This window comes from Pongo abelii, chromosome 13 (assembly GCF_028885655.2).
Source record: "Pongo abelii isolate AG06213 chromosome 13, NHGRI_mPonAbe1-v2.0_pri, whole genome shotgun sequence".
In the NCBI taxonomy this organism is placed as follows: domain Eukaryota; kingdom Metazoa; phylum Chordata; class Mammalia; order Primates; family Hominidae; genus Pongo; species Pongo abelii.
The window spans coordinates 56,847,945-56,920,033 of record NC_071998.2 but is presented as its reverse complement, the minus strand read 5'-3'; the positions used below and the strand labels follow the sequence as shown (position 1 = coordinate 56,920,033).

General features: G+C 40.2%; 1 long non-coding RNA gene across 1 annotated transcript; it reads right to left on the bottom strand.

The window, feature by feature from the left end:
* Positions 1–21,026: 21,026 nt before the first annotated feature.
* LOC129047859 (uncharacterized) lies at positions 21,027–53,805 on the bottom strand. The gene is made up of 3 exons (XR_008509701.2): positions 53,562–53,805; positions 22,085–22,274; positions 21,027–21,514 (listed from the first exon to the last, which is right to left on the bottom strand). It is a non-coding gene; the product is annotated as an uncharacterized LOC129047859 (long non-coding RNA).
* Between the last annotated feature and the right edge of the window lie 18,284 nt (positions 53,806–72,089).

Here is a 72,089-nt window from a genome sequence, read left to right as displayed (position 1 = left end):
CTTGAGGCTAACAAGATTGTCAAAACAGGCTAAGATAAAATTTTAGACAAATTGTGTATTTATTTAGCCATCTGTCTTTGTATCTTCCAGCCTTCATTTTTCTTACTATCATGGACTTGAGAAATGACCCCTGAAGTCCTTTCAGATTTTAAGATGTTGTGATTCTAGGAAACGTTTTTATCAGGGCTGCCTCACAAGTTGCAAAGATCATTAGTTACTGAACAAATAGAAGAATGATCTGATCTGAGTATAACCTCTACTCTCTGCCCCAGATCAGCCCTCAATAGATGTGCTGGAGAGTAATGAATGGCCAAAAGGAAACCATCAGGAAATAATGGAAACAAAGCAACCAGACATTCATCAAGAGTAAAATTGGGGCCAGGTGCTGTGGCTGACACCTGTAATCCCAGCACTTTGGGAGGCCGAGGCAGGCGGATCACCTAAGGTCAGGAGTTTGAGACCAGCCTGGCCAACATGGTGAAACCCCGTCTCTACTAAAAATACAAAAGTTAGCCGAGCATGGTGGTGGACGCCTGTAATCCCAGCTACTCGGGAGGCTGAAGCAGGAGAATCACTTGAACCCAGGAGGCGGAGGTTGCAGTAAGCCGAGATGGCACCACTGCACTCCAGTCTGGGCAACAGAGCAAGACTCCATATTTAGCCCTCCGCCAAAAAAAGAGTAAAATTGGGTCCACCAGTAATATTTTCAAGGCCTGGGGAAAGAATAGAAATAAAACCACACAGCCTGACCCCACTTTTCTTCCACCCTGCTCTACTCTTCACTGTGCACCCTCCACCCTGTTCTGTCCTACACTGTGAATGGCCTTTTGCATGTATGTATAGACATTCTAACTTGAATTTCCAAGCTCTGCCTGCCAACACACCCACGCCCTCTACCCACCCCTCTCCTTGGTTACCCCTCATGCCTAGGCTTTTGCATGCCAGCAGCATTGCCTACCTTAAGGAAGAGAAACCTGATGAAGAAAGTGCAGCTAGCAAGAGGACCTCAAATGCTGCAGCCATGTAGACAGGGAACTCTAAGATCTCAGGTTCTCAGAATGTAGTCTAAAAGGAGAGGCTAGAACTCTGGTAGGCATTTCCTCTTTGCTCCTGGATTCCTTGCCCCAAGGTGAGAAATGTGACTAGAGGAAAGCCAGAGAAGGGCTCTGCAAAACACAAGCCCAGGGTGGGGTCCTTTCTTGCTCAGGCTTTAGGTTATGTCAGCTATATTCATATTTGCAATAGAAATGTGGGAATGTAATTGTTCAAACATTGTCCTCCTTATACCATGTATTCAAAAATATAACAAAGGTGACAAACATCAGGCATCTGAAAAACTCTAATGAAAGATAATGTAGAATTTTTTCACCCTAAAGCTAGAGTAGTGGGAATGATTAGCCAACATGAGTAATTATTGCTAAACCATTTATAGATTGACTTTGGAATATCTTTAGATAGCTATATAGTGTTACACTGGATTGTAGCTCCATCTGAGTGTAGAATCACCTTATTTGAAATTAAATTGTATGGTCAAATAAAATCTCCCTTTGGAACAAGAGGGCAATAGGCCAAATCTCCATAGTGTGTCCCTCAGTTTAAATTTCTTGTGGCTTCCAGCTCTTCTCTTTCTGAGAAGGGAGAGGCAAGATTATGTATGAATTCTTTTCTAATGCTATGATTCTCAGATTTAAATTTAACTAACAGTCTAGTAGCATTTGCTATTTGTGTCATGCCAGACCATTTCATGTACATCTTGTCAATTTAACCATATCTGTGAAATATCGTTAGCCCCACTTTAAGGTGAGAAAATGAAGATTTGGAAAAGTAAAATGACTTGGTATAGATCTCATGACTGTGAATACACAGGTGATTCTTGAACACAGATCTTTTATCTGCAGGTCCAGAAGTCTCCCCACTATAGCAGGGTGGTCTCCTGAGGTCATCCTTGATATCACCGCCTAAAATGGACAGAGTGAGCTCTTTAAGAATGAGGATTTTGTTCATAAATGTATCACCAGTGCCTAGAACAGGGCCTGGAACATTGCCAATGGTTCAAAACCATAACTAGTTAAATGAACAAACAAATAGAGGACTATCTACCCATCCACTAAATAGAAGTAATGAAATATTTTGACTTAAACACTTTCTTTCTAAATATATCCTTATTTTCTATAACATTCTGGGTGACAATCAACACAAATCCTGGCTTCGTGGAATGAGTTCCTCTCCTGCCTTGAGTATCTGTCTTTTAAGTTAATTTTTTAAAGGACATTTTCTCCCAGCATTCCGCCATCAATATCCATTACGTGTTGCTTTTGCCAGTCTTTTTCCGGCTCAACAGTGTCAGGCATTAATGCATCTATCTACAAGGGAAAACACTATTAATCTAAAAAAATTATAGCATCTCTGCCATGTCATAGATCCAAATTTTATCAAGAATCATCAGCTGCTCTTCTGTTTCTTTCATACCTACTTGAATTTCTTTTATAGGCTTATAGCTTTGGAATAACTCTTCATGATAATCTAGGCCATTTTTCCCCCAAATTGGTACATGTGCTTGCTAATCATGGTACTCGAGATGACTTTTAGGTAGTGTATAAGTAATGAGTACTTTTTTCTAAAATTGTATCTTTCCTAATAATTATATTTTTCCCTTTTCATTTTCCTTTAATGAAAACCTGAAATGTTATGAATATTATTGTTTAGGTTGTTTAGGACCAGGCTATCATAGGAAATACTCATCGCCATGTAAATTATTTATTAACTTAAATAAATATTTAAATAAAAATGTTAGGATAAAAATAATATATGTGGTTCTTAGATATGGCAAAAACCAGGAAGGGAATTACCGAAGTTTGGAAAATATTTTTCTAGTCCACCCACATCATTTTTTGGCTAAGGCACAGGGAGGTGACATCACTTGCCCAAGGCCCCAGGATTAATTAGTAAAAAAATGAGGACTAGACTCTAAGTCTCCAGATTCCAGGTAACTTGTTTATGTCAGTAATGCCCCACTTTTAGAACTGGAGCACCATTAGCCTGCTCTTATATGATTCCTATTGTGAATAAATTTTTATACACCTCTGACAAATGCATAAGATTCTAACTTTTGTAATTGAAGCTTCAAAGACAGAAAAGCCCTCTGGCTGTTTCAGAGTAAAAAGTACTCTTAGATATAATTACAATCTGTGTTTTATAATGCACTTTTCATTAGGGGACTTGAATGGACTCTGAAAAATTGATCTGATGACTGGTATTATCCTTGTTTTATACACTGTGAAACAATGACCCAGACAGATTAAGTGAGTTGTCCAGGGTCAGCCAGGATGTCAATCACTGAGAAAGAGACAAAATTAAATCTCTAATCCCAACCTCACCTTTCCCTTCAGTTCTAATCCCTTACCAGATTTGGAATTACAAGGATCTAGTCTAAGAGTTCCACTTTGAACCTTTCCAAAGTGCCTGTGGTGGGTGTCCATTTTCAGGGTTCCTATTTTAATAGCCTTGTTTGGTTTTATTAATTGAGCATATAACTGGGTTTAAATCTTTTGCTTATTGTTCTCTTTGGTTGTTTTGAGATTACTTCTGTATGTCTAGAGTTCTTTGTCCTACCTATTCCTACACAGATGAGGAAATAGCTATCATTATGGCCAAATAAGATAAGACACACCCCGAGCTATTTATACTCTACCTACTCAGAATCCCTAACTCAACCACCTGACTAGCTCCTGGACAAAAGAAACCAAGAATTCATTGCTTGAGTCATTTATTTCCTACTTTTGCACAGTGGATCATACAGAATGTGTGGCCTTTGGTTGACCACAGGAGGTCAGTTCCTATTGATCTGATGTCCTTCAAATGCCCTCTAGTGGTCGAAGGCCCACATGGGCTTCACTTTCCCTCCCGTGAGACACCACAGGCTCTGAATAAGTAGAATAGCTGTCCATTGAAAACTTGCATCTAGAGGATCCATGTGTATCCCAAAGAATTCAGTCTTCTCTTCTCCCTTGGCCCATTAAGCTACCTCCCAATAGCAGATACAGGGCATAGTAGTCGCTGCTCTGTAGCCTTCAGAACAACTGCTTTTGAACACCAGCTCTACGGCACACACAGTTATGAGTGCATTGTATACATAATCTTTGTATTAGTTTCCTAGGGTGGTAGTGACAAGTACCACAAGCTGAGTAGCTCAGCAACAACAGAAACTTAGTCTTTTACAGTTCTGGAGACCAAAAGTTCAAAATCAAGGTGTTGCCAGGTCCATGTTCTCTCTGTTGGCCCTAGAAGAGGATCCTTCCTTGCCTCTTCCAGCTTCTGCTGGGTGCAGGAATTCCATTCCTTGACTTGTGGCAGCATAACTCCAATTGCTGCCTTCATCCTCACACTGTTGCCTTCCCTCTGTGTCTGTGTCCTCACATGATAGTCTCCTCTATGTGTATGTCTGTGTCCAAATTTCCCTCTTCTTATAAGGATACCAGTAGTATTGGATTAGGGCCCACCCTAATGACCTCATCTTAGTTTAATTCCATCTACAAACACCCTATTTCCAAGTAAGGTCATATTCACAATGACTGGGGGGTTAGGACTTATTTCTGAGGGAGGTATAATTCAATTCATAAAAATCCTTTGAGGTAGCTACTGTTGTCCTCATTCCAGATGAAGAAATTGAGGCATGGAAAGGTTTCACCTTTTGCCCCTAAGTAAAATGGCTGGAATGGTGTTGCAGTGCCATCGAGTTCAAAGGCCAAGTCTACCCCATTGCCCTTTACAACTAGGAAAATAACTTAGTAGCTATCAGAGGCCTGGTAACAAGGGGTGCTATTCTGACATCTAGTGAGGAAACTTCAAGGACTAGAAAGAACATTCATGTGATACAAAATTACAAACAAAATACTGAGTGCTAACTTTCATTGCATTCTCACCAAGTGCCAGGCACTGTTTTTAGCCATTCCCATTTAAGTCCTTTAACTTCTACAGTGACACTGACAAATGTACTTTTTTTTTTTTTAATTACAGTGTCTCTATTGCCCAGGCTGGAGTGCAGTAGCGTGATCTCAGCTCACCGCAACCTCTGCCTCCCAAGTTGAAGAGATTCGCCTCCCAAGTAGCTGGGATTACAGGCACATGCCACCAGTCCCAGCTAATTTTTGTATTTTCAGTAGAGAGGGGGGTTTTGCCATGTTGGCCAGGCTGGTCTCGAACTCCTGACCTCAGGTGACCCGCCCACCTCGGCCTCTCAAACTGCTGGGATTACACATGTGAGCCACCGTACCCAGCCACAGTTATGCTCTTATTATACTCATTTTACTAAGGAGAAAACTGAGGCAGAAGAGTTATATAAAATGCCCCAGACCATGCTGCTTGTCAGTGGCTGAGCCAGGATTCAGCCCCAGGCAGTCTGATCCCAGAGTCTATTGTAATGCCTAGATGGGGATTTCTTGACATTCTCTTCCTCAGTCCTCTAAAATAATTGTTTCATATGTATTAGTAGTTCTGTCCCCTTTTCTAAAATGTAAGCTTAAAATATAATCTTGTAGAGAGCAGAACTGATAGCTTCTATTACTTTGTACCCTTCACAGCTTTGGGTGCAGTGCCGGTACTACCTGTAGCTTTTGGAAGAAACTTAACTCTGAGGTACAAGCAGGGCCACCTCGGCAGTGCTGTTAAAGTGGATTAGGCGAATGCTGGACCTCAGCTGAGTGTCCTGCTAAAAGGCCCTTCGCCCTTCATAACCCACCAGTGAAGCTTCCTGTACACCTTAGAAACAAGTGCAAACCCCAGAGTGGAAGAAAGTCACAGCAATGCCCCCTTTAAGGTTTGGTTAAACTTGACACGTGTGAGCAAATCTGCCTCTGGGAAGTCCTTTCTCCCCAGTGAAATCACCTGAAGAGATATTTAGCTGTTCTGCTCCAAGGTTTGTACCTTGAGAGCAGGGTCAATTCCCTTATTTAATACCATCCCTTGCACAAAGCTATAAATCCTAGATCTAGTATTACAACTAACTCCTACAAGGGGCCTGAAACTCATATAAAAAGAGCGATTAAAGGAGTGAGATGCTGCAGATACGGCCCCTTCATCTTCCCTATGAAAATTCTAAATAGTCTAAGAAGAAATTCTGCCAGTCCCATTTTGGAGGTCTTAGAAATCACACTGTTCAAATCTTCCATTGGGCTGCCTCAATTCTTGAAAAACAGCCAGCTTCTCTCTAGGCTGGAATGTGTCTGCAACTTCAACCCTGGGTGCCCGTGGAAGAAGAGAATGGCCTGCTCAGTGCTATATGTGGATGTGTAAATTACAGCAGATGATGCACTTAGCAATTATGTTCTTTGCATACATAAGCAGGAACAACAGCTCCCAAACTGCCAATATCCTTCTCAATTCTCACAGAATGACTATGTGTCACACGGTCACGCAGCAGGGGGCCTGGAAATGAGATGAAGGAATGGCACAGTATGAAGTTTCAATTTTGGAGAAGCACCCCTCCTGCGGTCACGAACGAGCAAACAAGAAAAACTTCAGAAGGTGCGATGCCCTGGCTGCCCGCCCCAGCCCTCCAGAATCTGGACATGGCATGCGGAGGAAATGGAGGAAGGGAAGCAGGGCCAGAGGCTCCTAAGCTACCACACCTGGCGCAGCTGTGACTATGTGGACGAACCAGGGAATGCTGCTTAACTAGTTGCAAACTGAGTGAAGGCTTTAATGAAAGAGCTGAAGCTACATCACAAATCCAAATGCCTAGATGGGACAGGCAGGTCATGTAAACAAGGAAAGTGGGTCCAATGGCAACTCTGGGAACTCTAGAGAGTGCATGTGCCCCACTGACTCATCTAAAGAGTGGCTCCACTCCATCCCGTGCAACTGTGGCTAAGCAGGAAGAGCCAACTCTTTCATTCTTCAGGAAAAGCTGAAAATCTTTCTGTGGCGAGAAGTGTGTGTGTGTCCTCTCCCAGTTTATAACTATTAGCAACCAATTAAATTATTCTAAAACATTGTCAAGATTTACATTAGCTATCTATCTATGCAGTAACAACCCCAAAACTGCTGACTTAAAAAAAATTTTATTCTGCTCATGACTTTTTGTTCAGGAATTAGAGTAGAGTTTGGCCTAGTGATTCACATCTAATCTACCTGGCATCAACTGGGGCAGCTGGGGCTGGTGGATCCACTTCCAAGCTGGATTCTTCCCCACATACCCAGCACCTCTATATCTATGCTCCTTGGCACCCCCATTCCACCCCCCTATCTCTCTGTCTGCATGGTGTTTCATCTTCCAGGGTCTCTCCACATTTTTGGCCTTCTCACAGCATGGTGGTCTCAAGAAGTTGTACATTTTATATGGCAGCTGGCATCCAAGAAATAGAAAGTAGAAGCTCCCAAGCCAGTTAAGGGCCATGCTTGGATGAGCCACAGCATCACTGTCATCCTATTCTATTGGGCAAAGCAGTCACAGTGCCCACCTAGTCTCATGGAGGCGGAGAAATTGACTCAATCTTTTGATAGGGAGTGACAAGGTCACCCCACACAAGAGCATGTGGTGTGATAGATGTGGTTGCATTCTACCTCAAGGTCAAATACAACACATATGGAGTGAATATGACCTGAGCCCACCAGTTTGCAATCTTTAAGTTAAAGGGCATTTATTGGGGTAGTATGGTAATTCAGAGTATGTATTTTGAGCCAGACTGCCTAGTTTCAAACCCTGACTCTACCACTTACTATCTGAGGCATCTGGGTCAATTTACTTAACTTCTCTGCATCTCAGTTTCTTCTTCTAACATGATAATATTACTGTGCCTATCTCATGCAGATTTTATTAGCCTAGAGGAGTTAATATTGTAAAGTGATTAGAGCAGAGCCTCACACAAAATTGGTGCTTTATACGTAATAGATCGTGTATTCCTTTGCTAGGGCTACCATTTAAAAAGTACCATAAACTGAATGGCTTAAGCAACAGAAATGTATTGTCTCACAGTTTGAAGGCTAGAAGCCCCAAATTAAGGTCCTGGCAAGACTGTTACTTTCTGAGCACTGTGAGGGGAAGATCTGTCCCAGGCAGGCCTCTCTCTTTGGCTTGTAGATGTTCATTTTCTCCCTATGTCTCTTCATATCATCTTCCCTCTAGGTATGTCTGTCTCTGTGTCCACATTTCTCGTTTTTGTAAAAGGACACCACTCCTATTGGATTGTAGCCCACCACAAGAACCTCATTGTAACTTGATTACCTCTCTAAATGCCCTATCTACAAATAAGATCACATCCTGAGGTACTGGGGGTTTAGGACTCCAATATACCTTTTTGTGAGGGACACAATCCAACCCATAACAGACAGGACTGTAGTGATTCATTCATCCAATGGATATTTCTGGTGTGGCCAGCAGATGTATATAGCACAGTCACATGCACTAGAAAGATGTTGCACATATATAGATATTTTACATATATACATATTTCTCTTTGAGGACTATATATAATATACATATTGTTATATATACATATATATTTTCCACATGTATATCCACATTGCTCACATATGTGTGTGTGTATATATATATGATATTCTCAAAATGCACAAAGAAAACATTTACCAGCAGCACGAAGGTATAAATGATCAAATAGCATGTGAATAATGATGGTAAACATGTATACTAGTGAAATTTGAAGGAGAGAGATTATGTATCCGGTGTCCCCAAGGTAAGACCTATAACCGGGGCATAACTCGACTTGAGTGGTTGCTTCTGATGTCCTGCTGGTCTTGCTCACATTGCTTGTTTGACTCTCTGGCTCTAACATGGGTATCACTTGACATCACCAGATTTCAAGCTCAGCTCCAGGACAACTCTTGCAGCCCGTAATCTAACCTAGACACTGCCCTCTGGATTGCCAGTAAGTCTTTATGCCTCATCACCAATGCCCAGATGTGAACCTTGACCCTGTTCTGCTGAGGCCCATCCATTGTGAACAGTTTTAGTAAGGGGAGTGCTCAGGAAAGATGATGTACATGAGATGGAATTCTAAGTAGTCCCTAAAGATTGTGGATGATTTCCTCAGATGCAGAGGAAGGGAAAGAGATGACCAGTTGAGGGAGCATGTGAGTACTCAGGAGCAGGGCAGTGCACACTCAGAGGACATACGGAGGTATGTTTGGCTGACTAACAGGAAGGCTTTGGGAGCAGAGGAAGGGATCAGAATAGAAAGGCCTCCCTGATTCCTGATTGTATTCTTTTTAAATGTCTCTTACACTAATCCTCTACCTTACTATCCTCCTCCTCCACCTGCTCCCCATGTACACCCAGACAACAGCTACTATAGAGATGTGCTTATCATATGAGTAGACCTCCATAACAAGAACCATAGCTTAGCTAAGCAGCTCAAGCCAAGTGCTATGGTCTGAATGTCCATGTTCCCCCCAAAACCATATGTTGAAGCTCTACCCTCCAATGTGATGATATTTGGAGGTGGGGTTTTGGGGAGGAGATTTGGGTTGGATGAGACCATGAGCATGGAGCCCTCATGATGGGATTAGTGCCCTTACAAACAGACATGAGGGAATTTGCTTCCTCTCTCTCTGCTCTCCACGATGTGAAGGATACAGCAAGATGACAGCCAACTGCAGACCAGGAAGTGGAACTTCACCAGAACCTGCATGCTCATCTCAGACTTCCCAGCCTCCAGAACTGTGAGAAATACATTTCTGTGTTTAAACCTCCCAGTCTACAGCAATTTGTGATAGCAGCCTGAACAGACTGAGACACTCAGTGATCCCATTTTAGAATAACTACTGTATGTATAACTCACCAGGTACCTCTGGGTGACTAGGAAGGGGTCTCCAGAATCTTAGAGTGTTCTCTTCTTCTGTTAGATATGGTTATGTCTATTTAGCAGAATGCTAAGATTAGACTACACATGCCTCAGTTACACCTGAGCCACTGGTAGGATACAGAGGAGGAACACAGTGAATGTAAGCTGAATGCTGTATGCTGTCTTTTCTCTAATCCCATAGCTTCTTATTAAGCATCAAGACCGTCTCCATTTCTAGGAAACACCTTGCCTGTATTCCCTAGAAGGCAAAGATAAAACAGGATGGCAGAGTGGCCGCAAGCTTGGACCTCAAACCAGACAGCCTGAGCCCAAATTCTGGGTCCATGTCTTACCAGCTGTGGGATCTTGAGAAAATCACTTAAGCTTCTATGCCTCTGTTCCCTCAGCTGTAAAGTGGAGACAATGATTACTTGTACACTATGAGTTAATAGAGTAAAATCACATAGAACAGTAGATAAGCACATAAGCACCAGGTAAATATTAGCTGTCATTAATATTGGCTACAGGAACATGTAAATTACACAGTGTTTAGAGCAAGTGTGAAAACTCCAAGAGTCTGAGAACTCTTTAGGGACAGGGTCCTTCAACCATGCAGAAAACCAGAACTAAGAATGCACCGTAATTAGCTCCACAATTAATTTCCTCAAAGGAATACACTTTGCAATGCTACAAAGGTGGAATTATATCTGACCTGTCCTCCAAAAAAGAAAAAAATGTTGGATTTGGCAGAGGGACAGCCAAGATAAGGACACCCAACTTTAAGTACTTTAAGATTCCAGGTGTAAATCAGTAAGCAGCAAGCTCTTCTAGTCATCAAATCCTGTTTTTACCTCCTTCCACCTCTGAGCCCTCCCCTGCCTTTCCAAGAAAAAAGTGATATCATCAGGGCTCATAGCAGATAGGCTCAAGGAATGCACTGTGAAAATTTTTCAACACCTGAGCAAGCATTACCTTCCTACTATTACTGTTCAACCTGAATTAATATGGCATATATCTATAATTATGAAATATTTGTGTATCTCTGCATATATTTTATACATATAAGCGCAAATTGGCACACACGCACACATGTATACTATGTTGAGTGTTTCTTAACATCTTCCTTATGTGTCCGAAATGCATCTCTTGCCCTTCCAAATGGTGCCTTAAAATAAAACTATAATTAATTCGGCAAAGAACTTGACAAAGTCTAGAATTACTGATAATCTGATTTATCAGTATTTTATCTGAATTACTGATAAAGCTATGGAAAGGAGATATTGAGATAATGTATGTTATGTTCAAAATAAAACAAATATAAATCATCCTATAAAACTTCATATTCCACATTCCTGGAAGGGAGGTGAGAGTACTTTAGAAACTGTTATCTAGGGGACAAAGCAATTCAGAGTGAAACAGGGTAGCAAAATGGCCTAGAACTACAAGGTTTGTAGAAAAGGGCATAGTTTTAACCTCCAATTCCACTTGTTTGGCCCTTGGCACCCCATTTCTTTTCAACAACACTGCAGACCTGAGAAAAATATCTTGGCTTAAGTTGCATGTGTAAATGAATTTGTAGGTCTCAACCCGGCTCTTGTGGCTGAGTGTAGCACTGCATAATTTGACACGATTCAGCCTGATTGACAGTGGGAAGCAGACTGCAAGATCTCACAGGTCAGGACAGAAAAGGGGCCTGGCAGAAGGGCCCAAGGCATCTTGGGTACCAGCCTGCACTCCCCCAAGCCCTCCCCACACATGAAACAGAGCAAGAGTCCAATAAGCTCATCTGAAAGGCCTTGGGTTGTCCACAGATCAACCAAGGAAAAAGCACACTCCAGCTGGCCAAAATGAGATCTTTAATGCCTAACCAAACTCCAGCAGGGGAAGAATCCCCCAGGGAGAAAAGGCCCACAGTGAGATGGAGCTTCACTGGTGGCTGTTCACAGGCAGGAAGGAAACCATGAGAATTCTGACAGCCCCAAAGATCCTATTTCACGAGCACCTTTCACCGCCAGCCTATCTTCATTCTGATTGGAGCCATCTGTGCAGTCCCATCCATACTTTCTCCAACCTGTCATTCACCTCCAAAAGCCTAATGATTTTTAGGGTAGATTGAATTTATTGGCAGATATCCTTGACTCTGAGTTTTCCAAAGTCTTTATCATTTGACAGACACTGCATGCTCAATTAGCAGATTCGGAGGGTACCTGTCCTCCGAATTTGGTCATGCATCACATTTCTTCACCATGACCATGTGCTCCAGAAGGTAACCTTATCTCTGGCTCAAGAATAAATATTGACGAGTCTAAGGCATTCTTGTTGCTACCATTCTCCTGGCAAGGTATTTATTTTGGGACCCAGTCCTGACAAAAAGGACATGAGAGAAAGTTTTCTTAGATAACTGGAAAGAATTTTCCAGTCAAAAGGAAAACTGTCTCTTGTTCTTCTGTTGGATATTGTCATGTCTGTGTAACTGGTTGTTAAAATAAGACTATCCCTGCCTCATCTGTGACCGAGATACCAGGAGGATACAAAGCAGATATGCAGTAAAGGTGAGCTGAAAATCCTTTATGTGGCATTTCCAAAGGACCTAGTGAAAAACCAGCTCCACAGCTCTAGGGGTAAGATGTGAAGGGAAAGGAGTATTTTGGAGATGGTATTTCACTAGAGAGAATTGTGACCACGCTGCACTCCCCTCTTCCTCCAGAGGAAACAGGGAGGAGTATTGACTGCTACATCTTAAGCCTGGAGAGGCTGGGCTTCCTGCACTGTCCCTGAATTTGGAAGAAGTTGTAGAGTTAGGTTTGCCTCTTGCCTCTAGAGCAGTGGTCCTCAGCCTTTTTAGCACCAGGGAACTGTTTCATGGAAGACAATTTTTATCACGAACCAGGATGGTTTGAGGGCCTGGTTTCGAGATGAAACGGTTCCACCTCAGATCATCAGGCATTAGATTCTCATAAGGAGCACACAACCTAGATCCTTTACATGCACAATTCAGAATAGAGTTCACACTCCTATGAGAATCCAATGCCACCACTGATCTGACAGGAGGTGGAGCTCAGGTAGTAATGCTCACTGGCCCTTCGCTCACTTCCCGCTGTGCAGCCCAGTTCCCAACAGGCCAGGGACAGTCTGTGGCCCAGGGGTTGGGGACCCCAGCTCTAGAGGATCTGAGAAGGGCTAACAGGTCCAGCGCAGCCAGGACAGAGCTGATACTTTGAGACTGGCCTGTATTCCCAGAGTTTGCCAGAATGAATGACACATGATTCTCAAATACTAGCCATGAAACATGCAGAGGAGAGACAGCACTTGGTCATCACGGGCACCTTGAGGGTCGGAGGGACTCCAACAGAAACACCCTAAAAATGAACCTTAGACTCCTGGGGCTAAGGAAGTAGTTGTGACTGACCATCCAAAAAAAGAGATACATCTACCCGCATTAAGAAAACAGCAATCCAATTACAGGGTATATACCCAAAGGGTTATAAATCATTCTACTATAAAGACACATGCATATGTATGCTTATTACAGCACTGTTCACAATAGCAAAGTCTTGGAACCAACCCAAATGCCCATCAATGATAGACTGGATAAAGAAAATGTGGCACATATACGCCATGGAATACTATGCAGCCATAAAAAAGGATGAGTTCATGTCCTTTGCAGGGATATGGATGAAACGGGAAACCATCATTCTCAGCAAAGTAACACAAGAAGAGAAAACCAAACACTGCATGTTCTCACTTATAAGTGGGAGTTAAACAATGAGAACACATGGACACAGGGAGCGGAACATCACACACTGGGGCCTGTCAGGGGGTAGGGGGCTGGGGGAGAGCATTAAGAGAAATACCTAATGTAAATGACGATGATGGGTGCAACAAACCAACATGGCACATGTATACCTATGTAACCTGCATGTTGTGCACATGTACACCAGAACTTAAAGTATAATAATTTAAAAAAAAAAAACTGCAGGTGAGTGGCCACATGGATGGAAGTGTCCTGTGAGCCCACAAAAGTGCCCTGGGTTAGTTTTAAACAACACTAAGAAATAAATAAAAGTAATAGATACATATGCAAACAGATAAATAGATGTCACAGCTTTCCAATCCCCCACCACTCTTCTGCGAGCCACTCCCTGGCTAGCAAGCAGGGAGGGTGGTCAACACACCCTTCTCCCAGAAGTGAACCATAAGAGGGCCCACAGGAGCGGCACACTAAGGAAGCAGGAAAATGAGGCCCACAACATTTTGGAGAATTTTGGAACAGTAGTAATACTAACTAAAATCAGTCTCAGTCTGTTTTTCTTGATCACTCTGCATTGACAATTCTAAACAATGCCAGTGATAAAATCCCCTCCCCACAGGGCCGACTATGGACCACTGCCACCACATCCCACCCCACCCCACTCTTGACTTTTCTCACTGTAAGCTTCCAGACTGAAGCTAACATAAGGTCGGGGACAGCAGAAGGAGAAAATCTAATGTTAAATCAAGTTCAGGGTTTTGGATAATATCCTCTATTCAACATTCATATTATCGAATCAAGATTGTGTTTGCAGCTTAATGCGATTGTAGGCTTGTCTATTAACTAAGAGCAAGTAGAAATTTATGAACCTTTTGGAGGCTTCCTCTAGAGACTGGCAGAAATTACCTGCATTAAATAAGGTTCTAAGGGGCAAGGGGTTGGAAAGACAAAGCAGTTGCATTTTGATTGCTCATGAGTTGTGCTTGGTCAGCATAGCACTTGGTAAAAGCACACATGGCCTTACTGAAACTATAAGAATAATCAGCCTGGCTGGGCATGGTGGCTCACGCCTGTAATGCCAGCAGTTTGGGATGCCAAGGTGGGAGGATCACCGAAGGTCAGGAGTTTGAGATCAGCCTGGCCAACATGGTGAAACGCTAAAAATACAAAAATAAAAAATAAAAATATAAAAATATAAAAATATAAAAAATATAAAAATAAGCTGGGTGTGGTGGCTCATGCCTGCAATCCCAGCTACTTGAGAGGCTGAGACAGGAGAATCACTTGAACCCAGAAGCCGGAGGTTGCAGTGAGCCAAGATCGCGTCATTGCACTCCAGGCTGGGTGACGGAGTGAGACTTCATCTGAAAAAAAAAAAAAAAAAAAACCAAAAAACTATCAGCCTAAGGACAAGCCAACATGCTGGCAATGGCCAAGGAGAAAGAAGGAAGCACTTGAGTCTTTGACAATGTTTTTGAGCTGTTGAAGCTGTCAATCCCAAAGCTTCCATATCATCGGACTCTTACGTGAGACAATAAAGGTTCCCCATTGTTTAAGCCATTTGGAGTTGATTTTTTTTCTATTACTTGAAGTAAAATGCATTGAGCTAGACATGGGGCAAAGTAAGTTGTTTGCCATCAAGAATGTTATAATTTAAGTCAGGTCTGGACTGACAGAAGTTTTTTTGGGGTGAATTTTACGCTCAATTCAAGTTCTGATACCAGCCAACCATTTGTTGTACAGACAGGAAAAAGACATTTGAAGCTGTTAACCTATTGAACAGAAGCTAGCTCACTGGAGAAGGATAAGAAAGCTTCCTTCCCATGTATAAGCACATAGCAGCTGTTTTACTTGGCTGTCTCCGGGTAGGAAATAAGAATCAAAAATTCCACCTCAGTATGAACTTCAAGGCCACATTAAGTAAGCTGGCAATCAAAGCCAATGCAGGAGTCATCATGTCCTTTGCCACACAACTGCTTTTCACTTTCTTCTCCTTGTCCCTTTCCCAACACCTCAGGCCAATCCTGGATACTCCCAAGTGAGTTGCCAATCATTCAACAAACACCTCTGAAGAATCTAGTGGACTCCCAGCATTGTGCTAACCACTGGATCACAGATCTAGATACAATGGTTTGCCAGAAGCTTTTGCAGAGAAGGAAATTGAGCTTCCAAACCACTAAGTGAGATTCAAAACAAGTTCAGTCCAACTTGAAAGTTCTTGATCTTTCCACTTGGCTACTCAACTTCTCAGAAGCATAGAAACATAAGACTTGGTCCCTGCTTCAGTGAGCTCATAGCCAAAAACATATAATGTGAGATAAAAATAGAGAAAAGGAAGAGGAATTTATAAGTGACAAATATTGCTTAGATATGCTAGAAGATAAAGAAACTGGATATCCACAACAGGAAGGGAAGTAGGGTGACAATAGAATAATTTATGTTTTGTCCCTGAGCAAATGCTTCTGGATTTTAGCTTCTATGGCCTAATTCATTACTAGAGCTTAATTTTAGCAAAATAGCAATATATATGTCTTTGATCCCCTTACAAGGCTATCTTTAAGGGCCATTTTATAAGAAGCCCTGCAAACAGAGCTCCGTTGAGTTTCCAATTTTTTTTCCTTCCAGTGATATTTTCATTCTGATAAGAATAAGTTCTCAGGGAAGAATTTGTTGGCAGTAGATAAGATAAGCAGTTTTAAGCAGGGGCTTTTCCTGGTGTCTCCCAATATGAATATGGGCTTCGATCAATTATTCCCAAACCTCTTTATTAGAGAAAGCAGATGTGTTAAAGAATAGAGTGAACCATTTTGGTGTTTTTCTGAACAGAGTGGATGAGTGAAATGAAAATGATGTCACTGTTCATGTATATTTCACACTCGTATTTAGGCTGATTGTCAGAGTGTATATTCCCCAGGATTTTTTTTTTTTTTTAGTTTCTGAGTCTTTTCTACCAAAGATCTTTTTGTATATGTGTGTGTGTGTGTGTGTATGATCTTTTGTGTATATGTGTGTGTGATAAGAATACTTAACATAATATCTACCCTTTTAGCAACTTTTAAGTATAGGCACTATAGTGCATATACTTTTTAACTATAGGCACTCTACACTATAGTAGATCTCTAGGACTTACTCGTTTTGCATAACACCCTGAATCCTTAGCTGTCTTCTTTTTCTTGCCTGGGAGCATGTACCTAGAGAAAAACTTGCAGGGATGTAAAGTTCTTATTATTTCATTGGCTAGCTTATCTATATAAATAAAAAGTTGGTAGAAAAATAGGAGAAGCCATTTTCTATTATCTAGGCTAACCTGCAGTTATTTTTGCCATGTTTTTGTCATATATATGTTTAAAGCTTGTCTGCATTTAGAACAATCTTTATTCTGCTCAAAAGACAAATATGTATTAACCTGTGTTAACACATTATGTGTTAATACATAACAAATATGTATTAACCTTTGTTAAATCTTCACGGAATCAAAGAATCTCAGAGTTTACAAAGATCATAGAAAAATTTCCCAGACTCCAAACAAATACTTAGATATCTTCTACAAATACCTCTAATCTTTGCTTGCAAACTTTCAGTTACTAAGGTAGCCTTTTTTTGTTGGGGGAAATGAAAATTAATAATGAGAATTAACAAAATGTTTCCTTTTTTATTTGCTTTTGTACTTCAGCAATTGGACCCTGATATGGTTAGGATGTTTTGTCCCCTCCAAATCTCATGTAGAAATGTGACCTCCAATGTTGGAGGCAGGGCCTAGTGCCCCGTGTTTGAGCCATCGGGGAAGATTCCTCATGAATGGCTTAGTGCTGTCCTTGCAGTAATGAGTGAGTTCTCACTCTGTGAGTACACATGAGATCTGATTGTTTAAAAAGAGCCTGGAACTGCTTCCCTCTCTCCCTTCTCCCTCTCTCGCCATGTGACATGCCTGCTCCCCCTTTGCCATCAGCCATGAATAAAAGCTTCCTGACATTCTGACCAGAAGCAGATGCCAGCACTGTGCTTCTTATACAACCTGCAAAACTATAATCCAAAATAAACCTCTTTTCTTTATAAATTATCCAGCTTCAGGTATTCCTTTATAGCTACACAAAACAGACTACCACAGAAAGTTGGTATTGAGGCCGGACATGGTGGCTTACACCTGTAATCCCAGCACTTTGGGAGGCCAAGGCAGGCGGATCACAAGGTCAAGAGATCGAGACCATCCTGGCCAACATGGTGAAACCCCAACATGGTGAAACTCCATCTCTACTAAAAATACAGAAGTTAGCTGGGTGTGGTGGTGCATGCCTATAATTCCAGCTACTTGGGAGGCTGAGGCAGGAGAATCTCTTGAACCCAGGAAGCGGAGGTTGCAGTGAGCCGAGATCGCACCACTGCACTCCAGCCTGGTGACAGAGCAAGACTCCGTCTAAAAAAAAAAAAAAAAAGGTTGGTATTGAGGAGTGGGCCACTGCTATAAAGACACCTGAAAATGTACAAGTGGCTTTGGAATAGGTAACAGGTAGATATTGGAAGAGTTTGGAGGGCTTAGAAGAAGACAGGAAGGAGAAGGAAAGTTTGGAACTTGCTAGAGACTGGTTAAGTGATTGTGACCAAAATGCTGATAAAAATATGGACAGTGAAGACCAGGCTGATGAGGTCTTCAGTGGAGATGAGAAAGTTATTGGGAATCAGAGTAAAGGTCACCCTTGTCACACCTAAGCAAAGAATGTGGCTGCATTGTATCCACATCTTAGAGCTTTGTGAAAGGTTGAACTTAAGAGTGACAACTTAGGATATCTGGAGGAATACCTTAGGATAACTTGGGGTATCTGGAGGAAATTTCCAAGCAGCAAAGTGTTCAGGCATAGCTACTTCTAACAGCTTATGATCAGATTAGTAGCAAAAAAAATGACTTAAGGTTGAAACTTAAAAGGGAAGCAGAGCATGAAAATTTGTAGCCTGGCATTGTGGTACAAAAGGAAAAAGGATTTTCAGGAGAAGAATTTAAGTTGCCTGGGGAGCAACTGCATGCTGGAGAGATTTGCATGATGCAAAGAGAGCCAAGTGCTAATAATCAAAACAATGAAAAAAGGGTCTTGAAGACACTTGAGAGATCTGAATGGCCCGATCACAAGCCCAGAGGCCTAGGAAGAAAGAATGATTTTGAGGGCCAGGGCCAAAGCCCCACTGCTCTGCTCAGCCTCAGGATACTGCTTCTCACATTCCCCCTTCTCTAGCCTTAGCTTTAGTTCAAAGGGCCCCAGATACAGCTCAGACTGCCTCTTCAGAGGGTGCAAGCCATAAGCCTTCACAGCTTCCACATGGTGCTAAGTTTGCAAATGCACAGAATGCAAGAGCGAAAGAAGCTTGGTCGCTTCCACCTAGATTTCAGAGGATGTATAGGAAAGCCTGGGTGCCCAAGGAGAAGCCTGCTGCAGGGGTGAAGCCCCTATAGAGAAAATTTACTAGGGCAGTGCCAAGAAGAAATGTGGGGTTGGAGCTTCAATACAGAGTACCCACCAGAGCACTGCCTAATTGAGCTGTGGGAAAGGGCTGCCACCCCCCAAACCCAAAAATAGTAGAGCCACTGACATCTTGCACTCTGATCTTGGAAAAGTCACAGGGACTCAACTCCAAATTGTGAGAGCAGCCACAAAGGCTGCACCCTGAAAAGCCACAGACATGGAGCTGCCCAGAGTTTTGAGAGCCCACCCATCACAATAGTTTGCCCAGCATGTGGGACATGGAGTCAAAGACTATGTTGGAGCTTTAAGATTTAATGTCTGCCCTGCTGGCTTTTACACTTGTGTCTTAAGCCTGTTGCCCCCTTCTTTTGGCCACCTTCTCCCTTTACCCAATGCCTGTACCACCATTGTATCTTAGAAGTAAATAACTTGTTTTTGATCTTACAGGTTCATAAGTGAAAGGAAATTGCCTTAAGTCTCAGATGAGACTTTGGACTTTTAGTAATGCTGGAATAAATTAAGACTTTTGGAGACTATTGGGAAGGGATGATTGTATTTCGCAATGTGAGAACATGAAATTTGGGGGGACAGGAGAAGAATGATATGGTTTGGATATTTTGTCCTCTCCAAATCTCATATTGAAATGTTAGAGGTAGGCCTAGTGAGAGGTGCTTGGGTTATGGGGGCAGATCCCTCATGAATGGCTTGGTGCTGTGCTAGTGGTAATGAGTGAGTTCTCACTGGATGAGTTCATGCACTGTCTGGTTGTTGAAGAGCCCCAAATCTTCTTCCTCTCTCTATTACTCCTCTCTCACCATGAGACATGCCTGATCCTCCTTCACCATTAGCCACAAGGGAAAGCTTCCTGAGGTCCTAACCAGAAGCAAATGCCAGCACTATGCTTCTTCTACAGCCTGCATAACTGTGAGCTGAATAAACCTCTATTCTGTATAGATTACCAGCCCCAAATATTCCTTTTCAGCAATGTGAAACAGACTGCTACAGATCCACTCTGCCCTCTTTTTTTTTAGTTTATTTATTTTAATTTTTTTAGTTCCACAGGTTTTTGGGGAACAGGTGGTATTTTGTTACATGAGTAAGTTCTTTAGTGGTGATTTGTGAGATTTTGGTGGACCCATCACCCGAGATACTGCCCTGTTTTCTATGACAGGCCTTCAGATACTTAAATATAAATCTTGTGACTTCTTCTAAGTCTTCTCTTTCCCCAAATAAACACATTCTATTAGGAATATCATTTTCTCCCTCTGCCACATTTCTGTCCTGGCCCAAAATAGGAATTTTCACCTTCCAGAGGTATTGAGAAGGAATGTTTTCCTTGTTCCTGGCCCTCTGTCATTATTCTTCTCAAAGGCTGAGGAGCACCTTATCTAACTAGGTGTATTAATAACCTAGTGAGGTTGAGCCCTTGGTCAGCCATCTTTTTGGCTAACCTGCTAGAGAGATGAATGTGTTCACTTCTATTCCTGGTTCCATATGGTGATACCTGGCCAGGGCCTGGTGCTGCCTTCTAGAGGCATGGTTAGAGAACCTTCTCTGTCATTGCTCTTGATGTTAAACAGATACAAGGCAGACCACAGATGGGCCTTCAGAGGGGCTGGGTCAATGTCTCTCCTCTAGGTTCCATCCTTGCAAGTATAGCTCCCAAAATATAGATGCTGCAGGTCCAAGTCATATCCATGAATCCAGTATTGCCAGCAATAAAAATAATAGTTTTTACTCCTCTGTTTGTATTTTTCAATTGTGTCTAAACTTGAATGAGGAAAGAATGCAATTATTATTCACTGACGAAAACATTCAACATATTGCAATATACCGCATACATCATGGTTGCTAGTCTTTTGAACACTCTCCAGTGTGTCAAAGTCCCATCCCAGTGAGGTTGCCAGAACCGAACAAAACAATGAAGTGTGGATTGACAATATAGAAATTTCCCTGTGTTCTGGATATTAAAGCTTTTCAACTAAATAACTGAGTCACAGATACTTTAAAAACACAGAGTCTGGATAATTTATAAAGATGTTATATTTTACTTGACTAGGATCTCCCAAAGAAAATTGGGAAAGCAGCTCCCCTGAAAGCCCAGTGGGCTACCACTAGCTTCCTCCCTGCCCTGACACTTTCAAATAGGCCTCTCACTTCTGAAAGCCAGGCATTAACAAGGCTTTTGGTCCCCCACTGTAGAGACCAGTACAAAGGAAAGAGGCAGACCATAAAGTTCTGTCACTTCTGTTTCTTGGGAGCTGGCTCCAGGGTTCTTTCTGATTCCACAGTGTTGGAGGAAGGTGTTTCATTTAGTTTCCAAACCACAGGGAACTGGAACTTTGGGGAAGTTTTTGATCCTGTGGTTTATCAATCGTATCATTCTCTTTTCTGGGCTCACTATTCCATGATGCAAGAGCTGCTGTCTAAGTTCAGGAAGCTGGTCTTTTCTGTTATTCGTTTGACTAAAATATCAAGCAAGTTGTGGAATCTCTCAGTCTTGGAATGGATTCCTTCAATAAAATTAAAAAAAAAGTATGTCAGGGTTGAAGGGAAGGAATTATTCTGTTTAGTGAAGGAAAACACAGTGATTTCTAAAATCGCTGAGGTCTAGATGGAAAGTGCTCAGTGTAGAGGGGATTCTCATCTGATTTAGAGTCTCCTCCCTCTGTTTTCCCTGGGAACCCTCCATATTGAACCTTCCTGCTGCCACCACATTCAACTCCAGGGGTACATGTGCCCCATTTTCTAAGTTCTAGTTTAGTTTCCCTCAAAAGCAGAGCCTGGGGCAAGAACTTAAGTGCAGTTAGTTTATTTGGAGGCAATCCCAGAAAACATACATGAGGGATTAGGAAGTGAGATACAGAAGGGAGAGAAGCCAATAAACGATGTGTTAATGAGCAAGTTACTGCTGCAGTTACATTGGTCTCCGTCCTACTGGATATCCTCTAGAAAACTGTGAAATACACCTCCAAATTCACTCACAAGTCAAAAGAGGCTGGGGCATTTTCCCAGTGACTCTCATCCCTGTGGGCCCAGAGCTAGCCTGGAGGAATTAAATTCCCTGGCCATCCAGATTGTACCTCGTTGTGTGGAGCAAGCTTCTTTGATGTCAATAGAAGACCCCATCAGAGAAGAAGGGAGCAGCAGGTATCTGTACTGGGAAGCTGTGATGGAATGCCAGACACCGTCTTCTCTGGTAGCAGGTACACTCAGATAAGGCTAGCAGATGAGGTGGAGCATCCATGGTGACTGATGTAAAACCCCAGGAGCCTACATGAAGGTGAAAAAAAAAATCCTGCTTTTCTTGCTTTCCATTAGTCTAGATGAAAGAGACGACTATTTAAAAACTCCTCCAAATTGTTAAGATGGAATAAGAAATAAAGGAAATAAAAACACACAAACATAGTAGACCAGGTCCTGAAATAAAATTTGCTGGTCCCCAGTAACTGCACTGTCTTCAAGGAGAGTACCAAACTGCCTACTTCCCTCTAAGCACCTGTCTATCTCCCCATAGTGAACACATTCTAGCTTTTGCCACACAAGATGACAGATTCTTGTCATTTTTATTGTCAAGGTCAAATGGACCACTCAGCCTCCTTCCTTGGCTGGTTTTCTTGTATGAGAATAACTTGTGCATATTTTTCATATAACAGCTTATAATAATTGGTCACCAAAACCATGGTCTCTAGGGCTAGATATCTCAGTTGGAATTTTGGCTTTTTACGTGTTGTGCAAATTTGGGCAAGTTACTTAATTGCTTTGTGCCTCAGTTTCTTCACTTGTAAAACAGAGATCACGAAAGAATCCAATCATTAAAGTTGTAACGGTTTAATGAGTTAATATAGAAACAATGCCTGGTACATAAACACACTATACAAATATTGAATGTTCTTCTTTTTATTATTATTAGGCTGTAGTTTACACATAGATAATATCTCCCCTTTCAGCTTAACATAATGAAGTGGCCTTCCATTTCAGAGCCACTCTATAATGCCATAACTACTCAATAGCCACAACCTGCAATAAGAATCAGGGCACACACAGTAATAAGAAGGTCTTTCTATTGGTGAGAACATCACTAGGCTGGAGTGAGTTGCTAGGGTTTTATTTCTTTCTTTAATGTGTGTGAATTTAGCCAAGTCTAGCAGAATCTTTTCTAGCCTTTCCTAACACCCTTAAATTGGAAGACAGATTTGCCAATCCTGGACTGGAACTGCTTGCCACAGGCAGAAATTGCCATCTTTAAACATGTTTGTCTCCTCTGTGGCTTCAGGTAGGCCAAACTAGAACTTTTCCTTAACGCTTCCCAAAGAAAGTACTATGATCAAGATGGCTGACTACCCAGCCCAGCACTCTCCTCCTACACAAGAAAGGAACAGAGCAGCAAATAGACAACTATATGTTGAATAGACTATCTAAGGAACTCTTGCTGGAATTTAGCAAGAAAGTGACAAAAATCCTCTGAGGCATAGAAACTTGGGATGGCAGCATAGAGGGGGAAGCAAAGCACCCAGCTGGGATTGACTTAGAGCCAAGAGGGATTCACCATTGTTAGGAAAAGGTAAACAGGAGATTCTCAAAGTCCACACTGCTACCACAGATGCCCACAATACTAGCTACAAGACAGCCCCACAGCCCTCTTAGGGTCCTAAGCCCAGTAGAGGGAATTGCATGGAATCCATGTGACTGCACTTTTCCAGAAAAGAAAATTTATATTGCGTGTTCCTCACTCGCTGGGATCCAGCCTGCTGCACCATGGTGCAATTTTGAGAGAGAGGTCACCAGCAGAGTACATCCTGCCCTGGAGCTGAATAACCCCTGTATCTTTACATCCCTAGGGTGTCACTGACACCTCACCCAGAGGGCTGCAGCAACATAACACCAGCTGAACACAGCAGTGCAGCCATGACACAGCATCTGAGCTTACACAGGGCCCTACACACCAGACACAGGCCATCCAGCACAGCAGGGGGCTGCACTTAGGGCAAAGGGAGCCAACATATGCACTCCCCAGAGCCTAAAACCTGCCCACCTGCAACCTTGCCCCCTCCAGCAGCAGAGCTGCTGCACATGCGCATGTGCCACTCAAGGGCCTGAGGGCTAGCCTGCTTGAGGCCCACTGCTGCTGCTGGCAACCCCATTCCTCCAATGGCAGAGCCACTACCTGTACATGCACCCCATCCCAATACTAGCTGCTCAGTTTCTCCACCCCAGCAAAGCTGCACCACAGCTTCCAAGAACAACTGCAGCCTAAGCCGTTGAGGCACTCACAGATACCAGTGACATTTATTACAGCCAAAAAAATCATATAGAGAATACACTACTGTGCCCACTCAGAGCCAAAACCAAAGCACTCTACCCAACCAACACTATAGGACACATCTACAGGAAAAAGTCTCCCTGTAGAACTATCTCATACAATTGAAAGAAGCAACTGTCTCACCAGATGCACATCTATTAGCATGGGAACAGCAGAAACAAGAAAAAGCAAAAAAATATGACACTTCTAAAAACACAATAATTCTCCAATAGCAGATCTTCCAAAAAAGGAAATCTATGAAATGTCTAAAAAGGGATCCAAGATAATGATCTTTTTTTATTATTATTATACTTTAAGCTCTAGGGTACACATGCACAATGTGCAGGTTTATTACATATGTATACATGTGCCATGTTGGTGTGCTGCACCCATTAACTCGTCATTTACATTAGGTACATCTCCTAATGCTATCCCTCCCCACTCCCTCTACCCCACAACAGGCCCCAGTGTGTGATGTTCCCCTTCCTGTGTCCAAGTGTTCTCATTGTTCAATTCCCACCTATGAATGAGAACAAACCGAGATACAAGAGAACACAGACAATTCAACAAAATCAGAAAAACAATTCATGATCTGAATAAGAAATTCAACACAGAAATAAATATCATTTTTAAAAATGAAACAAATCTTGAAACCAAAGAATATATATATATATACACACACACACACATATATATATTAGAGAACTTCAACAATAGATTAGATCAAGCAGAAGAAAGAATTTCTGAACTTTAAAACTGGTTTTTTGGAATAAGCCAGTCAGACCAAAAAATAATAGTAATACTAAAAAGAAAAAAGATTTTAAAAGAATGAAGAAGGCCTATGGAATGCCATTAAGCAAACCAATGTTCACACAATGGGAATTTCAGAAAGAGAAGGAATAGAAAAAGGCATAGATAACTTATTTAATAAAATAATAGCTGAAAATTTTCCAAGTCTTGGAAGAGATACAAACATCTGGATATAGAAAGCTGAAAGATTCACAAAAAAACACAATCCTCTCCAAGACACCTTATAATCAAACTGTTAAAAAATAAAAAGGACCGGGCGCAGTGGCTCATGCCTGTAATCCCAGCACTTTGGGAGGCCGAGGCAGGTGGATCACCTGAGGTCAGGAGTTCAAGACCAGCCTGACCAACACGGCGAAACCCTGTCTCTACTAAAAAATCAGCCAGGCATGGTAGCATGCACCTGTAATCCCGGCTACTTGGGAGGCTGAGACAGGAGATTTGCTTGAAGCCAGGAGGTGGAGGTTGCAGTGAGCTGAGATCACACCACTGCACTCCAGCCTGGGTGGCAAAGTGAGACTGTGTTTCAAAGAAAAAAAAAAAAAAAAGATAAAAAGAATTTTGAAAACGACAACAGAAAAGCATCAAGTGACATATAAGGAAATCCCCATCACACTGACAGCAGAGTTCTCAGAAGAAACATTATAGTCCAGGAAATAATGGGATGATAAAGAGCCAAAAGAAGTAAAGTACCAGACAAGAATACTAGACCCAGTAAAGCTACCCTTCAGAAATCGAGAAGAAATAAATCTTTTTTAGTGAAACAAAAACTGAGGGAATTCATCACCACTAGACTAGCCATATAAGAAATGCTTAAGGGATTCCTACATCTAGAAATGAAAGAATAATATCTACCCTCATGAAAAAACACAAAAGTATAAAATTCACTGGTAGAGCAGATGTACAAATACAAAAGAGAAAGGAATCAAATATTATTACTACTAAAGATCACCAAACTGCAAAGATAAACAGTAAGAGAGGAAAAAAGAAACAAAGGATATATAAGACAACCAGAAAACACTTAACAAAAAGACAGGAGTAAATCCTCACATATCAATAACCTTGATTATAAACCATTTAAATTCAGAATTAGAAGATATAGACTGACTAAATGTATAAAAAAAGAAGACCAAACTGTAGTCTGCCTCCAGAAACTCACTTTACCTGTAAAAACACATATAGACTAAAAGTGAAGGGATGGAAAAAGATATTCTATACAAATGAAAACCACAAGTAAACAGGAATAGCTATACTTACATCAGATAAAATAGACCTTAAGTCAAAAAAAGACAAAAAGAGACAAAGAAGGTTATTATGTAATGATAAATGTATCAATTCATCAAGAGGATATAACAATTGTAAATATACATGTACCCAACACCAGAACATCCAGATATATAAAACGAATATTATTAAAGCTAAAGGGAAAGATAGGCCCCAGTACAATAGTAGTTGAGAACTTCAACATCCCACTTTCAGGATTGGACCAATAATCTAGATAGAAAATCAACAAACATTGGACTGAAACCGCACTGTAGAACAGATGAACCTAACAGAATATTTATCCAACAGCTGCAGAACATACATTCTTCTCACCAGGACATGGAACGTTCTCAAGGCAAAATCATATGTTAGGCAACAAAATAAATCTCAACAAATTTTTAAAAATCAAAGCAATATCCAGCCAAACTAAGCCTCATAAGTGAAGGAGAAATCCTTTACAGACAAGCAAATGCTGAGAGATTTTATCACCACCAGGCCTGCCTTACAAGAGGTCCGGAAGGAAGCACTAAACATGGAAAGAACAACTGGTACCAGCCACTGCAAAAACATGCCAAGTGGTAAAGACCATCAACGCTATGAAGAAATTGCATCAATTAACGGGCAAAATAACCAGCTATCATCATGATTACAGGATCAAATTCAAACATAACGGTCTTAACCTTAAATATAAATGGGCTAAATACCCCAATTAAAAGACACAGACTGGCAAATTGGATAAAGAGTCAAGACCCATCGGTGTGCTGTATTCAGGAGACCCATCTCACATGCAAAGACGCACACAGGCTCAAAACAAAGGGATGGAGGAAGATCTACCAAGCAGATGGAAAGCAAAAAAAAGCAGAGGTTGCAGTCCTAGTCTCTGATAAAACAGACTTTAAACCAACAAAGATCAAAAGAGACAAGGCCACTGCATAATGGTAAAGGGTTCAATTCAATAAGAACAGCTAGCTATCCTAAATATATATGCACCTAATACAGGAGCACCAAGATTCACAAAGCAAGTCCTTAGAGACCTACAAAGAGAATTAGACTTCTACACAATAATAATGAGAGACTTTAACACACTACTGTCAATATTAGACAGATCAATGAGACAGAAGGTTAACAAGGATATCCAGGACTTGAACTCAGCTGTGGACCAAGCGAACCTAATAGACATCTACAGAACTCTCCACCCCAAATCAACAGAATATACATTCTTCTCAGCACTACACCATGCTTATTCTAAAATTGACCACATAATTGGTAGTAAAACACTCATCATCAAATGTAAAAGAACAGAAATCATAACAAACTGTCTCTCAGACCACAGCGCAATCAAATTAGAACTCAGGATTAAGAAACTCATTCAAAACCACACAACTACATGGAAACTGAACAACCTGCTTCTCAATGACTACTGGTAAATAACGAACACAGAAATAAAGATGTTCTTTGAAACCAATGAGAACAAAGACACAATGTACCAGAATCTCTGGGACTTGGCTAAAGCAGTGTATAGAGGGAAATTTACAGCACTAAATGCCCACAAGAGAAAGCAGGAAACATCTAAAATTGACACCCTAACATCACAATTAAAAGAACTAGAGAAGCAAGAGCAAACAAATTCAAAAGCTAGCAGAAGACAAGAAAAACTAAGATCAGAGCAGAACTGAAGGAGATAGAGACACAAAAAACCTTAAAAAAAAACATGAATCCAGGATCTGGTTTTTTGAAAAGATCAGCAAAATAGATAGACCACTAGGCAAGACTAACAAAGAAAAAAAGAGGAAAGAATCAAATAGATGTAATAAAAAATGATAAAGGGGATATCACCACCAATCCCACAGAAATACAAACTACCATCAGAGAATACTATAAACACCTCTGCACAAATAAACTAGAAAATCTAGAAGAAATGGATAAATTCCTGGACACATACACCCTCCCAAGACTAAACCAGGAAGAAGTTGAATCTCTAAGTAGACCAATAACAGGTTCTGAATTTGAGGCAATAATTAATATCCCACCAACAAAAAAATTCCAAGACCAAAAAGTCCAATTCACAGCCGAATTCTACTAGAGGTACAAAGAGGAGCTGGTACCATTCCTTCTTGAAACTATTTCAATCAATAGAAAAAGAAGTAATCCTCCCTAACTCATCTTATGAGCCTAGCATCATCCTGATACCAAAGCCTGGCAGAGACACAACAAAAAAAGAGAATTTTAGCCCAATATCCCTGATGAACATCAATGCGAAAATCCTCAGTAAAATACTGGCAAACCAAATTCAGTAGCATATCAAAAAGCTTATCCACCACTATCAAGTTGGTTTCATCCCTGCGATGCAAGGCTGATTCAACATATGCAAATCAATAAACGTAATCCTCACATAAACAGAACCAACAACAAAAACCACATGATTACGTTAATAGATGCAAAAAAGGCCTTCAACAAAATTCAACAGCCCTTCATGCTGAAAACTCTCAATAAACTAGGTATTGATGGAACATGTCTCAAAATAAGAGTTATTTATGACAAACCCACAGCCAATATCATACTGAATGGGCAAAAACAGGAAGCATTGCCTTTGAAAACCAGCACAAGACAAGGATGCCCTCGCTCGCCACTTCTATTCAATATAGTGTTGGAAGTTCTGGCTAGGGCAATCAGGCAAGAGAAAGAAATAAAGGATATCCAATTAGGAAAAGAGGAAGTCAAATTGTCTCTGCTTGCAGATGACATGATTGTATATTTAGAAAACCCCATCATCTCAGCCCAAAATCTCCTTAAGCTGATAAACAACTTCAGCAAAGTCTCGGGATACAAAATCAATGTGCAAAAATCACAGGCATTCCTATACACCAATAATAGACAAACAGCCAAATCATGAGTGAACTCCCATTCACAATTACCACAAAGAGAATAAAAGGAATCCAACTTACAAGGTATGTGAAGGACCTCTTCAAGGAGAACTACAAACCACTGCTCAACGAAATAAAAGGGGACACAAACAAAAGGAAGAACATTCCATGCTCATGGATAGGAAGAATCAATATTGTGAAAATGGGCATACTGCCCAAGGTAATTTATAGATTCAATGCCATCCCCATCAAGCTACCAATGACTTTCTTCACAGAATTGGAAAAAAACTACTTTAAAGTTCATATGGAATCAAAAAAGAGCCTGCATAGTCAAGACAATCCTAAGCAAAAAGAACAAACCTGGAGGCATCATGCTACCTGACTTCACACTATACTACAAGGCTACAGTAATCAAAACAGCATGGTACTAGTACCAAAACAGAGATATAGACCGATGGAACAGAACAGAGGCCTCAGAAATAACACCACACATCTACAACCATCTGATCTTTGACAAACCTGACAAAGACAAGCAATGGGGAAAGGATTCCCTATTTAATAAATTGTGCTGGGGAAACTGGCTAGCCATAGGTAGAAAGCTGAAACTGGATCCCTTCTTTACACCTTATACAAAAATTAACTTAAGATGGATTAACGACTTAAGTGTGAGACCTAACACCCTAAAAACCCTAGAAGAAAAGAGGCAATACCATTCAGGACATAGGCATGGGCAAAGACTTCATGACTAAAACACCAAAAGCAATGGCAACAAAAGCCAAAACTGACAGATGGGATCTAATTAAACTGAAGAGCTTCTGCACAGCAAAAGAAACTATCATCAGAGTGAACAGGCAACCTACAGAATGGGAGAAAATCTTTGCAATCTACCCATCTGACAAACGGCTAATATCCAGAATCTGCAAAGAACTTAAACAAATTTACAAGAAAAAAAACAACCCCATCAAAAAGTGGGCAAAGGATATGAACAGACACTTCTCAAAAGAAGACATTTATGCAGCCAACAGACATATTAAAAAATGCTCATCATCACTGGTCATTAGAGATATGCAAATCAAAACCACAATGAGATACATCTCACACCAGTTAGAATGGCAGTCATTAAAAAGTCAGGAAACAACAGATGCTGGAGAGGATGTGGAGAAATAGGAATGCTTTTACACTGTTGGTGGGAGTAAAAATTAGTTCAACCATTGTGGAAGACAGTGTGGCCATTCCTCAAGGATCTAGAACTAGAAATACCATTTGAACCAGTGATCCCATTACTGGGTATATACCCAAAGGATTATAAATCATGCTACTATAAAGACACATGCACACATACGTTTATTGTGGCACTCTTCACGATAGCAAAAACTTGGAACCAACCCAAATGTCCATCAATGATATACTGGATAAAGAAAATGTGGCACATATACACCATGGAATACTATGCAGCCATAAAAAATGATGAGTTCATGTCCTTTGCAGGGACATGGATGAAGCTGGAAACCATCATTCTCAGCAAACTATCACAAGGACAGAAAACCAAACACTGCATGTTCTCACTCATAGGTGGGAGTTGAATGATGAGAACACATGGACACAGGGTGGGGAACATCATATGCTGGGGCCTGTCAGGGAGTCGGGGGCTAGGGGAAGATAGCAGTAGGAAAAACACCTAATGCAAATGACGAGTTGATGGGTGCAGCAAACCACCGTGGCACATGTATACCTATGTAACAAACCTGCACGTTGTGCACATGCACCCTAGAACTTAAAGTATAATTTAAAAAGGAAATTTTTTTAAAAAATGCATACGTTTTCAAAAATATGCATAGAAAAATACTTGAAAGGACGTATACCAGACTTTTTAAAATGGTCATTTCTTGATGGCATGATTATATGACATTTTTTTCTTTTTGTTTACCTATTTTTTTAAACTTTACATTATAAACTCATGTTAATCTCTGCCAACAAGAAAAAAAGTGCCTTTAATAACATCTATAATATGAATGACATAACTTCTAGAATTATTAAGCTTGAGAACTAGTGTGCAGAAAAGAGTTAACATAGCAGGTCTGACTACTATCCTTCAAAAGACCTGCTTAAAAGATGCCTCTTAGCTGGCATTTGGGAACTTAGATTTCAGAAGAGTTCCTACCACTCTAACTGGTAAGAGTGGCTTACCGTACCTAAATAATATGCTTTATGCTGAATATTTGCTTTCCTTCTGGGAGTTTGGAATTTCAGTGCATACTAGGCAGAAAATGTCTGTGTAACCACACCCCCATAAAAACCTAGGTTTTGAGTCACTAATGATCTCCAGTAACACAAAATTTCACATATGTTACAATTTGTTGCTGCAAAAAAATAAGTACACCCTGTGTGACTCCACTGGGAGAGGACTCTTAGAAGTCTGTACCTGTTTTCTTGGGACTTCACCCCATCATGCACTTTTCCCTTTGCTGATTTTTCTTTGTATGCATTCACTGTAATAAATACTGCTATGAGGCGTATGACCATTAAAAAAATCAAAGCAATATCAAGTATCTTTTCAGACCAAAATGGAATAAAACTAGAAGTCAATAACAAGAGTAACTTTGGAAGCTGTACATAAAAATTAAATAACATGCTCTTGAACAACCACTGGGTCGATTAAATAAGAAAGAAAATGGTTTCTTGAATCAACTAAAAGTAAAATTACAGCATAGCAAAATCTATGGGATACAGCAAAAGCAGTACTAACAGAGAATTTTATGGAAATAAATACCTACATCAAAAACTAGACAGTTTTAAAATAAACAACCTAACAATACATCTCAAGGAACTAGAAAAGCAAGAACAAACCAAACCCAAAATTAGTAGAAGGAAAAAAATAATAAAGATTAGAGCAAAACTAAAGAAAATACAGACTGAAAAAATATGCATAAAATGAATAAAATGAAAAGTTATTTTTCGAAAGATAAATAAAGTCAATAAACCATTAACTAGATTAAGAAAAAAAGAAAGAAAATCTAAATAAAATCAGAAACAAAAAAGGAGCCATCACAACTGATTTCACAGAGAGGTAAAGGATCATTAGGAGCAATATGCCAACAAATTGAAAAGCCTAGAGGAAATGGATAAATTCCTGAACACATATAACCCACCAACACTGAACCCAGAAGAAATAGAAAAGGGAAACAGACCAATCATGAGTAACAAGATTGAATCAGTAATAACAAGTCTCCCAAAAAAGAAAAGCCCAGGACCGGATGGCTTCGCTGCTAGATACTACCAAACATTTAAAGAAAAACTAACATTTACATCCATGTAGTATGGGAAATTAAAAAGAAAAACTAACACCAGTTCTTCTCAAACTGTTCTAATAAAGTTGAGAGGGGTAATTTTTCCTAACTTATCCTATGAGTCCAGCATAATCCTGACACCAAAACCAGACGAGGACACAGCAACAACAAAAAAAGAAAACTCTAGTGAACATAGATGAAAAAATTCAAAGCAAAATACTAGCAAACTAACAGGACATTTAAAAGATTATACACATGATCAAGTGGGATTTATCCCAGCGATGCAATGATGGTTCAACATACACAAATCAATAAATGTGATACATCACATCAAGAGAATGAAGGACAAAAAACATATGATCATCTCAATAGATGCAGAAAAGGCATTGGATAAAATTATACATTTCCTCATGATGAAAACTCTCAAAAACTTAGGTAGAAAAAACATACCTCAACAAAATAAAGACCATATAAAACAGCTAACATCATACTGAATGAGGAAAATAAAGTTTTCCTCTAAGAACTGGAACAAGACAAGAATGTTCACTTCTACCACTCGTATTCAACATAGTACTGGATGTCCTAGCCAGAGAAATTAAGCAAGAGAAAGAAAGGGCATTCACATTGGAAAAGAGTAGGTCAAACTGCACCTCTTTGTAGATGACATAATCTTATATATAGAAAAACCTAAAGACCTCACCAAAACACTCTTAGAACTGAAAGAGGAATTCAGTAAAATTTCAAAATACAAAAATCAGTAGCATTTTTATATACAAATAACTAACTGAAAATGGAACAAAGAAAGCAATAACTACAAAAAAATAAAATATCTCATGTTCGTTAATAGGAAGAATTGATATTATGAAATGACCATACTGCCCAAAGTAATCTACAGATTTAATGTTATCTCTTTCAAAATACCAAAGACATTCTTCACAGAAATAGGAAAAACAATCCTGAAATTCATATTGAAACAAAAAAGACTCCAAATAGCCAATCCTGAGCATAAAGAAAAAGTTGGAAGTATTATACTACTAGATTTCAAAATATTCTACAAAGCTAAAATAACCAAAACACATGGTACTGGCATGAAAACAGACACATAGACTGATGGAACAGAATAGAAAAGCCAGAAAGAAATTTATACATTTATAGCCAACTGATTGATAAAGGCACCATGAACACACACTGGGGAATGGCAGGCTTTTCAATAAGTGGTGCTGAGAAAACTGGATATCCACATGCAGAAGAGTGAGACTATACCCTTATTTATCACCATAACAGAAATTAACTAAAAACGGATTAAAGACTTAAATGTAAGGCCTAAAATAATAAAACTACTAGAAGAAAATTTGAGAGAAATGCTTCATGACATTGGTCTGGGCAAAGATTTTATAGGTACAACTTCAAAAACACAGGCAAAAAAGCAAAAATAGACAAATTGGATTATATCAGACTAAAAAACCTTAAGCACAACAAAGGAAACAATTAACAGACTGAGAGACAACCTGTAGAATGGGAGAAAATATTTGCAAGCTATTAACCTGATGAGGAATTAATATCCAGAATATTAAAGGAACTCAAACAATTCAACAGCAAGAAAAATAATCTGGTTTAAAATGGGCAAGGAATCTGAATAAACATTTCTCAGATGAAAATATCTCTCAAATGGCCAAAAAGTATATTAAAAATGCTGAACATCACCAATCAGGGAAATGTGAACCAAAACCACAACGAGATACCATCTCAACCCAGTTAGAAAGGCTATTATTTAAAACGACAAAAAAATAACAAATTCTGGCAAGGATGCAGAGAAAGGAGAACTCTAACACATTGTTGGTGTTTTTGCAAATTAGTACAGCTATTATGGTCAATAGTATGGAGGTTCCTGAAAAAACTAAAGATGGAACTATCATATGATCCAGCAATCCCACTACTAGGTACTTAGCCAAAGAAAGGGAAATCGACATATCAAAGAGCTATCTGTCCCCCTTGATATTTACTGAAGCACTATTCACAGTAGCCAAGCTATGGAATCAACCTAGGTGTCCAAAAACAGATGAATGGTTAAGTAAAACATGGTCTATACACACAGTGGAATACTATTCATCCATTAAAAAAGAATAAAATCCTGTCATTTGTGGCAACATGAATGAGTCTGTAGGACATTATGTTAAGTGTAGTAAATCAGGCACAGAAAGATAAATACTACATTTTCTCACTCATATGTGGGAGCTAAAAAAGTTGAGCTCATAGAAGTAGAGAGTATAATTGTGATTATTAGGGGCTGGAAAGAGGAGGGAGGAGAAGAGGGTGAGAAGTGGTTGGTTAATGAATATAAAATTGCAGCTAGATAGGAATAAGTTATAGTGCTCTATAGTACTGTAGGGTGACTATAGTTAACAATGATTTATTATATATTTTCATATAGCTAGAATAGAGGATTTTGAATGTTCCCAACACAAAAAAAATGATAAATGTTTGAGGTGATGCATATGCTAATTGTTTTGATTTGATCATTATACATTGTATATATGTATTGAAATATCACTCAGTATGCTTTAAATATGTATAATTATGATGTAAATTTTTTAAAAAAAGACTGCTATGAAGCAATTATTAGGCTGGGCATGGTGACTGAAACCTGTAATCCCAGTACTTTGGGAGGCCGAGGTGGGCAGATCATCTGATGTCAGGAGGTCAAGACCAGCCTGGCCAACATGGTAAAAACCCATTTCTACTAAAAATACAAAAAATTAGCCCGGTGGATGGTAGCACATGCCTGTAAACCCAGCTACTCACTCTGGAGGCTGAGGCAGGAGAATCGCTTGAACCCAGGAGGCGGAAGTTACAGTGAGCCGAGATTGTGCCACTGGACTCCAGCCTGGGCAACAGAGTGAGACTCTGTCTCAAAAAATTAAAAATAAAATAAAAATAAAGAAATTATTATACATTTGTCTGATTAAACTACATCTTTTTTCATTCTGTCCATTTTTTGAAAGTTTATAAACATCTACATTAGAAAAAGATAACAGAAACCAACTTCATCAGTTGGGCTACTTGCTGTAGCAGAAGTCTGAATGGTCCAGTTTCTGAATGGCTAAAGAAAACCATCTATTTATATGTTCCTTGCTATGGATAAATGGATATTTAATTTTTCTGTGGCCAAGAAGCCATCCTGTATCATCCTTTCTCCCTAGACTTATATTTCTGGAAAACTACCACAATGGTGTGAAATTGCAAGGAGTTGCTTCAGGTTCACAGTGAGAGCTCAAAACTTGAGTCATTCTATGTAGGTGCCACTGGTATGGAAGATGTTGTAAGAATAGGACACCTTGAATTTTCATTGGCCTAAGTCTTGCTTCCTCTCTCCTACCTCCCCTTAATTACAAAACACAAATCACTTCACCTTCTCTGGTACAGAACAAATTGACCTCTACTCCCCCCTGGTGGATCATTACAGTATGCTGGGCGAGTCACTTCTGAAATCGCCGTATGGGCCCTTAAGACTTAATAAATCAAGGGCCACCTCTCGTGAGCCTTACATGTTCTAGTCCAACGTACTAATTATTTAGAGCTGAAAAGTAATCTGCCCCCATATCGTGCTAGTATTTTTTGGCTTGTGTCTTCCAAGTTGTTCCCTTATTATTCAAATGTTGCATTCTTTATTGTGATTGCCTGGTTACTTGTCTATCTCCCCAAATAGACCATAAACCACAGAAACACAATAATGTGAAGTGATTTTCTTGAGGCCACATAATCAGGAGAGAATCCCAATATAGAAATCAGGTTTCTCTATTCATGAGCCATTGTGCTGTTCATCCACAGCAATGTTCTGTGTTCTGAAATCTCTTTCTCAGAAGAAGCATTGAGATGGCAACACACCAGGGCTCAGAAAACAGATCTTGCTGTCAGCTCAGTCACTCATCTCACCAAGCCCCTAATGTTTCTCATCTGAACAATGATGGTAGTTTCTTCAGACCATTGCTAAGGTTCAGTATGACTTGGAATATCTAGGATTCAACTGGAAAGAATTGCCATTCATCTGCAGTTGTAAGACATTGAGAGAGAGAGAAAAAAAAGAGAAAGAGGGAGCATTCATCTATTAATTAAACAAATATGTCTTCATTTAACAATTATTCAGCATCTGCAACATGCCAAAGTGGATACCAGATACACTGGTGAACAAAAAACACAATGACCTTGACCCTGAGAACTTATGTTTTGATCCTTGTGGGGTCACTGGCCAATGCCTCTCATTGATGATCCCAGATAAACAGATTGACAGGCCTTTGATCAGCATGCCATTTTGAAGAATTCTCTCATGGATATGTGTTTGTGTGATGGGGTGGGAGAAAATGCTAGTGAAAACTGCCACACTTAAAATTAGCATATCTCAAATTCTTGAAACAAACAAAAACAAATAAACAGCAGCAACAAAACAGATTGGGTATGTCCAGCACAGGTGTCCCCTGCCTGTAAATGTGCAGTTTCCCTAAATCAAGCCGTGGTTGCTCTCTGCTGCCAAGATGCCAATGGGAGTGCCCAATTAGTGCCAATTTGTTTCTTGTAATACGGACACCTGTCACCAAAGAGCTTGATAAAAATAACCATCTCAGTCACTGCAGATCCAAACTGGGCTCTATCTAACTAATCACCTAGAGGTAAATAGGAAGCCTTCAAATCCCACTGCAAATTCTCCAAGGGACCCAGTCCCTCTGACTGTGGACAAATTTATGCCGCATTTCTGACTGATGGCAAGACACCAACTGGCAATTGATATTTTTTTTTTCTTTAAATGCAAGTTATCAGCCTTTCCTCCCAGTCAGCTACAGGCTTCCCCCTGGCAGTTCAAGACTCATAGTGATAATGGATTATCTTTACTTTTAATAGCAAACCACCTTCCACTGAGATGGAATGAATGCTGCAGGAGAAGGAGAACAGATTTCACCAAGAAGTCCTTTAACTCTCGTCAGGAAACATCTCTAGTTCAAGCATTTTAAAAAAAAGATAACCTTTAAAAACTAACCAGGTTTCCGCTGTGTGGCTGAGCCAGCCACGAGGGTTGTGCTGGTTACATCTGAATTAGCCCTGCTTGACAATCACTTTCAAACTCTGTTCTACTTCATGCCAGCAGTTTCACTCCCTGGGTGTGCAATCGTATGGGGCAGATGTCTTCGAAGGAGCTATCGGACCCAGATGAAGAACATATAATATACAATAAACAAATGAGAAGGCAAGACATTTTTACAAAATCACCCAGGCAGGAAAATCAGCACGTCCTGCTCTTCAATAGTGGGCCCATCTAGCCTACTGCTTTATGGGGAGCAGAAATGTCTGGAATCTAAATCTGCCACAGGAGGGGTTTCTTTGCCTCCTCGCGATGCTGTGAGCTGAATGGTAGATTGCATCACCTCCATTGTAAGGCAGCTCTCATTATGAGAAACCAAACATAGAGCCTGGCTCCTAACTGGAGTATTAATAATGAAAATGGATTATGTGCTTCCTGTTTGCTAAGCAATTATCCCAAGGCAGGGATTGAGTCCAGATTTTTTGCCTCACTGCCTGAGTGGCACAATGTGAATAGATAGACAGGTATTTGCATGCAGTGTCTCTGACCTGGAGAAAATGTCAGGAGCTTTATAGACTGCAGTGAGAGCTGCAGATGCATATTCTTTTCAAACATGGCTGGGTTTTGCAGTCTATTCTTGGAAAAGGCAAAGAAAGGGGGAAAGAGTTGGATTTGCTGTTACTGTTTAAAGATATCCTCCTGAGTCAAGGTGAGATTATTTTATTTTGCCCACCTTAAGTTTTTTATTAACTGGAAGTGACTTCAGCTCCTACCTTCTCAAGGAAATGAAATGAGTTTTATTTAGTTGATGGCGAGGAATACTTTCCCTGGATGTTTAATAGACCTGGGTCTGATCTGCTGAACCTAGGCACATTTTAATGAGAGGAGGCATTTCTCTAATGCTTCAGATGTACATTTTCTTCTTCTCCTCCTCTTTCACTTGCTGTGATCCTGCAAGGTGGCAACTGACTTCCTCTCTCTGATGCTCATGCTATATTTCAGGGCTATATTCCCAGGGTAAAATGAATCCTGCATAGGTGTATGCAGTACTTTAGAGTCTTTCAGAGTAAGCCCTGCCACAGCTGTGTCACCTCCAATCTCTGCTCACCACCCTCCTCCTTTGTCTTGCACTCACATGTTAAGTTGCGAGATGGAAAGATGGTAGTGGAAGTTTATGCGGACAAGGCTCATTTTCTCAGGACCACGGAGAGTAGTCCTACAAGACGCAGGCAGGTAGCAGGGGCAGCACACCCCTATTCCTGTGGCAGAGGTCACTCAAACCCTAACACAGATTTTACACTCAGTTAAAATTGCCTGGGGAATGGATAAACAACTGTAATATATCCATGTGGTAGAATACTACTCAGCAATAAAAAGGAACAAATTACTTATATATACAACACCATGAAAAAATTATCTAATTCTTCATTCTATGTGAAAGAAGTCAGACTCAAAAGACTACATACCGTATGATTCCAAACTGGAAAGGTAAAACTATAGGGACCAAAAACAGATGAACGGTTTCAAGGGCTGGAAGTAGAAGGAGAGGCTGACTTAATAGGATGACCAAATCACCTTCATTTGCTTAGAACTGTCCCAGTTTTAGCTCAGAATGTCTCCATCCAGGAAACCCCTCAGTCCTAGACAAATTGGGACAGCTGGTCACCCTGGCACTTGACTACAAAGGGACACAGAGAACTTTTGAAGGGGATAAAACTGTGTTTTTAAAGCTCACAGAACTGTACACTTACTTAAAAGGGTGAATTTTACTCTATGTAAATTATAACTTAATAAGTGAATGGAAAGAATTGCCCAGTCTCTCCTGTGTCTCTCCACTGGGCAGTGGGCTCTCTTATATGCAAGGATTTCATCTGTCCCATGCCACTGTCCCCCCGGCACCTAGTGCTGTGCCTGGCATGGCATAATTTGCTAAAAGCATGCATGCTCATTTTCCTCAGATGCTACCCACCGTATCAACACCAGTGGATTCTTTAAACAATCCAATGGTGTCTAAACATGACATTTTCTTCCTGGAAATGCTCGAATTAAGGTTTTCTCTATTTCTTTTAGGTTGTGAGTTGATCGACGTGCTCTCAATATGATACAACTATAGTCATCAGTGTTTTCTAAATATATTGAACATAACAAATTCCTGGAGTGTTTCAAAAAAAAAAAAATTCCTGGAACCCTACCCAGGTTGACCAAAGCTGAACTTCCAGGGGAATGGCCTGGGAATGTGTATATTTTTAAAGTTTCTCAGATGATTCTTATGATCAGACAAGGAAAGCAGAAAGAAAACTGTGGTGTCAGACCTCAGCACTGGCCTTTAGGGCTGGTCAACACATCTAAAATGTGATCCTTCTATCAGAATCTTTCCCTTGAGGAATCATTCATTCATTGATTCCATCTGAGAACTATTTATTGAGCAACTACTCTAATACTACAGCCTGCAAACAGGACAAACAAATACACGGGATAAGTTCAATCACTGCTAGGAACTGCGACAGGTCTAGGTACCACTTCAATAGAACAGTCAGGAAGGATGCAATTCTTGTTGATTTCTGGCTCTAACCTCATGCTGGTTTCCCATGGGTAGTGTACTTGGAATGCCACAAACATGTTCTCATCCCAGCATTGCCAAAAACATCTGCCACAGACTAGCCTCAGCGTCTGCAAACATGAAGGGAAAGACCTAGACGTTGATCCCCAAGGTCCTCTTCTAGGCCTGACATTGTATGTTTCTGGAGTTTATTATTGTAATCAAATAAAACTAATCTGATACATATTTAATGATATACATAATTGTTATTATGCTGCATGATAATTAGCTATCAATGGTAAGCAGTTCACAGAAATGACTGTAATTAGTATTTCTTATACACAGTCAACCCAAGTTTGGGGTTTTTCTCTCGTCTCACTTTTTTATTCTATAATTAGCATCAGAGTTCTCTGTTCTTCTACACTATGTATCATTCCAGGATAATCCATGTCCTTCCCTCACACACACCAACTTAGGGATATTGATGCTTGAAAACATCATGGCCCGGGATATTCTCTTCAGAAGCTAACCAATCCTGAGAGTGCTGTGTTACTGCATTCCCCGCTACCTCCAGGAGACCTTTCAGATACTGCTTTCTTGGCCAGGTGTGGTGGCTCATGCCTGTAATCCCAGCACTTTGGAAGGCTGGCAGGGGTGGATCCCTTGAGGTCAGGAGCTCCAGACCAGCCTGGCCAACATGGTAAAACCCCATCTCTATCAAAAAATACAAAAATTAGCCGGGTGTGGTGGTGTGTGCCTGTATAGTCCCAGCTACTTGGAACACTGAGGTGGGAGAATTGCTTGAACCCTGGAGGTGGAGGTTGCAGTGAGTGGAGATTGCACCACTGCCCTCCAGCCTGGGGAACAAAGCAAGACCCTGCCTCAAAAAAAAAAAAAAAAAAAAGATATTGCCTTCTCTTAGCTTCTTCCTCTGCTGTCTCGGGTGCAGCAAGGACCTACAGGAACTGCAAAAAGTTTAGACAATCAGAATTTTTCCATGAAGGAATGGGAAATCCAACAGGCGAGACAATACATGAGGATGGATCCAATATCTTGGTTTCTGAGACTCTGGCAGCAGAAGGGAAGGTGTGTTAGTTTCCAGGGCTTCCACAACAAAACACCACAGATGAGGTGGCTTAAACAACAGAAACTTATTTTCTCACAATTCTGGAGGCGAAATGTCTGAGAACAAGATGTCAGCAGGTTTGGTTTTCTCTGAGGTGTCTGTCCTTGGCTTGCAGATGACTGTCTTCTCACTGTGTCCTCACATGGTCTTCTGCTATGCACACACATGTCTGGTGTGTGTGTCTCTCTCTAGGTCGAAATTTCCTCATCTTGTATGGATACCAGTCATATACAATTAGGGCCCACCTCAAAGCCCTCATTTTAACTTAATCATCTCTTTGAAACCTCATCTCCAAATATGCTCACCTTCTATAAGGTACTGGAGGTTAGGACTGCAACATATGAATGGGTACAAGAACGTAATGCAGCCCCTAACAGAAGGGAAACTGCGAGGAAGAGCTAACTCTCCAAATATACAAAATCTAGTCTCTCTCCAGGTCTAACAACTTCCAGAGCTTCCTTTCTGAGACTCCTTAACACCAAAGCCATGGCCCCAGCTAATGACTAGCATCTAGCCACCTTAAACAAAATCGCCCTTTCCACAAGCAAGAATGAAAGTCTTAAAAGATGTAAATACCTGGGAAAGTGAGCCTATGGGTGAGAAATAATTTCTGGCAACTTGTCAAGGCTCTTTCCTGTTGTGATAACGGGAGGGCAGGAGGCCGAGGGTGAACTTTGGGAACTTTGTGGTTGCTGGGCAGTCCCCATCGGTCTTCTGTGCTGGCCAGCTGGTGGCTGGGTGGAAAGGATCGTGGTCAGCTAAGTGAGCCAGCGTGCGTTGGGCCCCAGTGAGCTTGCAGACTGTTGCTTCCATTGCACTCTCTGTTCTTGCCCCCCACCCCCATCCTCCCTGCCTTCTGAGAGCCAGACTATGATTCTCATAGTGAGATCTGAAAACAGAAACTCCAAAATGACAGAAACTTGCTAGCAAAGCTTTAGTAGTAACAGCAGCAATGGGGAAAAGCCCCAAATAGTTTTCTGAGGGCAAAGAGCAGCAACGTGGACTCCTAACAGGCCACATGTCTTTCTCTCATTCTGCCCAGCCCCTCACACAGCAGGAGAGGCCTAATAGCACTTGGTCAGGAGTAAAAATAGAAATGGATGCAAAGAAAAGCAGACCCAGGGACAGAATGGAAAAACTATGAATATATAATTCTGGAAAAGAATTTTACTTTAACTTCGTGTTTTCACATTATAGGCCTTCTCTATTCTCTTTCTAAATCTCAATCTAAGAACAGGATGCCCAAGTTTCAATCTTCCTTCCCTATTACTATGTCAATCAACTGGTCATATAACCTCTCTTGGTGTGGTTTCTGTATCCATAACTTGAAGGGCTTAGGAAACACCATCTCTGATCCTGCTTAGATATTTTCTTCTGCAAATATGTTTTGACAAAACAAGATTGAGCCAATTAATTAGCAGGGCAAGACTTAGTTACTGTTGTACCTCTTTGGTTAGATGTCCCAGCTAACTTATATGTACTAAAATCTTATATTCTGTTTCTGATGAAACTTGTAATTTACTCATCAATAAAATGGGGATAATATTTGTCTCACTGGACTTTGTGAGAATTTGATTATATACAGGATGTGAAGGAGACAATGGCTGCTGAATAATAGATGCTGAGTGTTAGTACTTATCATATAAGCCCTGGTAACCCCCTTTGTGCCTGGCTTGGTTGATATGCAGTAAATATTTGACTACATATTTGACTACTTGTAAAAGTAAATTAGAGACACCACTTGGGAAAGGACCTAACACAAATACAAACCAAAGGGACTAAAGAGTATCAAAAATAGCGGGGAAATAGTTATCTGTCCTTTTTCTCTCGTGAAACAATGCTCAATACCTAAGCTGGGATTTCCATGAAGGTACATTCTATTTGTCATATTTTAACCTGTTTGAGGCATAACCACGAGAACCACAATGGAACATGATGGTCTGGGAAGGGCCAAGGCCTATAACAGATGGTCCAGGTGATTATCAGTAATATTGGGAATAGAACTGTGCTCACAGAGGCGGGCTGAAAATGAAATCAGCAGCAGTGCTGGTGGCATTATTGAGCCCTTAAATGCTTTACTAGTTATTTAATTTTATCATCACAACTCTTAGATGTGATACTGATAGTCCCATTTTTTTCTGATAAAGAGACTGTAGTTGTGAGAGGCTAAGAATCTTGCCCAAGGTCACAGAAGTAGTGAACGGTCGTTCCTAGGTTTAAATGCAAGACTGCTTTCCTCCAAAGCCCTTGTACACTCCACTTCAGTGGCGGACAATCCTGGAGCAGGCTTTCTTCAGAATCAGGGACCTGCATTAGGGATATTGGCCAGGTTGGAACTGAGGGACCAAGGCATTAATCTAGGGTCAAGACAAAACTCCAGAGGTGGATAAAAGCTAGGCAAAAAAAACAAGGAGAGTGCCCTGACAGGTTGCCAAGGTGGGATCTCAGGCACAGAGAACAAGGCAGAGTTCCCAAGTGTAGCTCGGGGCATAGGGAGAATCTAGGGACAAGAAAGAAATTTTATCTTAAGAATTAAGATGAAAGGTCTGAGGCAAATAAGTGGCCCAAATGACTCAATGGTCCAGCATATTGGGTAGAAGCCCAAGATTGTAGTTTCTCCTAGAACCTGGAGTGGGGCTGAATCTATAAAAGGATGGGAGAAGGAGAAGGAGGTCAAAGGGTACCTATGGGAGAGAGAAATGTTCTGGCTCACTGGATGTTTTGGTGATCTGACCAGACACGTCTCCCAGAGGATTCAAGTGACCAGTTTTGGTGCCCTCTGTTGTCATTGATGTTATCTACAAGACTCAGGAAGTTTGTGCTTATGACAGACCATTCCCCAAGACAAGTCTGTGGACATTCTTTGTGTTAATAAGGACTTTTTTTTTTCTTTTTTTTTTGAGATGGAGTTTCACTCTTGTTGTCCAGGCTGCAATGCAATGGTGCGATCTTGGCTCACTGCAACCTCTGCCTCCTGGGTTCAAGCGATTCTCCTGCCTCAGCCTCCTGAGTAGCTGGGATTACAGGCATGCGCCACCACGCCTGGCTAATTTTGTATTTTTTAGTAGAGACGGAGGTTTTCCAGGTTGGTCAGGCTGGTCTTGAACTCCTGACCTCAGGTGATCCGCCTGCCTCGGCCTCCCAAAGTGCTGGGATTACAGGCATGAGCCACAATGCCAGGCCTTTTTTTTTTTTTTTTTTTTTTTTTTGAGACGTAATTTCGCTCTTGTCAGCAGGCTGGAGTGTAATGGCACAATCCCAGCTCACTGCAACTAAAGAGGACTTTCTAAACAGCCTCATAGAAATCTCAGTTTCCTAGTATTATATGTAACTAAAACCGAGCCCTCTTAATGCCATCTCAGCGTGAGTATCCTACAAAAAATAAAAACTGGCATTCATATAAGCATTGACAAGTAATTTAAATATTTACTAAAATCTCTGAGGCACCAAAGAAGCATATTACATTTTATGATACAAAAAAAAATCCTAATGATCCTCTTCAGCTATTTTTCTCCCCAAAGTTCCACTCATTACTGCTGTTGTTGCCATTTCCCAAAAATTACTTCTTTCTCTTCAACTATCTAAAAAATCCCCACCCATGATAGAAAGCAGAAGTAAGAAAGCTATAATTAATATGTACCATTCGATATCCTATCACAGACTTTCTGGATGAATTGTAAACAGAAAACCAGTGTTAAGAGTGCCATTGGCTATTGTTTGTTGCTTCTTTGCTCTTCCTATTAATACTTTCCAAGTGTCTCCTTCCCATCGCCACCAGCGGGATACACTCATTCATTCTATCAACCAAAATTCAAGACTTGATATCTCACAGTGCATAGTGAAGTAAGAGACATATAGGACACAAGTCTTGCCCTCAAATAACCTACAATTGAATAAAGGCAATAGAGCACACACCCAAATTACTACAATAGAGTAACAGTATTAAGTGACTGATCCATAAAATGTGGATTAAGATCCCAGAAATTCTGGGAGATGAGCTGACACAAATCACACAGTGTAATTACTGCTTACTTTCACCTCTCTCACTAAGACACAACCCCCAGCTCCCTCTCTCGTCACATGCTCCAGACAGATTTCTCCATAATACTAACTTAAAGGAAAATACAATCAGATCAACAAGGACCTAAGTCCCAGACTGAAAGAAAAAGAATGCACTAAAAGGGAAAGTGGAGTGTTTGTAGAATCAAAGAACAATCTGACAGATGGCTTTGTGGGGGCATAATCTAGAACCCATAAGAATTTTGTTATCAGTAGATCTTACTGATCTAGACTGTACAGTGACTATCACCAAGATAATTTCTAAAAAAGCAATATGATTATGTCTTATTTGAAATGTCTCATCACTTTTGAGATTTCCCCTTGTCCTCCAATTATGACTCACAAGTTCATTTTTGAGTAGACTCCTACCTATCTCTCTAGCCACATATCATACTCCTCCTCATGCTTGTACATTCTCTGCTTCAATCCGACTTTACCATTTGCAGTAATGGGTAATATCTGTATATCCTAAGACTACCCCCTTCATATCCTTATCATGTAGCCCTATAATTGCATTTTCCCAAGTTATTCAACTACCAGACAATAAGCAGATACAGGCCAGGGTCTACCATATTCACCACTGCATCCCTAGATCCTTTCTCAATGCGAGGCAAATAGTAAATATTTAATAAACATTGCCTGAATGACTAACTGAAAACATAAGGAAATCACTGCCTGTCTTGAGTTGGGTTTCCTGAAACCGTACTCTGAGATAGAGCCTTGAATTAGGTTTATTGGGCAGTAACTGAAGTAGGACAGTGCAGAAGGAGAAGCAGAATTGCACTGTGGACTCCATAAGGAGCTCTGAAGCTGAGGTGACCCTTCAGACTTGTCTCTATTGTGGCACAAAGGCCAGGCGCTTATACCCCTGATCAGCTGATTATCAAATGCTGGTGCCCCAAGGGAGAAGGTGTCAACTTGGATAATTTAGCTCCCTTGAACAAGGGAAATTCCTTGAAAAGGACTCAGCTGTCAGCAGTTAGCATCCAACCCTGCTGGCAGCTAGAGAAATGAGTGTCTTGATCCTGAAGGGGAATTTGAACAACGCACTACAGTGTCTATGGCATTTCCCTTTAACCAACAGCACACAGCATGCATGCCTCAATTTGCTAAACTCTAGAAGTATCTCCCTGCTTTGAAGTCCATTTAATTAACAACCCCCAGTGCTCAACCACTAGTGGAGTGATAATCAGTTCTGCCACCATCACAATCAAGGATCCATTTAGTGAGTATTTGCAGAGCACCTATTATGTGTTGGGCATTATTCTAAGTATAAGGGATTCAGCAGTACATCAAACGGGCAAAAGGCCCTGCCTTCATTGAGCTTTCATTCTAGAAGACAGACAATTTGTAAAGAAAAAATATGCAGTTGAGGGTGATAAATGCTAAGAAAACCGTAAAGAAGAGACAGGAAATAGGGAGTGCCAGGATTTCGGGAAGGATGGGTGTTGTGATAGTAAATAGGGAAGGCCTCACTAAGAAGGAACATTTAAGCAAAGCCACTTAGATATTTGAGGGAAGAGCTTTCTAAGCATTGAGAGGAACTTTCATCAAGGCCTTGGATGGGAGCAAACCTGTATGTTAGAAGATAGCCCGGAGGCCAATGTGCCTGGAAAGGAGAGAAGGAGGGAGAGCCCAATGGGAGATGAGACCAGAGAGAAGTGTGTAGCAACCTCTAGGCCATAATAAAAACTTTGTCCTATCCTGTCAGTGAGCTGTGAGGCCAGGGAAAATTTGAATAGAAGAATAACAAGATCTGACTTACATTTTCAAAGACTACTCTGATTGCTACTGAAAATAGGTATTTGCTATTAAAATAGGTATTTGCTGTTGCTATTGAAAACAGGAAAAAACAGATGCAGGAAGTCTAGTTAAGAGGCTATTAATATATTCCAGACACCAAATAATGGGAACTTGGGCCAAAGTAATAGTGGTGAAGATGATGTGAAGTGTTTAGATTCTGGAAATATTATTAAGATAGGGCTGACAGCATTTGCTGGTGGGCCAGATATAGGTTATGAGAAGAAGACTGGAGTCAAGGATTTCAGTCTGAGCAAATGAAAGGACACAGTTGTCATTTATTGAGATGAGATAAAGCATCTTGGTGAGGGAAGCAGATTTTGGGGAAGATGATTAGGAGTTCAGGGTTGGCCGTCTTAAGTTGGGGATGCCTATTGGACATCTGAGTGGAGATGTTGAGTATATGTGAAGTGCAGGGAAGCAGTCCAGGCTGGAGATATAAACAAAGCCATCCACACACAGATGGCTTTTTAAAGCCATGGGACTAGATGAAATCACCAGGAAAGTGAGAGGAAGAGAGAGGGGAGGGGAGAGGAGGAGAGGAGAGGGGAGGGGAGGAGACGGAGGAGAGGGGAGGAGAGAGTTTTTAAGACTGAGCCCTGGGGCACTGCACACACAGTCTTTCAATGCCTCCCACAGCCTCACACGTCATTCTCCTGCTTTACCATGAGAAGTTGCATTGGACTGAAATGCCTCCTCACCATACTTGGTACGGCCAAAAGAACTTGGGCTTGAGAATTTGAGACACACCTATGTTAGAATACAATCTCTGGTATTCACAATGGTAATTGAATTACTGGTTCCAAGTCTTCTCTTTCCCATAGAAGTATCATATACCGATTCCTTTGTCATGGCCCAGTGATAGGAGGCATGTACTTCCCTGTTCCCTCAGCCTCGGCCACATGACTTACTTTGTCCAATGAGATTTTAGTGGCCATGAGGCAAGCAGAGGCTTGCAACATGCTTGTGTGATTGGGTTTACCTGCTTGCATTTCTGCCATTCCCGTGAGAATAAGTAGTTTTGGTAGCACACACCTCCAGCCTGGGATTCAGAATGAGATACATGGAGCAAAGCCACCCCAGACCCCTCACAGAGAACTAAGAAATAAAATGTTTATTGTTTATGCCACTGTGATTTTGTAGCTGCTGGTTATGTAGAAATAGCTGACTTATACAGTACTGACTTACCAGCTGGGTAACTTTGTAGTCTTTGTTTCTTCATCTACCCAAAGAGATACGAATATGCCCTCTCTCTCTGAGTTGTAATAAAGATGAAGTAATGTAGCATATACAAAATTCCTGACATAGTGCCTGGCGCAATATAGATGCATGTTAAAAGTTAATCAGCATCTTCAGATTCCTCCCCTCCAGAGTCAATGGGCAGCAATGACTTTCCACCCATGCTAGCATAGGTTTCAAGAGCAATAATATTTTTGTCAAAGAAAGGTTACCCCTGCCAAGGAGAAGGAGTGGGTATTCAACTTGCTTTTGCCAATTGCCTTTATCATTTGGAATTTTAACAGTAGCTGTAGCAATGCACTTTCCTAGGTTTCCTGATAAACAACTAGAGCCTGAAAAGCCAGCAAATTCAGTTTCATCATTTCATCATGTGACCCACTATCTTTAGAAATATAAGCCTCTTTCAGCAGTGCACTTAGGATACCCTATGTCCCTTGAGAAATAACTGGCTTTTGTTTATGACCAGCCAGAATGCATGCACGTGTGCACACACTACACCATACATACTGCCCTTTATCATTCCAGGCTTTTGTTCATCAAAATAATAGCAAGTAGTGGCATAAAGCCATTTTCTGAGAAATAATTCATTATAAACAAAATCATCCAAATGCCAGTTCTTCTGACCCGAATGACCTTCAACAGGATAGCTTCTGTAGACTCACCTGCAGCAGTCAGTGGCAGTAACATAACATTAAGTCCAACAATGCTATTGCCTCACCAGGTTGTCACTAGCTTTGGCTAATTCTTTTCATGCCTTTACTGACCTTTAATCCTTACAATCAGAATACAAACAGTTCAACAGCTCAAGTAGCGTTCTTTGAGGCTGTGGTGATGAGCTGAATAACACCTCCCTAAATGCCCCCTCCTCCTTAGCGAAAGCGAGAAGAAAAAAATCTAAGCAAGACCGTGGGGGTGCCTTTGTATAGATCTGGGGCAGCTAGACCACAGAAAAATTTAATCAACTACAGAAAAAAAAAAGGCTTGTTACAGGTGTGAATCCCAGTCCACAAAAACAGGATGTGTGATGAATATCCATTTCTTTGTTTTCTTGAATCCACACAGTGTGGCAAGCAATTAGTCCTGCCAATATTGGAACTGACCTCAGGATTGAGATACGTTCTTGGGGTATTACCTCAGGCTAAGACATCAGAAAGATTCTTCCTGATATGGGTCCATGCTAGGTACCACAAGACTGCCCACTGTACCAGCGTTTATTCCCTTGAAGAATTAGGTCTCAGTTGCCATGCATACATGATGTCTCGGAGTCTTTACTGAGGCTGGCACCCCAGTGCCTGGGGACCAGCCTTCCAAAGCACGTCGTAGTTTCTCTGAGGTTGGCCACAAAGAGGGCATGAGTCCCACACTCCTCTCATGTCACTCCCACAGTTGTCTCTTAGCCTGACCTCTGCCCTCTCTCTTTAGTATCTCAGCAAAGTTTGCCCTCTCTTCTGCCAAGTATTCTCAAAGACTTCCTTTCTTTTCTGACTGCCCTAAGAGTGCTTAGAAACTCTTCAAAACATTTTGACTTTTGAAAATAAGTGAGAGAAAAGTACCTTCTACTTTTGGTAGAAAATTGTGTGTGCAGATTTGGGTTGATGGTGAGAAAAACACACACACACAAATTAACATCCCAGAAAATTACCCTGCCATAGGTTGATTATTTCATTATTTCTAGAACAGTTGCTTCCTTTCAAGAAGGAATAGAGTGGTGGTTAAGTTGTGGACATATGGGAGTGAAAAAGAAAAACTGGATGTAGAAACTGCACCCAAAATCAAACATTAGGGATTACCTCAGCCTGGCTTTTCCAGAAAGTAGATCCTGAGGCAAAGGCTTGGGCCAATAATATACTAGGTAATCCATGCCCAGGAGCCAGGGTGAGGGGCATGGGGAGTGGAGCAGGGAAGGAGGCAGAGCCAGTATGAGCCAACATTGAGCTGGGCTGGTCACCTCTAAGTATGTCTGAGGGCGCAACCTCACTGGAGCATCCTCTAGGAGGTGGAATAAACATCTCAGCAGCATCCACCTTACTGGAGGGAAAGAAGGGGAAATATCCACCACTTTCCATCGCTCACAGATCATCCTAGCCCCATAATGTTGCTGTGGTCTGAATGTTTGTTTTCTCCCAGATTCATATGTTAAAACCTAATCCCTAATGTAATGCTTTTAGGAGGTGGAGACTTTGGGAGGCGATTAGGTTATGAGGGCTCATAAGCGGATGTATGTCTTATAAAAAAGGCGTCAGAGACCTGTCTTTCCCCTTCCACCATGTGAAGACATAGCTGGAAGGTACCATTTATGAACCAGAAAGCAGGTTCTTACCAGACACCAGACCTATCAGCACCTTGATTTTGGACTTCCCAGCCTCCAGAACTGTGAGAAAATAATTTCTGTTGTTTATAAGCCACCCAGTCTGTGGTATTTTGTTACAGCAGCTTGAGCAAATTAAGACAGGCATGTAACTCCTCCACTATTCCAGTTATGTGTGCCTAGGTGCCAAGCACAGTACTGCAGGGGTCCACACCTCAGTGTCAACAGAGAAGCACTGGGGCTGGGACCAAGAGGCTTCCAGGTAGTGAGTGTGTGAAGTTGCTTGGAACCCACAAAGCTGGTCATCTCAGAGACATCTGGAATTGGAAGCAGATGAAGCCAGGAGCATATGAAGGATTGCTGAAGGGGTGTGTGATAATGCATGTAACGCGTGAATGCGCACTAAAAGGCACTGTGAGTGAGCTTTTAGCAAGCATACTAGGAAAGCTTCGTTAAATTTGCATATGCAAATTATATGCTGTGTATATAATTTACATAAAATATATTGCATATTTAACAGTGAGCAAAACAGGTGTATACATTATATATTGTGTATATATAATTAATACACCTCTTTTGCTCAACGCGATATATAATTTATACACCTGTTTTGCTCATTGTTAAATTATATATACAATATGTAATTTACATAATATATCTATACAAAATAATATGTGTAAAAATAAAGTATATAATATGTAATTACAAACATTGTATTAATATATTTTATATATATAAAAAACATTGTAAATCTGAATTAGCATTGTCCTTATCAAATTTGCCGTTCATTCATTTGCTCATTCATAAGTATTTGTTGGGTTAACAGGTTAACAGTGAGCAAAACAGGTAAAGTCCCTGTTCAAGGATGATGTAATTTAAAAAAAAATTGTGAAACTTTTAAAATCATCTTAAAAGTCAGCATTGAATTCTTTTAATATCTTTAATCATCTCAAATTATTCTTTTTATGGATCCATTTGATTTGGGAATTACCAGCAACCAAAACATTCATATCAAGAAATGGTCAGCCTGGGTAATAAAGTGATTGGTCAAGAAATAATATAAAAAATGAGACTATATTTCTTGTAGGTTTGTCTAGAAAATGCAAGTGTTATTAGATGGAGTATGTACATTTTTTAAAGTAGATTTTACTTATATCTTCTGAAACTACCTCTTTTTAATGTGAGAAGCATTACTTTGGAAGAGACAGCAAGATAAGTGCTAAGTTGCTCCTTTGTAATCTTCCCTCTTTTTCTATGACATATCAGGAAGCTATGACAATCCTAAAAATGCTGACATTTTTCTCACTTAAGAATGATGATAGAAATAAAAAAGATTTCTTCTTCTTGCTCAGAAAGTATACAAGCAACTCTATAGTCTCCTTCTAAAATGGAGAATTGCTTGAATTGGAGACTCTAAGTGAATGCTTATCATCTTTGCACATACACATACAAAAATTAGCAGAGATAATCTACCCTATCCCGTCCCTAAAACTCTAAAATTTGAAATGGAAAACAATACCAACTTTAACAATTATTTCCAGTGTATATTTTTTGCTCATCAATCATTCTGTTGGTCTGTTCCACAAATACCAAGATTCACTTCAGTCTCCAAACTTGCAAGCTCCCATTCTACAAATAAGGAAACTGAGGCCCAGAGAGATGAATCTTAACTGGCATTACTCCATTAATTAATGACTGCAGACAGCCTGTAATGCAAGGATTTGACGCTTCAGACTGGGATTTTTTCTTATGTATAATCCCTCACAAAGGGGACATTAAAAGTAGCTCAAATATATTTTAACTATTTCCTCCTTTGCCATACAAGGCCATCTCTTTTATTATGGACAGCAATTCAACTCAGCCTCAAGTTTGCTTATGCCCATTATTTCATTGTTCAGCCAAACAAAAAATAATCCAGTTCTTTATAAAAATAATCTAGGTTATTTAGAAAAAACTACTTACCATAAATTTTTACCCAGACATACCATTTCAAGGACTCAGCTCCTTATGCCACTGCCACCCCAACAGCTTCCACAACCAGAGTATTGACATGAAAAATATTATACCAAGTGTGGTTTTCTCTTTGAATATATTAGTATTTTTATATGAAAAATAGCTTATACTCTTCTAAACCTCCATTCATCTATGTATTCAACAAATATTTAGTAAGATCCTACTTAAAGTGGCAGACTGTGTTCTGATCAAAATCTTATAAACATCTCAAGTCACAAAATATAGTTCTGCAACATTGTTTCAAATGGCTACATGATATTTCATTAGCTAACTTTTCCAAAGTATATTTAATGTGTTCCCTGTTACTGAGGAATGAGATCCTGATAGTCCACCATTCCATAAATCATCCATGAGGATGATGGCATCTCCAAGCATTCTTGTTTGCTAGATCAAAATGCTCCAGCCCCTCTTATTATATATCCCCTAACTTAATTTGATCAAATTTGGAAGAAGGTTATGGAACAATAATAAGCCTTCACCTTTTTCTAAGTGAAGAAACAGAGGTGTTCCTTATTTCTTCAGTCAATCATTCAACCAGAATTCATCAAGGCCCTCTTTCAGGTCAAGTGATGTGATGGAGCTAGCAATACAAGGATAAATGAGACAAAAACACCTCACTAGGGACTGTCACGATCACAGGACAAACTTTTCCTGAAGTTAGACAATTATCCTCCAGCTGAACCAGAGCAGAGACTAAGCCAGCCTTACCAATTCCTGGTAGAGAATGTAACTCCAATTTGTGTATCTTATTCCTGCACAGCTCTTTCATTTGGTTTTAGGACTTGTATTAGTTATCCATTGCTGTATAACAAATTACCCCCAAAATTAAGCAGCTTGAAATATCAGACATTTATCATCTCACAGTTCCTGTGGGTCAGGCACCTGGAGTGGCTTAGCTGATAGTTGAGGCTCAGAGTCTTTATAGCTGGATCTGCATCATCTGAAGGATTGACTGGGGCCGGACAACCCACTTCCAAGAGGGCTCATTCACATGACTGTTTGCAGGGAGTCTCATTTCCTTTCTGATTTTGGCAGGAGACCTCTGTTCCTTGCCAAGTGGACTTCTCCAGAGAGCTGCTTGAATGTTTTCATGACATGGCAGCTGGCTTCCCCCGAGTGAGTGGTCCAAGAGAGAAAAAGATAGCATCCATAAAGCCCTTTATGACCTGTCCTTGCAAGTCCAATCACTTCTGCTGTATGTTATTGGTCACCCAGACCAACTCTGGTACAATATGGGAGGAGACTACACGAGGGTGTGAATACTAGGAAGAAGGGCTCGTCAGGACCCATCTTGGAGGCTGGCTTAGAGTTTTTAGCAATTTTTAAATCCCAGGTAGCCTAAAAACTCAGAGAAAAATGTTAAAGAGTATTATATTTATTTTAGTGGCGTATTTCATATGAAGATTACCAAATAGTTAAAAAACTCTCCCTAGCTCTATGAGAGATCATAGAATAAAGACTATAAAGCAAGAGAGGAACTTTGAGATTATTTTCCTAGTCTATTAATTTGATGTGTCTTTTAGGGAAGTTGATGAGGTGAAAAACTTTAAAAAAAAATTATACCAACCACTTCTCTGAATAGGACTGGAGACAGACTGTCACTTTAAAAAAGATTCTCTTTATTACAGAAAAAAAGTTGCTTGCTTCATAAATGTAAGGCAAGCAGATACCCAGAGCCCTGGAGAAAATGTATAACAGATCCCTTGTTTCTTGTGTGCCTTCCAAGACTGCCTGTCCCAATCAATATCCCTTGCTATGCAGAGCTCTAGCGAGGGTGACACATATTGCCTAGAGATTCTAGGGCCTTCTTGGAAAAATCTATCAAAATCCTAACTCCTTTCTCAAAAAGTGATGGAAACCTGTCTAGACAGAATAAGTGATTTTGACAAAGACCCAATAGTAAAAAGGGCAATGGAGTACCAGAAATGCAATGACCATGAGGGCATAGCCCAGTACCAGGTTGGCAAGAAGCAGTTTGGGGCCTGAGTCTCCATCTGCCAGGTGGAAGCCCTGAATGTTACCTGTACAGTGTAATGGACAGGGAATACACAGTGCTCCAAGGGCAGCACTCTTACTTTGGGAAAATGAGGGAGGAGTGAATCAGCAGAGTGTTGAGCACCTGGAGCAATCATTTGAGGGAGTCCAACCCCAGGGAGTACAACTGTCTCCTGGAGAGACAATCCACAGGTTTGTCCAGACAAGCACCACCACAGGCCAACCACATGGTGCCTGAGAATTAAGGCAGAAAGCAGAGATAGGAGGTGGCAAGAGACTGACTCTTAGCAGAGTTTAAAGCTCAGAATCCAGTCACAGCTGAAGCCTAGGACTTACCATCAAGAATGAGCATCTGAGTTGGTTTTCTTTCTTGTTTTCCTCTTTATGGAACTCAGGTCCATGGAATTGGATTAATTGTAGTCTTTGGTTCATGACAACTGTTAGTTCAAGCATAATCCTCTTTTAATTATTTTAACAATATAATGAAAACCCATAATCCTTTATCCCAAGCAGGAATTATAACCTAATAGCCACCTTAGGGGTTGAACTGTGTATTCCTAAAATTCTTATGTTGAAGTCCTAACCCCCAGTACCTCCGAATGTGACCTTATTTGGAAATAAAAGCATTTCAGATATAATTAGCTAAGAGGAGGTCATTAGGGTGGGCTGTAATGCAATATGATGGGTTTCTCTATAAAAAGGGGAAATTTGAACAGAGACAGAATTTCACAGAAGCAAAATGATGTGAAGAGATGCAGGGACAAGACAGCCATCTACAAGCCAAGGAGAGGAGCCTGGAACAGATCCTTCCGTCATAGCCCTCACAGGAACCAACCTTGATTTTGGATTTCTAGCTTCCAGAGCTGTGAGACAATACATTTCTGCTGTTTAAGCCACACTCTGAGGCATTTTTTTTTTTAATGGCAGCCCTAGTAAACTAGTATAATTGGTAACTTACAGTTCCCCACAGGTTCCTCTCATCCCATTCTCCTGCCTTCCCTTTAGAATTGACATGTCCCAAAATTTGAACTTATTATTTATCATTGTCTTCCTTTATTACTATTCATTACACACACACACACACACACACACACAAACACAGAGACACACAATTTGTTATTTAAGTCTATTTGGTTTCTGAATTCTATAAAAAGGCCAAAAGGGCTTTGCTGTACATGCTGTCCTCTGGGACTTGCTTTTGTGATTCCAATTTATTTAAAAAGATTATCCATGTGTTGTATGTGGCTATAGTTCATTCATTTTCACTCTGATTAATATTCCATAGGGTGATAACGCAATTTTCTTATTGGGTGGACTCAAAGAGTAGCAAAGAACGCAAAACTCTCACAAAGGCACCTCTGAAAAGCTGGCTCATGGCCTCACACCATGGAGTCATACCCCAAAACAATCTATTTCTGATGTCAGTTGTGGCACCTTCATCTTTATAAAGTTGGGTCTATAGTTCTGTAGTTGGGTTTCTTATTTAAACACAACAAGACAAAAGAAGCAACAGGAATGCCTGGAACAGGGTTGGCTGGGGGAGGGGGAAGACTTAAGGGAGAATTTCAGCAGACACTGTGAATAAGATAACCTAGTATCCCTTCCTTTCTTCCTTAGCTTGTCTCCACAGTAAAGCTAAACTCTGTAGAATAAACTCCTGTGGTCCCACAATGCACCCCACAATAACACAATCACAAGCAAGGGATGGCTCCCATGCTCTGCCCAGCTCCCATCTGTGGGTTGAAGTTTTTATTCTTCTTCAGAAGGAAGGGTGTGTGGCTAGGAAGTGACTTTGAGACTTTCTCAGTTTAGTGGATGGCCAGCTGAATAAGTGTTTTAGTATTGTTACATAACAGTACATATGGACTTAAAAATATTATTTTTGTTCAACTGAAATCAGTGCAACCCTACACCCTGTGCAATTAACATTTTAGACCTCACTAAATATATTATGGCAGAGTTTTGCTGTGCTCATCTTCCCATGAACTAGGACTGGCCAGGTGACAGAATTCTGATTAATCAGACCTGAGCAGCAGTCTGCTAGGGATGTTGGGAGAAAGTTTTTGTTCTTCTAAGAAAAAAAAAAAAAAGAAAAAAAGCATTCACAGCTGCTATCACATCCTCCCTCTCTCGGCCCTTTTATAGCAGCCTTAAAAGAGAATTTGCTGCCGGTAGCTATGGTGGCCAACTCACCCCCAAAGGCGAACAGATAAGAAAACTGCAGAAGCAGCAGTCCTGACATAATTGAGCCACTGAACTGAAGCCAGCAGCTGCCTACCCCCAGAATTCACATTATGCAAGAAAAATAAACATTTATATATTTAAGTCACTGTTAGTCAGAGTTTCTGTTACTTGCAGCCAAAAACATTACTGGGTAACACAGAGATGGACTAGATTTTCTGCTGAAGTGGGTGTAAAAGGGTTTGAGAATTGCGTGTTGGAACTCTACTTGTGGAGGAGAAACTATTTGAATATTCAAACCACTAAATATAAAGTTAAACATCCCAAGCACTTCTAGATGGGTAAACCAAGGCTCAAGGAAGGAAAGTGATTTGCCCTGTGGTTTCCTAAGTATGGCAGGGACAAGCCTCATGGAAAGGGCTAATATGTGTGCACATTTAAAAAATGGCAACTGAGGCTGAGGATGGCAAATATAGAAATCTCCCAATGCCCAGCTCTATAATTTCAGTTGTCTTATTCCCAACTTAACTTTCAATTCACTAGACTTAGTTTTATCTCAATTTGCCTCCCACTTAACCAAAAGCATCTCCCACAGCTAAAAGTTCTGTCTCACTTTCATTATCCTTTCCTGCCACAAAGCAACACCAACATCCCTGGACGGGAACCCTGTAAAACAGCTGTTTCAATTAAGTTAAATCACAAGTATTTGGAGAAAATTCTAAGTGTTGGTGATGGTTAGATGCTGTGTGTGAGGACTAACTCGCTGTGCTTTCTTTTTTTTTTCCCCCCCTTTTACAAACATCCTTCCCCTCACAAACAAGTTCACACCATTCTGGAGAGTGTGTTCTTGGAAGATAAGCAGCTAAGAAAGATGATCAGGAAAAGACACTTAGTAAGAAATGATCTCATCACTACAGGAACAAATATGGAGTGCTTGGCTTTGTCTGTGGGAGGAAGAAACTGTCATCCCTCTCTCCCTGCGTAGACCATGGCTGTGTATTTCCCTAATTAAGTTCCTATTGAATGGCCTGCACAAAGCTACATTCTGTCGTCTCTTAACTCAGTCCCCAAAGTGCTGAAGAAAATCTTATACTAGTTAATTACCACAGCAAAAGTGATGGAGATCCTTAGTAGCACCGATAATACAGACATTAAGGTTTGGATTACTGCTTTGGAACATTTCTGTTAATGAAACAGTGGTTTGCTAGACTGCAACCATTCGCCAAATCACAAGGAACAAACTTCTACATGTGGACACTGTTGTTGGTATCTGTGTTGGAGGAGGAGTTGGCAATGGTGAGTTATACCTCAAAATTTTGGAAGTAATGAAATTGTATGAGATAGAGTACACAGTCCATACTAAATGGACAGGAGCCAAAGGCACCTCGTAGAAAGAATGGTTCCAAGCCAGTAAGACTAAACAGTTGGGAGAACAAGGATAACAACAAATCCTTAGAAATGGTGTCAATCGGGAGAAAAGATGATCTGGAATGGAGGCATAAATAGAGTTACAATGACAAGAATTGAATTGCACAAGCAGATTTGATCGGGGAGAGAAGTCTTGTCTAGTGGACCTTCAATATTACTATTTTACTGGCATATTCCTATATGGAGATGAAGACATCAAACTAATGTAGTCTGATGTCATTTAAAGATCATCTACCATCCCTTTTTCTGATTTGATGCTGAAGAGCCAAATTATTGATAATATGGTTGTCCGTGGAAATCTTCAAATAGAGAGAAGACATGCCAACATAAATATTTCAGACCACAAGACAGGGATAGTTCCAAATATAAGTTAATTAAACAGGATTAGAATTTTCTGGTTTTATACACCAGTATCTGCCAGATTGGTTAGGATGAATCTGCCTCTGAAAACGCACCTACTTGCAGTGGCTGAAAACCCAGTTTTATAGACCTGTGAGACTGAGAACTGGTCCTGCACTGTGGCAAACTTAACATGGTACATCACCGTGTGAGGCATCCTCATGTGGCTATGTCCAATCCTCACCAGTTGTCTTCCTGGTGCAGTTCTATCTTAAGTAAATATGGAATATGCGGAACCAAGTTAATAGAGCTAGGTCCTAGAGCTCTTACATTTCCTTGCTCAAGTCTTTCAAGAGGCTATCATTTCTGCCTTAATTAAAGCCATGCTCTTATGTCAGAAGGATACATTAGCAAATGGTATGATTAGGCTAGAGCTTGAATGGGCATCTATTTCACCCTTTTGCCTTCAATTAAATAATCAACCTGTTTTCTTCCAAACTCCACAGAAAGGAAAGATGTCCATCAAGAACCCCCTGAAAGGAGATGACATTTTTATTTCAATCTGGAACCCCTTGAAGGCAGATAACATTTTTTATTTCAATTTGGAACCCCCTGAAGGCAGATGACATTTTGTATTTCAATTTGAAGGGGCAAAATTAAAACACATCTGAACATACAAAAGACAGCAGCTTGAGATTCTTTTGCTGAAGCCACCTGCCCCACCATATATTGTGAAAAATAGAGGATGGGTAAACATTTGAACTTGAGTTATTCATTGCTCTATTCACCGAGAGATGGGAAACAGCAATGAAAAAAACAAGGTGGTACATAGATAGGACTGCTGTCAGGGAGTTATAATGCTGAGCTGAGTTCTAGCGCAGTGACTACAGTGGGGCAGAACCTCTGGCCATCTCTTCGCCTTAGTCCTCTCCTTTGCCAAAAAAGAGTGCTCAACTCTATGAGATCTAAAAAGTCCCTTCTAGTGCATTCTATAATGCCAGAAGAAAAGGAAGGAAACTGCTGCCTGGCAAGAGCACTTGGTTTTGGCACTTTCTGCAACATAATTCCTCAAATCCCCAAGAAGTTTGCAGATGAGTCCTGAGGTGGCTGAATATCTAATTGGACCAGATTTCCCTAATAAAAACCCCAGCCATTCATTCCTGCCAAGGTAATGTTTTTACTCCCATTGCAAAATGTGTGGATAAGGAAGGTGATGACTAATTTGTATCATTTGGGAACTACAGGTCTTGGCACCTGATCTTGCTTTAAGCTGAGGGAGTCCCATCTTTAGCTGAAGACGTTTGCAGAGTTATCATTCTCAAATATTGTTATTTATGCTGGTCATCCACTGAGGACACAGAGACTTCAACTTACTGCATGATCACTAAACAACAAGAATCCATTGATGCTGATGGCCGCTGGGTAAGGACCTGAAACAATGGCAGGGGGTCTGTGAAAGGGAAAGAAAATTGAGATGTATGGTTAATGTAGGAGGTAAGGGTGTACTAAGGGGCCTCAGGAGGGATCTGCAGCAGAAAGTCTTCATTGGGAGAACCTATGGAGTTAAGCACCTATTCCCTAAGTTGCCCCTGCAGGGTTCACCTGCAAAGCTAACAGCAACATTTTCTATAGCAATCTTGTTATAGGAAAAACACCAACCCCAAACAGTAGATATGACATCTAAGCAAGCTTTGTTGGCAAAGAAATTCCTACAATTTACTAACTTATCTTGCTTTATGTGGGTAGATAAAAAATTAAGCCAAGTCTAGGAATCAGTTAATCTTTGAGTATAGACATATATTGGAATTCATTTTCTTCCCAGCATAAAGAAAAGACAAGAAGGTATTGAAAAGGAGACCTTGCATGAGATACTTATGATGCAGAAGTACAAGAAACTTGAGACAAACACTGCCCTGAATTTGCAGAGCAACATCACATGTAGACATACAAACATATGTACATATACGTGTGTATATTAAGAGGATAACATGTGCTTAAAGACAAAGTGATTTTCCCAGCATGGAAAAAAAATAAACTCTCAGCATGAAAAGCAAATGAGACTATAGCAAGAGTCCCTTGCAGAAACAAAATTGTTAAATTGTTATTCTTTTTTTTTTTTTTTGAGACAGAGTCTCACTCTGTCACCCAGGCTAGAGTGTACTGGTGCAATCTCCACTCACTGCAACCTCTGCCCTCGGAGTTCAAGCCATTCTTCTGCCTCAGCCTCCTGAGTAGCTGGGATTATAGGCACGTGCCACTGTTCCTGGCTAAATTTTTTTTGTATTTTTAGTAGAGACAAGGTTTCACCATATCTTGGCCAGGCTGGTCTTGAACTCCTGATCTTGTGATTCACCCGCCTCGGCCTCCGAAAGTGCTGGGATTACAGGCATGAGCCACCACGCCCAGCCAAAATTGTTATTCTTAAAGGGACCAGATAATAGGTATAACCACCTACCATATTTTAATTCAAAAATAACTAACGTGTTCAAAGTTTTGGAGCTTTCTGGGATAATGCAAGTGAGCATTCAATGGGCCATCTGGTCAGTGAATGCCTTCTGGCCCAAGCTGACTGCACCTAAGTTGATGGAAATCCTTTTATAGATTTTGCTGTTCCTCCGTGTTATATCATACAAGGACCTACGATGGCAAAGGCCTAACACTATAAAGTGAGACATAATGATGACCTACAGATTGAAGAGGGGGTGGCTTTCACTTTGGAAGTGATGGATATTACTCACCAATATAAAGTAAATGTGGCAGATGGAAGAAAAGGGAATAGGTTCCTCGCCTGCAGGATTCAATGAATGGACAAAGCTGCTCTGCCAATGAGCTGAATGACTCCAGATAGCTTGGCAAGCCTCTACCAGAATAATCTATAAAAGGCATGAAAAAATAGAGTGTGAATTTGAATTTTGGGACACACTTTATGTCTAACGAACCTGAAAAAATGAGAAGTGATTGGGTTGTGGACATCAGCCCTTTTTAGTATTTTATACGTGCATTACTTTTTAACAAAATACACAATTAAACCTCATTAGTGCTTTCTATCTAAGCATTTTAGGAGGAAAAATGTTTCTCTCTGTTACCCTGAACTTCAAGAAACTCAAGATACTTTGTTTTGTTTTACTATGGCCATGGTAATATATGAACTTTTTAAAGTATGTATTTGGGCTTTGTCTATCTCCAGTTACATGGTATGAATCACTATAATGCTTACTTGAATTTTTTCTAATTTAACAAATTGACAACTATGGAGCCTAGCCTAGTATTCTCAGCAGTCTTTCATAAATATCTGCTGCATTAACCATATAATCTTCTTGCCTGCTTATGATTAAAACACAGTATTTTGAATGGCTGTCCCTAGGTCTGACCTTCAGGGGAAAAAATGCAGGAATGTAAAGGAGCTTTCAAAAGTCTCTTTCTAGAGGAATGCATTCCATTCTTCAAAGATACTCAGTATTTTACAGCTGGAGGCACCTCAAATTATGCATTCTAACTTCTTCATTCTACAGATGAAAATGAAGCTAGGTTATGACATTTGTAAATAGGAATGTTATCAGGCCACCCTTATTTTCTTATACAAAGTATTCCTTTTAAATGTTCTTTTATCAAAGTAATACTTGAACATTAAAATAGTATAGAACATTAAAATAGTATAAAATAGTTCTACCATTCCACCCCTGCACAACCCTAATTCTGCTACCTAGAAGATCATTCTCTTAAATACTTAACCCTAAATGATATGCCAATAACTGTTGGCCTTGATTTCTTGATTTCAGAAATCATTCACTGACTTCTCACTAAGAGAGATAGGGATTTGGTTCGCTTCAACTACCCTCTTTCTACTTCAGAATTTTATAGCATTTTACTCTTATTACTTCTTATAGTGCTTTGTAGTATTAAATAATCTACTAGAACATCTTATGTTTTATTTTATCAATATGCTACAGTTTTGCTTGCTTCTGTACTTGAGACTGTTCCTGCCCAATTCTTCTCTGTCTTTCCAAACTCCAATTCCTGTCCCTGAATCTTCACATTTACATTATGTTCTAAAACCATAATTATATATTCTTTTACATTTATATATATATTCTTTTACATTTTTAGTAAATTGATTTTTAGAGATAAAATAAACAACCACTACTGTGTATTAATTGTTCACGTAAAACCAACTATATTCTAGGATTACATTTGCTTTCTATGTGTATCTAAAGAGGTAACTACTGTACCGTACAAAGATGAATGATCCTAGAATCTAGGATGAATCAAATCTCTTATGCTGTATCAGGGCCTCAAAATCATGCCACATTTTAGTTTGCTTCATAGTTTGACCATTACCCTTCTATATAGATTTTTGTTTTTCCTGGAGTTAGTAATAATATTTTCATTTTCAGAAAAGAGTTGCTTGATTTCTTTACTATATTTCATAGCCTTCCTTTTCTAATGCTTAGAAATCATTGCGTTCTTCTTGAAGATATTCTTGGAGCTCGTTTAATTCCCATATAAAATAGCTGAGTTGCTTTCAAGGACTATTGAAATGTCTGTCAGCCTGTGATTTCATTTCAGTGGACTCCATATCATTCAGTACCCAGTCAAGAAAACAGAAACCACTCTAGATAATTAAAGCATGAAGGGATTCCATCCAGGTAGTTTATCACAAAAGTATTAGAATGATATGAGGAGCAAAGGGTGGTCAGTGGTATTACCCAGGGGCAATAACTGCAAGAGCCACCACCACCCTTGCAGGAACGTGTGAGCCCATGCTTCCCTTTTCCACCAAGAAGCTCATAAGCCACTAATCCCCTTGATGCTGTGGGAACACATATTTCCATGGATGCTGTTGGAAGTCCTGCCAATGTGGCTGGTACATTTGCACTAATGCCTCTGAAGCCACTGCCAAAATCAGAAGGTGTTTTACCTCCTCCCTACCTTCTAATTTCATTCAAAATCCTCCCACTGCATGAAACAAAACAGAATCCAGCTGGCAATGGAGTCTCAGAAAGGTAGTTTTCAGGCTCCTGGCCACAGCAGTAAAAGTACAGAAGATCAGTGTGTGGCTGAGCACCAGCAGAAAATGTCTGGAACAGACTCTTTAATTAGTTCCATCATTTTTTATGGCTTACATCTTTTTGTTTGTTTGTTTACTTTAAGAACTTTCAATTCCTCAACTAAGTTCTTGAAAAGTATGCCTGGAAGGTAAACATTCTATATTTGCATGTTGAAAAATCTTTGTATTTTGTCCTCACATTTGGTTGATAGTACAGAATTATAGATTCAAGTACAGAATTCTAGGTTCAAAATCATCTTCACACAAAATTGGAAGGCAATGGTTGCTGTCTTCTATAAACTTGTATACCTATCAACAAGTGTGTTACCAACCTGGTTCTCATTCCAGGGTTATTAACTTTTTCTCTTGAAACAAACAAACAAACAGAGAAACAAACAAACAAAAAATCCCTCAAAACCAATTCTTCCTCAAACTGTATCTTAAGTGTACTCACTTCTCTCACCCTAGGTACATCCACCATCACTCTGGAACAGATCCACTAAATCTCTCAATTGGTTTATTGCAATAGCTTCCTAACTGCCTTCTGTTTCCACTCTTTGGCCTCTCAAAAATATATTTCCACAGAGCAGCCAAAGTTATCTTTTGAAAATGTTTATCAGCTAATGCCATCCTCATAAATTAGAATGATTCAATGGCTTCCTACATCAATTAGCTTTCGCTGCACAACAAATCACTCCAAAACTCCGGGGCCTAAAACAACAAATATTTCTTACAATTGTATGGACCAATGGGAAGTGTTTCTTGGCTAGTTGAGTTGTAATTGGACCTGGATAGTCTAAGACAGTCTTACCCACGTGTCTGGCAGGTGGTAGACCAGTTGATCTGAGAGGGTGGGGGTGGTGGTGGTGTCTAAGTTGAAGTGGCTCATCATTTTTTTGTGTGGCTAACTTAGCTTCTTCACATGGCAGTGTCAGGGTTCCCAAGACATCTAAAAAGAGAAAGTCTTAGTGTACAAGTACTCTTCAAGTTTTTGCTAGCATTACACTTACTAATGTCTCATTGGCTACTGCAAATCATGTGGACAAAGTTTCATCAGTTAAAGAAATATACAACTGTAGTTTATGCAGAGTTAAGAAATGAAGTGGAAGTCGAATGCAATAAAACATTATTCTCTCAGTGGATGGATAGCTCTTTCACTAGAGATTTTTCCAGATGATTCTAGCCTTCATTTACTTCAATAACCCATCATTGTATGTCTACTGTGTGCTAAGCGCTAAATAAATAAATATAACTAAGACATATCTCTGAATTTATGAGGCCCCTGGGGTGAGGCAGTCATACACAAGTAATCTGTGATTAAGATAATTGGAGGAATCTACCTGAATTGAGAAAGACACAAATGTGCAAATTGAAAGAACTCACCACATCATATTTTAATAGAACCACCAATCCACACTTAGACAAACTCTGGCAAAATTTCTGAATGGTAAATATAAGGAACAAAAAGTTTTTAAGCATAAGAAAAATTAAAGACAGGAATCATCAAAGGAGAAAGATTACAAGCTGACCTCACATTTCTCTGAAACATTATATACAAGAATTCATGAGTAGTATCATGAACAGTTTTTAAAAGGTAATGTCCTAAAAAATTTCCCCCAAATTGTCTCTGTCTTTAAAGAAAAAATGTCCTGTTTCAGGGACTTCCTTTTAAAAAGAAAAATTATTTAAGTAAAAAATCTATTTAATAGAGAAATGAATTCATAGTAGGAATTCTAAAATAGAGAATTCAAGTTATGAAAAGGCTTGAAGGCCATACTTTCCTATTTAGGCTGTAGATTCACAAATCCCAGGACTTTAATTTGACATTTGACCAATTGGACCTGGCAGACGTCTACAGAATACCCCACTCATCAACCACAGAATGTACATTCTTCTTTGCATATGGAATATACTCCAGGAATGACCACATGCTTGGTCATTAAACAAGCCTCAATAAATTCAAAACAAATTTAAATCATACCAACCATTCTCTCAGACCACAGAAAAATAAAAATAGAAATCAAAATTGAGAAGTTCTCTCAAAACCATACAATTAAATAAAAATTAAAAGACTTGCTCCTGGATGACTTCTGGGTAAATGATGAAATTAAGGCAGACGTCAAAAGGTATTTGAAATAAATGAAAGGAGATACAAAATACCAAAATATCTAGATACAGCAAAAGGAGTGTTAAGAGGAAAGTTTATAGCACTAAACACCTCTCTCAAAAAGTTAGAAAGATCTCAGCCAGGCGCGGTGGCTCCCGCCTGTAATCCCAGCACTTTGGGAGGCAAAGGAGGGCAGATCACGAGGTCAGGAGATCAGACCATCCTGACTAACACGGTGAAACCCCGTCTTTAGTAAAAATACAGAAAATTAGCCAGGCGAGGTGGCAGATGCCTGTAGTCCCAGCTACTCGGGAGGCTGAGCCAGGAGAATGGTGTGAACCTGGGAGGCGGAGCTTGCAGTGAGCCGAGATCGCACCACTGCACTCCAGTCTGGGCCACAGAGCAAGACTCTGTCTCAAAAAAAAAAAAAAAAAAAGAAAAGTTAGAAAGATCTCAAATTAATGATCTAACATCACACCTAGAGGAACTAGAAAAACAAGAACAAACTAACTCCAAAGCTATCAAAAGAAAATAAATCACTAAAGTCAGAGCAGATCTGAACAAAATTGAGACCCAAAAATCCATGCAAAGAATCAATGAAACTAAAAGTTGATTTTTTGAAAGAATAAACAAGACCAATAGACCGCTAGGTAGATTGGGCAAATAACAAAAGGGAGAAGACTCAAATAAGCACAATCAAAAATGACAAGGGTGACATTACAGAAATCCCACAGAACTACAAAAGATCCTCAGAGACTATTATGAATACCTCTGTGCACACAAACCAGAAAATCCAGAGGAGATGAATAAATTCCTAGAAACACTCACTCACCCAAGATTGAATCAGGAAGAATTCAAAACCCTGAACAGACCAATATCAAGTTCTGAAATTGAATCAGTAATTAAAAAAAAAAACAAACCTACCAACCGAAAAAAGCCATGGGCCAGATGGATTCATAGCTGAATTCTACCAGATATAAAGAAGACCTGGTGCCAATTCTACTGAAACTATTCCAAAATATTGAGGAGGAGGAACTCCTCCCTAACTCATTCTAAGAAGCCAGCATCACCCTGTTATCAAAACCTGGCAAAGGCTTAGTGAACAAAGAAAATCGCAGACCAATATCCCTGATGAGCATAGACACAAAAATCTTCAACCAAATACTAGCAAACCAAATCCAACAGCAGATCAAAAAGTTAGTTGATCACAGTCAAGTAGGCTTCACTCTTGTGAGGCAAGGTTGGTTCAACATATGCAAATCAATAAATATGATTCACCACATAAATAGAATTAAAAACAAGACCCATATGATCATTTCAATAGATGCAGAGAAAACTTTCAATAAAATCCAACATCTCTTTATGATAAAAAAAAAAAAACCTCAAGAAATTAGGCATCAAGGGAACATACCTCAAAATAATAAGAGCCATCTATGACAAACCCGCAACCAACATTATATTGAACAGTCAAAAGCTGGAAGCATTGTGCCTAAGAATAGGAACAAGACAAGGATTCTCACTCTCACCACTCCTATTCAACAGAGTACTGAAAGTGCTAGCCAGAGCAATCAGGTAAGAAAAAGAAATAAAAGGCAGCCAAATAGGAAAAGAAGAAAGCAAACTATCTCTTTTCACTGATGATATAATTCTATAATTAGAAAACCCTAAAGACTCTGCCAAAAGGCTCCTGGAACTGATAAACAACTTCAGTAAAGTTTCAGGGTACAAATAATATATAAAAATTAGTAGTATTTCTATATACCAATCACATTCAAGGTGAGAGCCAAATCAAGAACACAATCCCATTTACAATAGCTGAAGGAAAAAAATACCTACAAATGCATCTAACCAAGGAGGTGAAAGATGTCTATAAGAATTACAAAACACTGCTGACACAAACAAATGGGAAAATATTCTATGCTGATGGATTGGAACAATCAATACCATTAAAATGGCCGTACTGCCCAAAGCAATCTGCAGAGTCAACACTATTCCTATTGGGCAAATAGCCAATGTCATTTTTCACCAAACTAGAAAAAAACTATTCTAAAATCCATATGGAACCAAAATAGAGCCCAAATAGCCAAACAAATCCTAAGCAAAAAGAACAACTGATAAGTGAGACCTAACTAAACTAAAGAGATTCTACACAGCCAAAGACACTATCAACAGTGTAAACAGACAACCTAATGAATGGGAGAAAATATTCGCAAACGATGCATATGACAAAGAGCTAATATCCAGAATCTATAAGGAGCTCGCACAAATGAGAAAGCAAAAAACAAATAACCCATTTAAAAAACAGGCAAAAGACATAAGCAAATACTCCTCAAAAGAAGACATATAAGCTGCCAATGAACATGAAAAAATGCTCAACATCACTAATCATCCGACAAATACAAATTAAAAGCACAATGAGGTACCATCTCACATCAGTCAGAATGGCTATTATTAAAGAGTTAAAATACAATGGATGCTGTCAAGACTGCAGAGAAAAGGGAATGCTTATACACTGTTGGTGGGGATATAAATTAGTTCAGCTGCTGTGGAATGCAGTTTAGAACTTAAAACAGACCTGACATCCAACCCAGTGATCCCATTACCAAGTATATATTCAAAACAAAATGAATTATTCTACCAAAAAGACACACACATTCATATGTTTATCTCTGCACTATTCACAATAGCAAAGACATGGAATCAATCTATGTGCCCATCAATGGTGGTATGTATACGCCATGGAATATTACACAGCCATAAAAAAAGAATGAAATCATGCCCTTTGCAACAAAATGGATGCAGTGGAGGTCATTTTCCTAAGCAAATTAATTCAGGAACTGAAAACCAACTACTGCATATTCTCACGCATAAGCAGAAGCTAAACTATGGATACACGTGGATATAAAGATGGTAACAAGAGACTACTCGGGACTACTACAGGAAGGAATGAGGGAGAGGGCAAGGGTTGAAAAACTAACTGGTGGGTACTATGCTTAGTACCTGCATGACAGAATCAATCATACCCTAAACCTCTGCATCACAGAGTATACTCAGGTAATGAAGCTACACATGTATCCCTGAATCTAAAATAAAAGTTGAAATTTTTTTTTAGAAATTAATTAAATTAACTGAAGAATCCAGTTGGATTATATTTGTATATGTCAAGTGGATACTATAGCCTGGGGAAAGGTTTGACCCTGTATTTAGGTATTGTTCTTGTTCAGCTAGTCTTTATTTCTTTTTCTGCTCTTTTCTCAATTAGAAGAAATATTTTCATAAGATATGGTTTGGTTCTGTGTCCCCACCCAAATTTCATCTTGAATTGTACCCCCATAATTTCCATGTGTTGTGGTAGGGACCCCATGGGAGACAATTGAGTCATGGAGGGGAGGTTTCTCCCATACTGTTCTCATGGTAGTGAGTAAGTCTTATAAGATCTAATGGTTTGATAAGGGGAAACCTGTTTCACTTGGCTCCCATTTTCTCTCTTGCCACTGCCATGTAAGAAGTGCCTTTCACCTTTTGCCATGATTGTGATGCCTCCCTAGCCATGTGGAACTGCAAGTCCATTAAACCTCTTTTTCTGCCCAGTATCGGGTACGTCTTTATCAGCAAGATGAAAACATACTAATACAGTAAATTGGTACCAGGAGTGGGGTGCTGCTGAAAAGATATCCAAAAATGTGAAAGTGACTTTAAAACTGGGTAACAGGCAGAGGCTGGAACAGTTTGGAGGGTTCAGAATAAGATGGAAAAATGTGGGAAAGTTTGGAGCTTCCTAGAGACTTGTTGAATGGCTTTGCCCAAAATGCTGATAGTGATATGGACAATGAAATCCAGGCTGAGGTGGTCTCAGATGGAATTGAGGAACTTGCTGGGAAATGGACCAAAGATGACTCTTGTTATGTTTTAGCAAAGAGACTGGTGGCATTTTGCCTCTGCCCTAGAGATTTTTGGAACTTTAAACTTGAAAGAGATGATTTAGGGTATCTGATGGAAGAAATTTCTAAGCAACAAAGCATTCAAGAGGTGACTTGGGTGCTGTTAAAGGCTTTCAGTTTTAAAAGGGAAACAGAAGATAAAAGTTGGGAAAATTTGCAGGCTGACAATGAAATACAAAATTCCATTTTCTGAGGAGAAATTAAGGCTGGCTGCAGAAATTTGCATCAGTAATGAGGAGCTGAATATTAATCACCGAGACAATGGGGAAAATGTCTCCAGGGCATGTCGGAGACCTTTGCTGAAGCCCCTCCCATCACAGCCCTGGAGGTTTAGGAGGAAAAAATGGTTTAATGGGCCTGGCCCAGGGTCCCTCTGCTGTGTGCAGTTTAGGGATTTGGTGTCTTGCATCCCAGCCACTCCAGCTGCAACTAAAAGGGGCCAAGGTACAGCTTGGGTTGTTGCTTCAGAGGGTGGAAGCCCCAAGCCTTGGCAGCTTCCACATGGTGTTGAGGCTGTGGGTACACAGAAGTCAAGAATAGAGGTTTGGAAACCTCTGCCTAGATTTCAGAGGATGTATGGAAATGCCTGGATGCTCAGGCAGAAGTTTGCTGCAGGGGTGGGGCCATAATGGAGAACCTCTGCTAGGACAGTGTGAAAGGGAAATGTGGATTTGGGGCCCCCATACAGAGTCCCTACTGGGGCACTGCCTGGTGGACATGTGAGAAGAGGGCCACTGTCCTCCAGACCCCAGAATTGTAGATTCACTGACGGCTTGCACCATGCACCTGGGAAAGCCACAGGCACTCAGCACCAGCCCATGAAACCAGCCAAGAGGAGGGCTATACCTTGCAAAGACACAGGGAGCTGCCCAAGGCCGTGGGAGCCCACCTCTTGCATCAGTGCATCCTGGATGTGAGACATGGAGTCAAAGGAGATCATTTTGGAGCTTTAAGATTTCACTGCCCTGTGGGATTTTAGACTTGCATGGGACCTGTAGCCCCTTTGTTTCAGCCAATTTATCCCATTTGTATTTACCCAATGCCTGTACTGCCATTGTATCTAGGAAGTAACTAACTTGCTTTTGATTTTACAGGCTCACAGGTGGAAGGGACTTGCCTTGTCTCAGATGAGACTTTGGACTGTGGACTTTTGAATTAATGCTGAAATGAGTTAAGACTTTGGGAGACTGTTGGAAATGCATGACTGGTTTTGAAATGTGAGGACATGAAATTTGGGAGGGGTCAGGGATGGAATGATATGGTTTGGCTCTGTGTCCCCGCCCAAATCTCATCTTGAATTGTATTCCCATAATTCCCATGTGTTGTAGGAGGAATCCAATAGGAGATAGTTGAATCATGGGGGTGGTTTCTCCCATACTGTTCTCATGGTAGTGAATAAATCTCATGAGATCTAATGGTTTGAGAAGGAGAAACCCGCTTCACTTGGCTCTCATTCTCTCTCTTGCTACTGCCATGTAAGAAGTGCTTTTTGCCTTCCACCATGATCATGAGGCCTCCCTAGACATGTGGAACTGTCAGTCCATTAAACTTCTTTTTCTTCTAAGTCTTGGATATGTCTTTATCGGCAGTGTGAAAATGGATAATACAACCGTATTCATCCCTTCACCCTACAGAGGGCATCTCTCTCTTTTTTTTTTTTTTTTTTTTTGAGATGGAGTCTCACTCTGTCACCAGGCTGGAGTGCAGTGGCATGATCTCAGCTCACTGCAACCTCGCCTCCCCAGTTCAAGAGGTTCTCCTGCCTCAGCCTCCCAAGTAGCTGGGATTACAAGCATGTGCTGCCATGCCCAGCTAATTTTTGTATTTTTAGTAGAGATGAGATTTCACCATGTTGGCCAAGATGGTCTCAATCTCCTGACCTCGTGATCTGCCTGCCCCGGCCTCCCAAAGTGCTGGGATTACAGGTGTGAGCCACCACTCCCGGCCCAGAGGGCATATCTTAGCATGTTTTATGTATGCTTAAAACAATTGGTGCAGCCCATCCAAAATGGCTAAACTATTTACATAATTTATACATTGCTTAGATGATTAATTGACAAATTTTTTCCTGTTACACCAATGCAGAATTGCATTCAGTCATTCATTCATTAATCCCTTCACTCATATATCAATTTATTCAATAGATAGTTATTAGGTGACTTTATTTGCCACACACTGTATTATACATTGATAATATAACAATGTATATTGTAAAATAACAGAGTTACTTCTTTTATAAGATTTGTGTGTGTGAATAAAATAAGAAAAATATTGTAAAGTCAATTTTTATTGCTAATGATCTGAGTCAACTATAAAGTTTATATTTTTGAAATACATGTTGAAGGACTTGAGCAATTGGAGATTTTGACTGG